The sequence below is a fragment of the Rhamphochromis sp. 'chilingali' genome (genome assembly GCF_963969265.1).
Source record: "Rhamphochromis sp. 'chilingali' genome assembly, chromosome: 4".
NCBI classification, from domain to species: domain Eukaryota; kingdom Metazoa; phylum Chordata; class Actinopteri; order Cichliformes; family Cichlidae; genus Rhamphochromis; species Rhamphochromis sp. 'chilingali'.
This window is the reverse complement of record NC_137948.1, coordinates 43,591,496-43,657,480: the sequence shown is the minus strand read 5'-3', so window position 1 is coordinate 43,657,480 and position 65,985 is coordinate 43,591,496. Positions and strand designations below refer to the sequence as shown.

Sequence of the window (65,985 nt, the reverse complement as noted above, 5' to 3'; positions counted from 1 at the left end):
AATTGTGCCATTTATATTGACTTGCTCAATTTCCTTCCTGCTAGATGATCTGTTAATTAAATCGTTTAAATGCTTCCAAAGGGAGACATTATGACCTTTAGCTTTTTCTATAATGTGAGTGTAATACAAAGCCTTAGCTTTATGCAGTTCCATAACTACTTTATTTCTTAAGCCTTTATAGATCATATAATCCGCACTACCTTTAGTAGTTAAGGCTGTTTTTAAAGCCAAATCTCGTTTTTTCACAAGTTTATGTATTTCACTATTTAACCGTGGTAGATTTTGCTTCCTTTGCTTAGATTTGATACTTTTGGTATATTTAGATATTACTTCAGTCTAAGAGCTAGTCATGGAATTGCAACACAACTCCAAATCATCTGTTTTTATAAGATGATCCCAGTTGCAATTCGCAAGTGCTACGAGTACTGATTAATTACATTTAATAGGAGTTATTTTAGGTTTGGATAGCGTAGCTGATTTTAATAGCAAGTATTATGATTAAAAACAAATTGTGAATTCTGATACTGAACTTCTGCAGTAAATATTGAAAATTGATAAATGAGTTAATGAAATAAATGACACCAATGAGTAATTCCTTTTTCTTTCCAAGTAGTTAAATTGCAGCTGCTGTTATTGGTTATAAAGTTATTCGAGATTGGTGACTGAAAGGATGGAGTAACTATGGAGTGTGTCATTTGAAGTGCCTTCCACCAAGCTGCCAGGGTTGAAGCTTTGGAAACATTTATGTGATAAACAGTAGATCTGATAAATATATATCTTTAACAACTTCTTGTTCTGTATCTACGCAGGCGGTGTCAGATTGGGAGAACTTAAGCCAGCTAAATAATCAATCAATCAATCAATCAATCAATCAATCAATCAATCTTTATTTATAAAGCACTTTTCATACAAAAAAAAAAGTAGCACAAAGTGCTTTACATGGTTAAAAGCAGCCCACCCCATCCCACCCTCCAACTCACTCCCCACACTCTCATTAACAATAATATAGTTCTGAGTTCGGAGCTTCTAATTCCCTTTGGGATTTAGATTTTTGCATTGCTCATATAAGCTTTATATGAGACGTTTTATTTTTCCAACAGAATTTTGATGAAGTGGAGTTGAGAGACTGAAACCAAGTATTATTTGGAGAAATGGGAATGATGGAAAATAGACAATTCATTTTTAGTAGAACTGACATTTTGATTATTGCTATTCACTCATAGAGTGAAACAGGGAGCTTAGACCATTGATTTAGATTGTCTCAGACCTTTTTTAATAAGAGGAGCAAAATGAGGCTTTTTGACAGCTTGGGAGAAATATTGATTCCAAGATATTTAACGTTGCAGGAGTGCTGATTCCAGAGGTCCCACAGCCTGCTCGTCTATACAGAGTGGCAAGGCTAAGTTTGAACAATTCATGTAGTAGTTGGAAACCTTTGAAAAAGCATCAATGGCTGTAAAAGATTCTGGAATGAAAGAGTGTGGGTCTTGCATTAATAATAACACATCATCTACATAAAGAATGGTTTATGCCTCTGATACTTTGCTACTGCAGCTCCTAGTGGTTCACTGAATAATGGAAAGAGATACAGTCTAGTGTCACTGTGGAGAGTGAAGCTTGATGAAACCAACCCATTACTGTGGGTGTAATGTAGAGTGCCTCAATCCAGTTAATAAATGATTCAAAGAGAAATTTCCAGTTAAGTCTGTCAAATGCTTTTTCTGCATCTAATGGTAAGATTAAGGTGTTAGATTGATTGATAAGTGACACCTGAATTCAGTTAAAAAGCTTGTGAGTATAGCTGGATGAATGTCTAATTGTAATAAAGCCAGACTGGTCAGGGTGAATAAGAACAGCTATGACTTTAATTAGTCTAGATGATAGAACTTTGCTTATTATCAATATAGCTCACAACTTTTACTGTTGTTTTTTCTTTATTCTCTTAAGTGATCAAGCTATTTGCTTGATTTATTTTTGTTCTGGAACTCGTCATGTCTGAGTCGCCCAGTGAGGAAAGTTGTCTTTTGATTTATTAGATCATTAAATTTCATTTTAGATTTTCTTAATTCACAAAGTACCATTTTTAGATTGATTAGTGAGAATGAGTTTTCTAATTCTGGTTTTTAATTTCACTTCCTGTTCAATGTCAGTCGTTTTTTCATATGCACAATATGAAATGATCGGACCCCTTGCCGATTTCTCAAGGAAGAGCTGGAAAGATGTTTGGAGAATCAGTTATTTCCAGAATAGATTCCCAATCCGTTTCTAAAGCATCAATAAAAACTTGGTTGCTAAGCACAGACTTCTTGAAAATTCATCCGGTAATCGCGGTTGGTAGTTTTTCTTAAAATGACCAAAAACTGGGGAATGATTGCTGATCATCTTTGAGCGAATTCACCTTTCTGAAAGGGAGTGTGCTGCTAACGATGAAAAATCTGTTCTAGTGAATGACTGATGTGCTGAGAAATGTATGAATATTGTTGTTTATGTGGATGATGAAGCTCCCAACTATAACCAAGTCCAAAATCAGACATATGTTGTTTTAAAATGAATGTTGACTGCGATGTTCTGGTACTGCTAAGCTAGGTAGGTTATTAATTAACTCCAATTATTAAGAAGAATTTACGGGGGGGAAGGGGGGGGGCATCTTTATTGGGACCATATAAATTCGCTGTCGTCAGGGGAAGATTTCAATAAAGATGCTGATGATTACGAAACATCTTTCTGGGTCTGTGATTGTGCTATCACGAGCGGTGAATTTAATTCTGTTATTAATGAAGACATCAGCTGCTTTTATCCTGGCGTTATACTTAAACAGAGGACACTTCTATACTGTACCTTTTGCATCAGTTAAATGGTTTTTTTAATACACATATATCTGCTTGAGGTTTGCTAAGGTAGTTTATCACTTGAATGCTTTTTGCCTGGTTTCCCATACCACAAACGTTCCGGCTGACCAGCTTACGTGACAGCATTCCTTATAGGGAAGAGAATATGTAGCGTGGGTATGCTTGTCCAAGTGAGAGACAGTATGACATGACTGAAAGTTAGTTGGACAGATTTAACTCATTCACTGCCAGCCATTGGCAGTGAATGAGTTAAAAGTGGCTGAATGGAGGGTAGAGAAAACACATAATATGTAGTAAGAAATAAAAGTGAACATAAAGAAGGTAACAGAAATACATAACAACACATAAACACTGAGCATGATCAAAAAGAAAGACTTTTACAATGTAGCTGACAAATGGAGACTATGGTATAGAGTGTACATCAAACCAACCGAGGGGTCAAAGCACCCATTAATATAAAGTTCATCAAATGAAATGACAGCTTTCATTTTCTTATCAAGGTACAGGGAAAAAGCATTTGCACTGTTCCAGAATGTTCCAGAATTGCAGAATGGGAATTGATCATTTATCCAACATTGTTCCTTTTTTCTTTTCCTTGTTTTTTCACCAACTCCTGGTGTTTAAAATGTTAGACTTTTGCAATAGTTGGGCTCGGGATCTTTCAGTCTTTTTTGGGTTTGCAGTGGATTCAGTCAAATGTAACCTTGGAGGCTGTATTGGGTGAGATCTTCAGATCAAGTCATTTAAAATGCTCTCATGTGCATGAGAGCATGAGGGTGGGAATGGATGTTTGTATATGTGTGTGCCTGTATGTCTGTGTCTATATGTCAGGTTGGGTATCAGGCGCCACCTCTCTGTGGACATCTCAGGCCCTCCAAGGTTTGGAGGCCTATCTCCCCCCACCACCACTTCCCCTGCCAGTGGCGGACTCCCTCAGACGTCGGTGCATTGGTGGTTCTTTGTGTCTGGGGGTGGGCGTCCAGGTACACACCGACTCACTCCTTGGTGGCCGCTTATCGGGGCCTGGAGCCTGGGGCTCGCTCGGGCCACTTCGGAGGTGGGGTGCCCCCGGCCTCTCGGCCTGGGGCTCGGTCACTCAGGCACGGCTGGCTGCCGGCGGAGCTCACGGGCACGTCACTGCAACCCCCCCTGGCTTCTGCTCCGCGGCTGCTGAGTGAGCCCTCATCTGGGACTCTCCTCAGCTCTTTCCGGGACAGTGGCGCGGCTGCCCCTCTGTTGGTCTTCCTTGGTCTCTTGTGTTCTGGGGGCCTCTGGATGTCTGGAGTTTTGATCTCCTCCACACCTGCTTCATGCCCTGGAGGACGGGGCTGTGGCCCCCCCACACCCTCTAGCAGATCATTACATGAAGGAACCTTTAAAAAAAACAAGCGCGTCCATGCTCACAGGTGTACACACGGGTGATCACACCCACAAACTACACCCTTTTTGGCTCCTACCTCAAAGCACACTGTGTTCTGTTGATCTTATGTGCTGCACAATAATGTTTAATATTTAGTATTTACTGTCATATTCCCATATATCATTGTGATGTTGTTTATTCTATTACTCTTGTTCTCTTCTGCTTGTTTTCTTTTTTCTTTCTCAGCAGGTGAAATTAGAAAAAAATAAAAATAAAAAATAAAATAAAATGCTCTCATGTTCGATAGAAGAGTGATGGCAGGATTCCACGATATCAGAGAAGACGAGATTGTCTCTCGCTGAGCAAATTGGTAGGTCAAGAACCATTTGTTTAAATTGTGTCTTTGGATGCTGTGGTTATTTTGTCTGTGGGAGTTTTGACCAAAGCTTCTAACTGCTTGTTGTCTTCAGTTACAGTCAGTATTTGCTTATGACAAATGTTTTATTTCTTGGAATTCTTTGAGTAGCAACTTGAAAACAGGGATTCTTGCGTTTAGAGTTTTCAGGTTCTTGTCGATGGATAAAAGAATATCACTGACCTCTGAAGAAAAGTTTGATGGTTCTGTCTGAGTGGGTGAACTGGTAGATGAGTCTGATGAAGCAGGTGTTTGAAGAGAGAGTGGAGCTTGTTGTAACTCTGTGTCCTTTTTTCTTGCCCTGTGTGGGGAGTTGGTCATCACACCCAACAATATATTGTTCCAGTTTGTCCAGTTTGAAGAAGTAGCAGGAGAAAACAATGATCTTCTTTAACAGTTATGTTGTTAAATGAATTTATTCTGTTGTACTCAGTAACTGTTTATGTCTAGCAACACACCAGGTCTTGTGGGAACAGCAATCAGAAAGCTTTGTGTCATGTGTCAATGTGTGGCTGCACCCACATGCAGACACCCAGGCAGGACTGAACTCAGAACAGCTTTATTGCTGCAGCTCGAGGAGCAAAATAAAAGAAAGACTAAACAGGATTTAAGCTCTTACTGGTTAAAAAGCTGCTGAACAGGGAACACACGGGGAAAGTATGACGACGATTTGACAAAGACCAGAGGGAGATGCAGGCAGTAACCACACAGGAAGGAATCAGGGCAGAGAGGAAACACCTGGGGAACATGGCTGAACGGAATCTAACTGACAAGGGACGGGAAGCAAAACTGAACATAATGCACAAGGGACAAGAGACTATCAAACTAAGACAGGAAACATAACAAACTCAGAGACTCAGGCTCGAGACACCAACTGGAAACAGCAACAAAGTAACAGAACACAAACACATGACTGAAAGAGGACACAAAAGCTTAAACAACTAACTAGGAGACAGAGCACAAGGAAAGAGAGACATGGAGACATGACAGGAACCAAAGATGAAGGTAATTAGATATCACTAACTGAGAACACAGAAAAAACTAATAGACCACAGACTATGAACCTAATATGGAACTGTAAGCTATCAGACCAGAGGTAACATGGAGGGTGACATGAGAGGGGACTAAAACTGTTACAAACCAATGACTAAGAATATAAATAACAAAACTCAGAAGCAGAAATGAGAATGACATTAAACTATGAAGGCTAAATGTCAGACCTAGAGCCCAACTTATTTCAAGCTGAAAATATAAATCCAAAGTCACTAAAGTCAGAATACATAACCTAAAAAGCTCCTAACAGGTAGCTGTAGCTCATGCTTGGTGAATAAACTGAATTTTATACTCAAAATATTTCATGTGGTTTGGGTGAGAAACTGCTTTCAGGGAGGAGGACACATGGCACCTGTTCACGTTCACGTTTTTAAAGTATGATTCAGACAGTTAGGGAAATTAGAATTGTTGGTCCAGGCTGATGTGACCATCTCAGAACAGCAGATCTTACAGGAGGGTGTGATGTCTACTGCTGAGGACGGATGCACTGTAGAATGTGACACACTGAGGAAGTGGACATAATAAAAATGAAAATTTCAAAAGCACGCCACGTCATGGTCGGTGCCAAAAATGTTTCATTTCCCGTCCTTCATTGCATTTTTTTCATTGCTGTGATTATTTATCAGAAATGTTTTTCAAGGGCCTTGGCATATGTTAAGAAGTATCTGCCCAGCAGTGATCGAACTGTGATTGACCACATTTTTGGAAGGTCCTTAATAAATGAACTCATCATTTAAAAATGCACCTTGTATTTAATCTGGTTATGTTTGTCAAATATAAACATTTGTTCAAATGAACATGTATTTGTGACAAATATGCAACAAAATTAGGAGGGTGACAAAGACTTTGTCACAGCACTGTACCAATGCATGGTGTCATGGTGGCAGAAATGTGATTCCTTTGTTGTTTTTCAAATACTTGTGCACTTAAACTGAAAAACTTACAAAAACAATCAAAGCTGGAGGTGAAAATGTGCCAAACCCAAACTTATTGTGTTTTATCTCTTATAGCTGGTGTAAAAATCATTGTGAAAACTTCAGTGCTTCATCATAAAGTCCTTACAATACTTGTTTCATATAATAGCATCAGCACAGAAGGAATATCAAAAGTTGTACGGTTTTCAGGGGATGGAGTGTGTGTTTGTTTGTGCCCAGGTCACTGCAGGGTCATTTCTGTCTGATGCTCACTAATTACGCTCTTTGCATTCTCCTGTTTTCACCCAAGGCCAGACTCAGGCCATTAGAGTTTGTATTAGTTTTCATCAGGACCAGAAAAATCCTCTTTTTTATGGCCCGATACACACACTAACCAGCATACCAGATAAAGTCTTGTCAGTAGATGGCTAACTGACAGCTCTATCAGATCAAAATGTGAAGAGTAGGAACCGTGTCATATGGCATCATGTCTTTTACCTGCTAACGTGGCAGTTATCTGTGAGTGGACGTGCCAAATATCCTCCGGCATGATACCCCGACTAGTAAGCACTTAAACATAGCAGAAAGTGCTTGTGTGAATGGGTGAATGTGCATAAAGTGATTGGAGTGCTCCTGGAGAGTAGAAAAGCGCTATATAGGAATCAGTCCATTTACCATTCAAGTTGATAAATGGACCAAGTTTTCTTGAAAGCGTCTTTTTCCAAACAGCTTCCATGGTACTTCTTGTAATACTCCACCTGGGGCTTTATGTTACTTCTTGTTCATTAAAGGTCAGCGTGTGGTAGATGCAGTCTGCTTCCATTAGCAGAGCAAGGCTACGTTGAAAAATTCCAAAATATAAATCAAGCTGTCTTGTATGAGATCTGAATGATTTCTTGATGATTGGAACAACAATAAATGCCAGAATGATGAAGAATGATGCTCAGTTTCACATGAGTCTCCGCCTTTCAGGAAGTTCATCAGCCTCCGCAGTACTGCGATTGTTCAGCAGCAAAAGGTAAACGTTTTTCTGGCTTTAATGATTAACAAGCATTTCAGCCTGTTGTTTGTTAAAGCATTTCTAGCAGCAGCATTTTATTATGCAGAGCGCAAGAAGCTAAAAAACGGATTAAAGCCCCGCCTTAGCTTTAAATGAAATGTTGCATTTTAAAAAATGAATGTGCTCTGTTCTTCACAACTTCCTGCTACTGCCTGATCAAAAAAGCATAGTTTGTCACAGCAGGCTGAAAACACAGCAACAAATCAATCAGCTGTCCAGTGAAATATGACAGTCATGCAATTAAAACAACATAGCCTCCAAAGAGAGCTAAACTTGTTCTCTTTGGAGGCTAATTTTGACATAACTTTACTAAACACCGTCTTGGTAGTGGGATTAAACAATGTTCACTCCTGGCCATGAACATGCTCTTAGCTTTAATTGCTTCTCCATTTCTCATATTGATCCTTATTATAGAGCAGTTATTTATGCAGAAATTCGAAATAGTACTTGTTCAACTATCAGAGGATATTTTTCTTCCTATCTTTTCTTTTCTGTGTTTGTTCCTTTAATGTAAAAATGTGAGGATGCAATTATTGTTTTCACTACCCAATCAGCACCTAACTCAGACATAAGTTGTTTTTTATTATTTGCTCCAAGAACATTTTTCAAATGTCAAAACATGAGTACTCTTAACAGCATGGGGTCAAGGGTTATGATTACGTAGCCCTCACAGGATTTAACCTTCTGGCCTGATGAAGAGCACTCAAACTTGAAGCCAACTGCAGTGTAAATGTATTTTGTAAATAAAAAGGGCATTTACCCAAATGCAATGCTACTAAGCTCAGAGTGAGAAAAGGCAAAACACAAGTTTTCATAGTCATGTCACCTTTAAACCACTGACAAAGCTAGATTTGAAATGTAATAAAAACATTTATTATATGAGAGAACATTTCTTGTTTTTACCTTTGAATAAACCGGTTGACATATTATTAAATTAGCAACACTGAATTTCCAATTTTGCTTTTAGTGTTACTTTCATTAAAACCTTTGTGCAGTCTGACCAACTGAGAGTCAACAATCAACCCAGTTACCAGGTGGCAGTTTATTCAAATCGTGACACTGTTTTCATGACACATAAAGCATTACTTAGCTCCCGAGACATTTTGACACCACAACGTGGACACGTCGTCATCTGCCGTGACGACATTACATTTACAACAATAAACTGTAAGAGAAAGACGGAGAAACAGAAGAGATCTTCACATACACCTGGTCCTGTAACCACAGATACTCTGTAATATCAGACACAATGGCTGTTTGTATCCTTCCAGAGGTCACATTGCACATAAATATTTTTCCTTAAATAAAGCAAACACCTCAAGACCCTGTGTGTGAATCTGTGTATGTGTTTGTAATTTTGTGTAATTCTGTGTGTGGGAGTCGCACACGTCCTGGTATGATCTGGTAGAACATAACTCAGCGGTCTGCGCAGATGGACCACTCGTTCATTCCACCACACCGAGTCCAACAGATGACCTTTCACGGACATCAAACATGACCACTGACAAAGCAGTCTGTGGTTCGTTTCTGGACCTTAAGTTAGAATATAAAGTGGGATTTTGCTGATTGATGGTGTGTGTGTGTGTGTGTGTGTGTGTGTGTGTGTGTGTGTGTGTGTGTGTGTGTGTGTGTGTGTGTGTTAATCCTAAATTACAGCAAACTGTCATTGCCTTCGCGTCACACCTGAACAGAGCCTCACGCAGCGTCTCTGTAGCTACTGTTTGTGAGGGAAGCCTCGACAACCTTAGGAAGCCAGGCCGACTCCCGTTTCAGTTCGCCTGGACGCTCTCTCCTATTCGCAGTTCGACGGCCGAGCTTGAGAAAGGAAGGAGTGCTGTCAACCTGCGACAGGAGACATTGAGGCAGAGACGGACTACTGCTTCAGTTCCAGAGCCCAGACATGCTGAGGCCATCCCGTCCGCCCCTTACTTTTCTTATCGCCCGCTGACGAGGAGGACGACGAGGAGTTGGAGGACGAAGTCTTCGAGATCTCCACCTGTAAAAACATGAAATTTATCCTTATTATTTTATTTATTGATACATCTACTCTTTCTTTGAATGCGCAATACTTCAGACTACTACTACAATACCGAACGCACCTAAATTTTATTGATGTCTTGAATGTCTTAAATTGTAGGCAGCCTGTGTCACTGTGTAAAATAATGACAACGATGAGAAATACCCCAGCTACTGTGTACCACGCAGTATTAACGAATGGGTGGAATAGCCACTGTTAACATGAATAAAATAAAATAAAATAAAATAAAATAAAATAAAATAAAATAAAATAAAATAAAATAAAATAAAATAAAATAAATACATTTGAATAGGAATTCATATTTATTTTTTATTTTTGTTTTTTCCAACTAAGCTTGCGTTTTCAAAAGCCCCAAACGCTGCCCGTTATGACGTATTAGGCCTGATCAAAATAAGTTAGAATATATATATTCAGAGTACAACAGCAATATAGTAAACAGAAGAGCAGTTAGAAGAATAGACTTTGCTATGTTGGTAAAAATAAATAAATAAATAAATAACCACGTTCGCGCAAATGCAGGCACAACGTGGGGAACAACAGAGAGAAACTTTCGTTTCGAGGTTTCGTTCATCCCTTACCCAGTCTGTTTTTCTTTAACAACGACGACAATAATAATAATAATAATAATAATAATAATAATAATAATAATAATAATAATAATAATAATAATAATAGACCTCCTTAACAGGCCAAATGAGATAATCATTTTTAATGAATGAACGGCGTCTATGTAATTGGGATACTGTACATGTCAGGGGAAAGAATCCAGTGCGAATCATAAATTGACTCTATCTGTAGCAATGAGCGCTGACGACTCCTCAGTCCGGCTTAATGTTTTCCTTCTTACATCAAACTCCATAAAAACGCGACACTACGCTTTGAGCGAAGACAGCCTGCTCTAATTCTGCAGCGGTAAACCACTCTGCAGCTTTAGTGCACACATAATCCACCAACCTCGATCCATCCTACACAAGAGGGGAAAAGAAACAAAGTAACTAGTTCTGAACTCGAGTGATTACCTGAAGCCGTGGCGTTCAGACCTTTTTGAACGGCTTTAAAACGCCACGCAGAGAATATAAAGTACAAGTCAAAGAGGACAGGCCACCTGCAACCCCCCCGAGCTGAAATAGAGGAAGTGATTTTATTCTTCAGGCAAAGTGACAAATTTTAATATGCAACTATGACTATGAATTTTTTATATTAGATAAGTAAAAAAAAAAAGAGAATTCGTATTTTCAACCAGCAAAACTTACGCTAACAAAACATCAGAATTTGTCTCCAACTCTGAGTTTAGGGGAAAATGTTTACGAAATATTTTGTTTATGCTCTGTGTGTGTGTGTGTGTGTGTGTGTGTGTGTGTGTGTGTGTGTGTGTGTGTGTGTGTGTGTGTGTGTGTGTGTGTGTGTGTCATACAATGACCTAATACGTGAAAGCAAAGGCCTGAAAAAAGTTAATCCAGCATCCAGGAATTTTATTGTTAACAGACTGTATCCTTGAAACTAGCGAAACACAAACTGAACTGGAAAAAAACCTTCTGTGAATTGCGTTATATCCAGATGTTAATTCCCTATTTTACGCACTGCGATGTAAACTTACAAAACAACAACAACAAAACTGAGTTTATTTCCTCGAGACCGGCCACGCACCCCTCCCCCTTATTTGCAAGCTTAGAGGTCTGTCCTCTTAAGGACGCTGTAAGTTGTCCTCTGGGTTTCCCACTTTATTATTAATGGAAGACCAGGCTGAGGAACAGAAGCGCCATTATGTTAGTTCACTGATGTAACATAGTGATGCTTCTTCTTATTAATTATTTTGCGGATTTTTTAAAACTAATCAATGGATTCTGTTGACACGTAGGATATAATTTTATTCAGCTGTAGTGTCTCTGTTGGGCTGTGAAAATGTGCATTCAGCCCAAGCCAGGAGTCTCATGAGAGAGCTGACATGAGTTATGAAGTGGACTACATTCTCTGTTTGAAATATGAGGGAAAAAAGAAAGCTCTCTGGCTTCAATTATGCACCACACTTCCTATAGACAATAGACAGGAAATGATTATTCTCCTCCAGTCTCTGCTGTGGTATTGTTTGTCTGCTGAACAAACAATACCACACATGGCCATCATCCACACTCATCTTCTCTGCAGGACAAAGCTCAGTGGTCCCTCTAAGAAAGGCAACTTGTTGTGCTGATAATATTTATTCTGACATAAATAAGCATCATAAAGAAAATGCAGAAGCATGAACCGCTGACATAAGCTATGACCATATAAATATAAATATGGCCTCCGTTTGATATTACTATGTTTTGGCCAGATAAATGCTAGTGTGTGCGGGGATCAGCTGAATGCAAAAGGCAGGTAAGAATCCGCTGAAATGGAATTTCAACTGTTGGATTAGCCAAACAAATAAATAGCAAACAACTACACAGCCCTCTAAAGCTGGAGCCATGGCTTCCACATTACACATCTGGCAGTGCAGCCAGAGCTAAAAGTACCAAAAGTGACCAAAAGTACATAGCGTTACTGGCTGTAAGGATGATAGTGTTCCAGGCATAATAGTGGTCGGTCTGTATGGCAGCACCTGGCCCTCCTGGCTCCAAACCGTCAGAGAATGGCAGCCAGCTTTCTGTAGACTTATTTCATGTATTTGTAATCTTTTTGTATGTTTATGATGATATATGTTTTTGCTTGAGTGATCAGTGCAAAAGAAGTCATGTGACTATTACAAAAATAGGGAAACACTCTTCAATTTTACTATTTGCTCTCAGTTTATTGGCTATTTCAGCAGCCCATCTCCAAATAAATGTTGCTCTCTGATTACCCCCCATTTGTGTACTGTGTAATTCTAGCACACCATAAGCCCGTGCTGCTGTTTCCCCTTTCCCCTACCACAGTAGATTTTGGCTTGGTCTCTGCCTGTTCCCCACCCCACTCACTCATCACAGCACTGTAGAGACTGTTTTGGATGTCTAAAGGTCTACACACTTATACAGTAGTATAAGTATCACGTCTGCGTGGATAAGGGATGCGTCTTAATGCTGGAATTTAAATTCAGTGCAAATTAATATACACCGAGCTGATAACAGCTCTATCTATTCAGTCCATTAGTTTTCATTCAATATGCAGAAGATTCGCGGCTTGTTGGTGAATCTCGGTCAAATTGCAGCAGACAATTGGTTAAAACTTTATTTACGGTGCCACTACTGTTGTTGTTAACTGAATTTATCACTATTATTGTAGAGAACATTAAACCTAATAGCCGTAAAATATAGTAACTGTGTGCTGATGCCGCTTTATGAATAGGCTGCTGTGGAAAAAACATATGGGCACTCGTGCAAAAGCAAAAAGTACAATTTTAAATGTGTCGATTTTACTTCACATCATGTAAAACAACCCGCAGTTAGATACGAAAAGATGCCCCGTATTCTATAAATTCCAGACTATTCGGAAGTTCATTTTACACAATTTTTTATTTTGTGGAAAGTAAACGGCGTGACTCAGTGTTTTAAAAGAACTATGAACCTTCAGTAAATCCCACGATGCACAAAATGAATGTTTATTGTCTCCTGTCAGACGCTGCCTACCAACAACGTGTTGAAATGTCTCCTTCAATGATTCGTCTTTGTCAAATAAATCGATATGAAATAATTCAGTGTTAGGAGTGAATCAAATTTGTGAACTTAGGTAATTTGTTGAGTCGAGTAAAAATAAACTCATTTAATTCGTCTTAAATATAAGGTCACCATTGGAAATGATTTATCCATTTGGTTTGGAAAAAAGAGTGTCTTGCTTTGCCAGATATACAGTACAGAATTCTAAATCTGTAATTGCCTGTAATTATAATCCGATTTTAAACTGTTGTTACTTTTCTTCGAAAGTAACTCTAAATCCATCCTGCCCACTCCAGCGTTAGAACCTTCCTTTAATAACTCCTTTACTAATGAACCAGCTAACCAGAGACAATACTATATGTGTACTGTTTGCGTTAAGCGATTATTATAATGAATACCTTTTAACCTCATTTTCACAACAAATAGTGGCCGTAGAGCACATCTTACCGCCTCTCTTTTCCGCCGTTCTTCCCGAGCCTCCGTCTTTTTTAGCTCGGCCTTGAAAGCCTGGGTGTCTCCGTGTTGTTCGTCCTTGTCTAGGATGTCCATTAAGTAAGAGATGTAGCTGGTGGCCAAGCGCAGCGTCTTGATCTTGGACAGCTTGGTGTCGGCCGGGACGTTAGGGATACATTCCCTCAGCTCCGCGAAAGCTGAGTTAATGCTCTGGGTCCGCCGCCTTTCCTTGCGATTGGCCGTTGGTCTTCGCTTCACGGTCCGAGGATGAGTGTGGTGATGATGGTGCATACCGACCGTGGTTCCGTTCATCGAGATGGTGCCGGGTCCTGGAACTAACCCTCCAGGGCCATAGTAGTGGTGATGGTGTGGGTCCAGTCCGACGGTTGACCCACTGCCGCTGTTGCCATGGTACTCCGGGCTGTAGCCGGGCGCAAGGCTATACTCTGTAGGTGACATATCCGCGTGACTTATCAACCAGCTTGTGAAGTACGGTGGAGCACCGGTGTCTTCGTGACACCGACCGGCCGCCGCCGCATGCAGCGAATAGTGGTGGCTGTCGTGATGGTGCATGACCGGGTGGTGAGGGAAGCCCGAGACAAGACTCATAGTGACACACAAAAATACGCACTCGGGCACGCGTGAGCGCCCCCCACCCCAACGCGCGCGCACACACACACACACACACACACACACACACACACACACACACACACACACACACACACACACACACACACACACACACACAGCGCGCGCGAACAAGTCCTTGTCAGATGCTGCAGCAGCAATCGCACCTTCGTTAGTCAGCAGCGCTCAGAGTAGATGTCTGCATCCTCAGTTCATTCCCCGCGGTCGAAGCCAATCGCTTCCGACCATACGGGTCGGTATTCCGTGCGACAGTACACCGGACCCGTCCTAGCGACCTGTCGCGAGGCCTCTCAGTTGTGTTGAAACGACTCCTCCTAAGACATTTTCCTCATTTATCTTCTCTTTAAAAAGTCACAGCAGAACTTTTTAGGTCTCTTCTTTTACTGGCCACTCAGTGCGTATTCCTCTTCTTCACCCCCCACCCCACCCTGCACGCCATTTAATCTTTCTCGAGACAGTTGTCAGCTGTCAGGCTCAGGGCAGTTTGGCAATGCAAGACTGGTCTGTTCAGGCACAGGGTCACAAGTGGCTAGTTGATACTGAACTATTCTAAAGCCAGCTTGTCGGTGAGAGAGAGGGAGAGTGGGGTTCATTCACCACGTCATCTTCACTACCGGGGAGGAGAAACGGATTTCACTGCCTCAGTCAACCAATGGCGAGCCTCCGCCCCTTGCTCTGGCCCCGTCTGCAGGCTCTGTTTACTTCACTTTTATGTCAGTGGGTCTGCTAAGTAGATATGCTGGCATACACAGATGCGCGCGCGCGGTTTACGTTCACGCGTGCAGAAACCACTCCAAAGTCAAGAATACAGCGATGCTGATCCAGTTCTTGTTTCTGTTATCAAGAGTAAGGCTGCAATATGCAGACGAGATAGCCCAAACTCTATGGACCATATATGCATTTTAATTCACTATTTAGACTGTTAATGCATTTAAAACGTATTTAAGGAAACATGTCAGCAGTGACAGCACGCTGAAAGTCTCTGCTGCTGACATCAGATTAAGAGGCCTCTACTATTCTTTAATATGCTTTGGGGGTGTACGAGACTAGCTTCATAGGTCCTGTTTATAAAAATAATAATAATAATTTTGAACATGATTGGTGTTCATGTTCATACTAGTTTTAATTCAATTACGCAGCTATTATAGTGAATCTAGACGAGTTAAAGTATCTTTCATCTCCTTTGAATTCAAATTTATTCCAACACTCAGCAACACTAAGCGTTCGGGAGTACCTGCTTACAGCCTATATTTCTGACAGAGCTCATTTGAGTTGTGTATTCGTAGTTTTATAATACGACGCAGCGCATGCTTCGGCTAACGAAGCAGCGGTCCGCATCTCCACATATGCATATAAATCTCAACATTATAGTTTTGTGTGGGTTTTATTCAGGTCTAGATTTATTAAAGCAGGAAACATTGCACCCACATTTTGGTTGCAAGTGTTTAAAAAGTTCAGTCCTCACTGCTTACTGAAAATGTATTTATTTATATATTTATTTCTTTATTACGCAAATAACCGTTTTTTTTTATCGTATATGAATAAAACGTTAAAGCGATATAGTTAAATTTAAACACACTGAAATGCATTTAAGCTCATATTTTTTCAGATCTATAATTAAAGAAATTCATTTCGTTTACCGAACCACTGAAGGTCTCAATATTATTATTATTAATTAAGTAAGTAATTAATTAATTAACAGTAATCTCTGAATGTATCTCATTGTAAATAAACAGCCGGTAAAATATCAGGGCGAGGTGACTGACTGGACCCAAAGACGCGGCCTTTCCCAAAGAATACAAATGGAAAGATCAATAAATAACAAACTTTTTTGGTTGTGAGTTGGGCTCTACGAGGTCCACATCTTTATTAATTCTCTTTATTTGCCAGCGAAGTTCAGAGTCATCAATGAATCTGAACTTCGCTGCCGTTCATCAATCATTTAAAGAAAACGCTATATACAACATCTGAATATGTACACGCAATTTACCGCTATTTTTTAAATAGTTATTTATTTATTTACTTTATCTGAAGAGAGACAGTGGGGGTGGGGGCTTTGTGTGTGCGTTCAGTACTCCAGGCTGTGGAAACGCGTGAAATAAACACCTGAAATAAAATGAACTGGTTAACTGGGTGGGGCTACTGTCAAATGATTAATTTAAAATACTTGGAAAATCTTGCTGGCAATATAAATTTGGAAGCAACTTGAGATAATTGTAAGATTGTAACTGTAAGATCTCTAACAACATTTTCAAGACCTGCAGCATCTCACTCAAGGACTGTGATGCAGACACATACACATCATTGAAATCCACTGACTTCATGCGTGTGTGCCTGAATGCTTAAACGTTAACCTCCACTAGACCACTACTTACTTAGTTGAAGTAAGGTCGTTGTTAATGATTTCTGGCGCTGTAAAATGAAATGTTTTGGGGTCCCAGCAACACAGTAAGAAAATAGCAGCGGCACTGCGCAGCAACATGTTGCAGTGAAGGTCTTTTCCTTCTTTGTGACCATAAAGTAAACAGACACAAGAAGGAAACGAACTGTGTGTGTCTAATATGCATATAACACACTAGCACACTCTTTTTTTGACAGTCGCGATTCGATACTGTTGCTCAGGTTCATTTCACGAGTGTGAACAACGGCTGTGAAATTAGGAGTTGCCCATGCTTGCTTCTTGGCAACCTCATAAAATGGAAAACGCTGAGTTGTGACAATAACTTTCCTTATTTAACCCAAACTATGACCTTTCATAAATGTAACCAAGCAGTTGAACCAATGAGCCTGAGAAAACTAAATTCCATTTGAGAAAAACATAAAAACGATGAGGTTTTAAAAAAAGAATTTCTAAAAACACAGCTATTGCTCCATTGATTTGACTTTCATGGAGGTAATTCCATCTATATGACACTTTAAGGGCAAGTTTGTAGTTTATTTCAAGGTTCAGTAAGTTTTGCTTATCAGTTTAGCGTTTTATAGTTTTTATTAGTTTCTTTGTAAAGCCAGTCATTTACAGTCTAGCATAACTTTTCATTTCCCCAACTCTCTACAACAGCGTTGGAGAGAAAGCCATACAGGATAAAAATGATGTGTTCTGGTGGCAGAGACGAGGTTTTAGAGGCTAAACAGGAATCAGTGTTGGCGATGGGGCTATAAGACTGGACAACTTGGGAAACACTGTAATATGTTTGCTGTAGTCTTTCCTGTCAGCAGCGTAGCAACAGGTGTGCCATTTGGTATGTGAAATGGAGTGTTACAATGTTTCCAGTCTTACTGTGCAAATGAGTTGAAAGTGCAAATGTTGTATGAAGGATTTGGTCGTTTGATTCTGATTATATGAAACTATTATTAATGGTAACAAAAGTGTAATTTTATGAAAAGATACTTCAAACTAATGTCTGCTTCAGAGTAAAAGATCTTTGCCAACGGTTGTATCTCTGCTAGACTGTGCAGAAGACAGAGTTAAGGAGAAAATGGGGGTTGCAGAATGTGCAGAGGAATTCTCTGTGAGGAAGGCATATGATTTATATTTGTTTAAGTGCTGAATGGAGCTGATTCTATGTGTGTGCGTGAGTGTGTGCGTGTGCATCGTCCTGCTCTGTGTAATCCATCTATGTGAATGGGAGCTGTTGCAGTAATTTAGATCAGTTTGTCTCCTGATAATGATACATAATTAGACTGTAGGTCAGTCGGTCAGACTCCTGATCTCTCCCTCTCTATACATCCTTCTCTCTCTCTCTCTTTCACACACAGACACATGCAACCATGCACACATGCACACATCTATCCCCCTATATGCCCTCTTCTCTGATCTTAGTCATTCCTCCTTTGTATAAATAAATCTGACAGAGTAGCAGGGTTATGTGTCTGTGTGTGAAAGAAAGAGAGCGAGGTGGAGGCAGGGAGGGGGAAGGGGCAGAGAGGAAGACGGAGAAAGAGTAAAGCTATGTGTGTGTGTCAGGCTGATGATGTGCAGGTACATTCCAGAGCAGCGGAAGTTCCTTTTCAGAGTAAAGTGTTGTTGTTACCTGGGCTCACACCTACATGCAGTTCTGTAGGTAACCGTGTGCTGAGCTTTGCACAGATGAATATAATGTTGCGGTACAACAACATGAATTCTCATTTAAAATTAATAGGACAAAAATGCAAATTTCATAACAAGACAGACTCACACAGCTGCTAATGAAAATAAAGACATCTTTATTTAATCAAGATATATTTAGATGCATATTTTAGACGTGATTTTCTAAAATCTTAGCTGTGTAACAATACATTTTCAAATTATTGTTAATATGATTAAAACTGGCTTAAAGCTTTAACTTGACAGACTGACCAAAAATATTGTATATTGTATTATTTTTTTATTTTTTAGCCACAGTTAACTTTTCAGCATCTCTTGGACAATCAAGCAAAGGCCTTTTTTGGAGACAAGGAGACTATTTCTTAATTCTTCAGTGGTCTGATGATTTAAAGTATTTACATTTGAAACCCAAAACATCCAAATTCACTCTCAGTGCCAGTGAAACAGACCATCCTTAAGGTGCAACAAATAAACAAGTCCACGCGAGAACATTCAACCAAACAAGGATTATGCTTTTTAAGAGGTTGACACACTGTTGAAGTGGACCATAAAGAGAAGACTTCACGCAGAAAGTCCTCCCCATGTTGTCAGCGCCATAGAGAACAAAGAGATGGTTAATCTAAAGGATTACAGGTTTTGTAAAACTGCACAGGTTGAAACTGTGAAAAGGACGTGATATGAAAACAGAGCAGGGGCATTCTCAGTCATGTGAGAAAACAGCAAAAAACATCATGATACACTTTTTACGTACACTCACATGGTCAATAAATAAATAAATAAATAACAGGGTCTTGTTTGATAGGTAGGCAGAGATGCAAATCACCACATCAATAGATTGATAATAATCACTAACATATGTGTAACCTTTGTCTCCCTGTATCTTTAAAAATAAAAAGGTAGTTAGTCTTTGAGGCACCTGCTTCATATCCTACTTTGTTTTTAAAGAACTGCTTGTACACTTCTCCTGTGGATCAGCTGTGGTGATAAATATCATCCTCGATGTCCCAGCTCTGGGACTAGCATCGACTGCCTCATCTTAGACTTCAAATCCAAAAGACACCGAGCCATTGAACTTGTGATGAGCATACTTTAGATCCAAGCATCATCTTTTTGTAGATTTGTTGCTGAAACATAATCAGAAAGTAATTTGAAAACAATAGAAAAAGTTACAAAGGAAGTGTAAAAGAATTGGTCTGGTGTGGGACTTACGTGGCAGGGACTCATAACTAGGACTTTGCTATATAATTTCACAACCTACCACCAGACTGTGTTGAAGCCATGTATTGCTTTTATACAAACTATTAAGCAATAAATACAAATTATTACCTTTAATTTTTTCAGAAAGTATTTAAAACCACATTTAAAAATGTGTTGTAGCCACTTTATCAAATATTCATTTTTTTACTGTCATGCTTACTGTCACTACTAGTTCTTTTACACTAGCTGGCTCAAAAATTAGACTTACAAATATTAGCATTAATATTAACATTAGCACAAATAAAATTGTATATATTATATTACATATAGATACTTTGGCAGAACACCCACCTGCTTGGTAAACTGAAGCATTTTTTCAGCTTGCATAGTAATATTGTGAATGAAAGTATTTTAACCCTTAGTAATATCTTCAGTCAGCTCTTTAAACAAACCAAACTGCTGGTGAATACACATTTACCACCCTACTACGCTACCTGCCTACTGGTAAGCTACTGATATACTAAAACAACTATTTTAAACATCAACTTTATGGTAGACATCCAAATATAAAAGTAAGTAAGTAAAGAATAAATTAATATATGCGCAATATTTATTTACCTGTTACAAAGTTGCATAAATGTTAGTAGAAACTTGGAAAGATCTATCTAATGTTCTATAAACCGATGAATTAACCTTATTAAGTACTAAAGTCTACTTATCATTTCAAACCAGTTATTACAAAGTGTTACTAAATATTATCTTATGCTGTTTTAGAATAAATTATTTTAAATACCAGCTACTTGCTATTGAAGACTGCATGCACTAATGCTGCATGTTAGTCACAAGCTTCAAGTAATCCCATGTGCTTCATTTATTACTCTTGCTATAGAGGAATACTGTTCCAACAGTTAGAAAGTCTGAAATCACCACCGCTAGAAAACAGCTACAATTAAGAGAAAAATGCAAATAGTGCCATGATTAATGCATCACATCAGCTGTCTGTGTGCAGGTAATTACGTGGTCATTAAGAAGTAGTCCAAACTACGCTTTCAGTTTTAATAAGTTGGTCTGTTCCCACATTTTACTGAGCGCGCGCGCACACACACACACACACACACACACACACACACACACACACACACACACACACACACACACACACACACACACACACTGTATGTTTTATCATATTTTCCTAAACTCAAATAATCAGTCACGTAGTTTGTACACGTGTGTGTGTGTGTGTGTGTGTGTGCGCGTGCGTGCGTGCGTGTGTGTGTGTGTGTGTGTGTGTGTGTGTGTGTGTGTGTGTGTGTGTGTGTGTGTGTGTGTGTGTGTGAGGTTTTATATTGTTGACAAACAGGGGCCTCAGTGTGTGGGTAATCCTATCTTTCAGTTCTGGCTCAGCGCTAATCCAAATACACATTTAAGTGTTTTTATTTAAAATTACGAAGGAGCTCTGTAAGCCAGATTTTTCTTGATTTGATACAATATCCTTATTAAACATAGGCTAATCCAATCATGCAAGTACATGTAAACATTTACTGTTATAGCTGTCAGAGTACTGCATTCATGCAGGTGGAAACCATAACATGAGATAAACCAGGTGCAATGGATGGATTGATTAACAGAACTAACTATAAGATATAAGAACAAGATTTATTGGAAAATTTCATTGGATTAGGCACCAAAGACGTCTTTAACACTGATTTTGTGTTTTTATGAGTTATTAAAGTCTGTCCACTGTCCTTTGTCCCCAGGTTCTCATATATTATTCGTAGGGCTTTTTTAATTAATTAACCAAGTTTACAAATCAGTTCATAGACTTCAGTGATACATTCTGCACTTTATTTTTTTTGTGAAAACCAGTTCACTCTTTTCTCTGATCTGTTTGTTTTACAGGGTGAAGTGGTCACCGGTCTTTAAATTAGGACAGGGAGATTACATAGTCTATAGTTGATGGTGTGTTCTCAAACGCCCTCTGTGGTCATCTGTCTTAATGGCAAAGCTCTAACATAGTTTCCACTCTAATGTGAAGGAGATGTAAGAAGAGACAGCCAGCAAGGTTCTATTCCTGTCAAAAGGGAATTCTTGGATGTGTCTTTCTGATATTGTAGGGTGTAATATTGTAGGCAATGAAAGACCTATTTAATATTGTAGAAAAACTCAAATAAAACCTTTTCCAACACCTTCCCCCTGGTAGGCGCTACAGGGCACACCAAAACAAGCAGAGATCTGTACAGCTTCTCTCCAAAGCCCACTTAGGACAGTCACATAGAGTTTGTACTTAAAACATCTGCTGCTGAATCAAGGCAAGCTGTGTATACAGTCTTATACAAACAAACATAGATAGATAGATAGATAGATAGATAGATAGATAGATAGATAGATAGATAGATAGATAGATAGATAGATAGATAGATAGATAGATAGATAGATAGATAGATAGATAGATAGATAGATCGATCGATCGATCGGAGGTTTCAGCGGATGAACTCTCCTTTCCAGCACCCTGGTATAGACTTTCCCAGGGAGGCTGAGGAGTGTGATCCCCCTGTAGTTGAAACACATCCTCCGGTCAACCCTTCTAAAAGATGGGGACCACCACCCTGGTCTGGCAGTCCAGAGGTACCACCCCTGATCTCCATGCAACATTGTAGAGGCGTGTCAACCCTACAACATTCAGAGCCTTCAGGAGCCACCCCAGGTGCTCTGCCAGCAAGGAGTTGTTTACGTGACCTCGCACCCAGAGATAGGTGAGTCGTCCCCCTCCTCCCCAGACTCTCCTTCCTCCACGGAAGATGAGCTAGTGGCATTAAGAAGGTCCTCGAAGTATTCCTTCCACCGCACAACAATGTTCTCAGTCGAAGTCAGCAGCGCTCCACCCGCTCTATACACAGTGCAGGTAGAGCACTGCTTTCCCCTCCTAAGTCGCCTGATGGTTTGCAAGAATCTCTTCGAGGCAGTCCAAAAGTCTTTTTCCGTGGACTCTCTGAACTTCTCCCACTCTGGAGTTTTTCTGCTTGGCCTGTCGGTAACTATCAGCTGCCTCCGAAGTCCCATAGGCTAACCAAGCCTGATAGGACTCCTTCTTCATCCTAGTGACTCCCTTCAACTCAGCTGTCCACCATGTGGGTCGGGGGTTACCACCAGGCTCCTTCCCCAGCAGAAGGGTGACATTCAATCACCCAATTGCTTACCTTTGTAGCCGGAGGTCGATCCGCTGCCGCCCTGACCGCCACCAGGCACACGTTGCACCCAACCCTTATGGTGCCTCCAGCAGGTGGTGGGCCTGCAGGAGGTTGGGCCCATGTCACTTTTTCGGGCTGTGCCCACCCAGACCACATGGACTAAGGCCCAGCCACCAGACGTTCACCCTCAGGCACCCTCCACGGGCCTGGCTCCAGGGCGGGGCCCCAGTAACCCTATCCCGGGCAGCGTAAACTCTTCCCTTGATTGTACATTCATAGGGGTCTTTTGAATCGCTCTTTGTCTGGTCCCTCAACCAGGACCAATTTGCAATGGGAGACCTTCAGGCAACATAGTTCCTTGGATCCCTGAGACACAAAAAGTCCTCCACCACGATAAGGTAGCGATTCACGAAGGGGACTAACAACTCATCCATTCCTTATTTATTCTGGCATGTTTGCAACATAAATATGGTTTATATGTTATTTGGTTCTGTGTCATCTTGTCAGAATTGTCTCTTGTCTACTCTGCTGTGTACGCTGAGAGCAAAGAAATAACCAGAGCCCAATAAAGATGATTCTGATTCTGATTAATTGACTGTTGCAAGAACCTACAAAGCAACCAGAGTGCTAGATCTTAAAATCTCCAGTGTCAACTTATCCTTAGGTCTTATAATGAGTTCCAACAGAGGACAAGTACGATAAGTGCAGTAGGAAAATGTTCTAAGGAAATATATGCTAAATAAAACTGGTCTTCCCCCTAGACCAGAGAATTATGACCCTTTAGTGGGTTAGCCCATGAAGGGTTTCCATGTCACCCACTGAGAAGTTTCATTTTTCACTCAGAATCCACAGAGAGACCCCTGTACTTTGAGTTTAAATGCATATAGAATGTATGGGATTTTCATGTGCACTGATAGTTGATGTAAAAGACAAACAAGTCTACAATATTAATATTAAATGGGATGTATAATTCTCATGGGGGGATATCAGAGATATCTGAAAGTAACATGAATCCTTCATCCAAGCAAAGTTGGGCATCGTATCATAATTTAAACACTAATCTGCAGTGGTTTATATACTCTATGTACTACATACTGACTACTAATTCAGTTAGTGAAGGGAAATGCAGTGAATAATATTCTTGATTGGTCGTACAGCACCGCTAATCATTTCTATGCTTTGGAAATTGTCTGTAATCCACCACAGAATTAAATAAACTCTGTTTTGCATTTTCTTTGTAACTGTACTGGTGTCTGACCTACAAGCCTATCTAAAACTCTTCAACATGTTTATGTTTCACAGCAGATTTTCCAAAGCCAGAGCCAGGAGTACTCTGCAAACACTTGTGAAGAGAGTGAGGCTGCATTCAGACAGACAACACTGCGCATAAAGACCCAGCAGTCTTTCTCATCTGAAAGCAGTGAATGGCCTGTATCAAATGAGGGTGCCAACTCAGAGAGGTGTAGCAAGAATAATAATTGTGTACACGGTAATAACTGAAAGTGTATGTGTCAAAAAAAACAACCCAAGGCAACAGAAAAAACAGAATCAGATTGTACACATGCTCGTTTCCAGCTCCCACATAAATTTGTACACAGTAACAGGCCTAATATTCCACTCTCTATTTGCCAGCATCTGATCACAAATTGTTGGTGCAAAACACCTCATAAAGAAGAAAAAAAGTAAATGTTTAAACACTTGTTCACTCCAACCACTTTATATTTACGTTGCACCATGCAGTTGCATTATGCTCCAAAGGTGAAGATGGCAGATAAAGTAAATACAGAAAGCAAAGTGAGTTGCTGGTGCTACTAAACTATATAAAAACTAACATTTTATTTATTAATATCTTACAGTTTTTTACAGACGCTAGGACACATGTCTCAATAAAACAGAAATAAAACAATTGGGACATGGAATGTCACCTCTCTGGTGGGGAAGGAGCCTGAGTTAGTGCGTGAGGTTGAGAGGTACTGGCTAGATATAGTCGGACTCACCTCTATGCATGGCTTGGGCTCTGGAACCAGTCTCCTGGAGAGGGGCTGGACTCTGTCTCAGTCTGGAGTTGCCCCTGGTGAGAGGCAGCTTGCTGCCGGTACGTTGGGGATCTTCCTGGTGGATGAAAGGGTTTGTTCCCTGCGCCTTAGGGTCGGGGAACGGGTCCTGACTGTCATCTGCGCTTATGCTGAAAATGTTGAAATGTACTCACTCACTTTTTATTATTATTTGTAAATATGTGTACAAATGGTTGGTTTTTTGTACTGTTTTTATCAATAAATCTCAGCAACAAAGGACATACACCCATGTGTGTTGATTTCTCCCTAAGACGGCAAACTGAAACACTCCAAGTTGGTGACTTTTGGAGATTTATTTCCCTGGATGATTGAGAATGCATCAAGATGAAACACAAAAGGAAGTTCACAGCTTTTAGCAGCTCCCCCACCCCCTCAATCACACCCCCCCACTCCCCTCCCTCCAGAATTCCCAGGTAACAACCTAATTTACATATGAATGACTAGCCAATTTAGCTTCCACTTGGCTGAAGCTAAAGCTTAGCTAAAAGCCTACCAGCCATTTGGCTGCTCTCCGGGTTTTATAGGTAGAAAGGTAGAAGCCTGGGGATGTGAGTAGGTAGGCTGTAGGCCGTAGTAGGCCGTAGGTCGATGATCGATTTTGTAATCGTATCAGCAGACCTGCGACCATATGTTCTGGACACCCGGGTAAAGACAGGGGCTGAGCTGTCAACTGATCAACACCTGGTGGTGAGTTGGATCAGGTGGCGGGGGAGGACGCTGGACAGACCTGGTGCACCTAAACGCGTAGTGAGGGTGTGCTGGGAACGTCTAGCAGAGGCCCCAGTCCGCGAGATCTTCAACGCACACCTCCGGCAGAGCTTCGACAGCATTCCGAGGGAGACTGGGGACATTGAGTCCGAATGGATCATGTTCAGTGTCTCCATTGCCGAAGCTGCTGCATTGAGCTGCAGCTGCAAGGTGGTTGGTGCCTGCTGTGGTGGTAATCCCCGAACCAAATGGTGGACACCAGAGGTGAAGGGAGCCACCAGGCTGAAGAAGGAGTCCTATCAGGCTTGGTTAGCCTGTGGGACTCCAGAGGCAGCCGACAGGTACTGACAGGCCAAGTGGAATGCGGCTCGGGCAGTGGCTGAAGCAAAAACTTGGGTGTGGGAGGAGTTCGGAGAGGCCATGGAAAAAGACTTTCGGACTGGCAAACCATCAGGCGTCTCAGGAGGGGAAAGCGGTGCTCTACCTGCACTGTGTATAGTGCTGGCGGAGCGCTGCTGACTTCGACTGAGAAAATTGACGGGCGGGTGGAAGGTATATTTCGAGGACCTCCTTAATCACACTGACACGTCTTCCGAGGAGGAAGCAGAGTCTGGGGATGAGATCACTGAGGCAGTTAAACAACTTCTTGGTGGTAGACCCCCTGGTGTGGATGAGGTCCGCCCCGAGTTCCTGAAGGCTCTGGATGTTGTTCATCAGACTGCAAGAAGTAATGGAGAAGAGAAATATGTTGTTTTGGCACTGCACAGCTTTGAGCCATACACTTGGACCAGTTCTTTTAGAGACTGGTAGAAAATTTGCCCAAAAACATGCCAGACTCAAATAGACTCAAGAATATTGTAACTTATATTGGCAGCAGTGAGATGCCCAATTGTACTGCATATAATTTGCACCTGGCCTGATTCTCACTGAGTTAAAGTATCTATTCTGAAAATTATCTCCATAGTGGCAAATGATGAGTCATGATGCCTTCCCTTTCTACAGGGAAGCAGGCTAGAACCAGAAGATAAGGACTGAGCTAGTGTGCAGAGAACAGTGCAGATGGAGGAAGACCAGCAATGGAAATAGCTGAGCAGACCCAGTGTACGTGCAATAAAACTGAATATGAACCAAGCACCTCCAGGGTCATGTTGGGTATCCCAGTAACATAAGTCCTGCTACAGTGGCATCCACCCTCCTGACACACATGTCAGACCCATAGGACCTGCAGCCAGGCTGTGGCACAGATGTGACAGAGCTAGCCACCACTCATCCCAAGTAGGTGGTGGTGCACCAGCAACAGCGTAAGATGCTGGTACAAACGGAGTGACAGTGCAGTTGTTGGAGACTCTAGCTCTGTCTGAGTCATTTCATCAAGCGCTGCCGCTACCAGTGATCACGTTGCACAAGATGCAGAGTGGGATGATCCTGAATCCTTTCTGGATATGTTCGAGGCCACGGAGTTAAGTAAGTAAGCAAAATGTTATTTATATAGCACCTTTCAAGATAGAAATCACAAAGTGCATCATAGAAAAATACCAGAGCATTTAAAACAAATAAAAACAAAAAAAGTTAACAAACACAATTCCAAAAACATGAGTTTTTAATAGTTTTTTTTAAAAGAGACTATTGAGTCCACAGACCTCAAGCTCAGATAAAGACAGTCCCAGAGTCTGGGGGCCACAGAGACAAAAGCTCTCTCTCCCTTAGTTCTTGGTGCAGGCATGCCAGTGGCCACGGAAGAGTGTTCACAGTGGATAACGCCCCTGCTTTCCAGAGAGGCCATGCGTCGTGAGACAAGCTCAAGGATGTCTGTTGGGCTCCTTAGAACGTCCATCAGAGACACACCATACTAAGCATTTTCTCTCTGCCTCATCTCATCAGGTCCTGGCAACTCAGGGACTGCATCCAGGTCACAGGGAGTCATGCAGATGTCAGGGCAGGAGTGCTGGAGATGCAGGCATAAATATCCCATAGTGTCCGTAGAAATTAAATACAAGGGCAAAAAGTATAGAGTTAAGGCTTTGATTAGCTCTCTTTACTTCTCGATACCGATTGGTCCAGTGGGTTAAAAACTTGGTGGGACAATGTGTAAGGGTTTACTGACGACAGATAGGCAAATGTGATTCTTGTGCTGCATGCAGTCCGCCAATTGCTCCAGAGAGGAGTTATAATAATGGCTGGTCACATGAGATACAGCAAAATTGTAGTGAATTTTATTGTTCCTGCAACTGGGGGGATGTGTGCTGGTGGTGCACATGTTGCCTGGAATGTCAGCTGGCAACACATTACCTTTAATGGAGGTCCAGTTTGAGCATGGACTCGATCATGCCATTTCACCAGAGTGTGTTGGGATATCACTTTGTATTATTTATGCAACACAGTATCCCAAAACAGAGTCTCTGCAAAGATTGTAGTCAGGGGCTGTTTCAGGTCATCTCCTAAATCAGCATCCTGAAAGAGGTACTGACTGTCAGGGCACATTGTTCATGTCTCGCTTGATAAAACAACCGTGCAAATTACTAGGCTTTAAATAAGTCTGACTAAACGTCTACCTCCTCAGACCGATCTTTTCTCCCTTTGTACCATTATTGTTTGGCAGGACGCACGGTCGATCATTGTATTATTTAAGGAAAGCTGGGAAGAATATCCAAGATTCAGTTCGTCTTGGACCTGAAGCAACACTACACATGCTGGGGAGACTACTATGGGAGGATTTGCTCCAGGAATGCCAGCAGCACCTATACAACAGAAGGGCTAGACTGAGACAATTGATACCAGGAGACAGTCTTTCTTCCAGCTCCAAACTACTCACCAAGTAGTCTGTACTCACCCTTTGTGGTCACCCAGTGAGTCCGGGACATACACTATACTTTATAAAGCACTTGGAGTGCTCAGGTAGAGTAGAAAAGCTATATAACCAGTCCATTTACCATCCATTTATCATTTACTATGAACTTGTGCCATGGAGCAGAACTGGAGCCACACAAACATACTACCTAAACCTTATCAAAGCATGGAGAGAGGCAGACTCTGCTTCTTTGGTGAGCCTGGTAAAGGATAGACATCAGTTAGGGCTTGAGGTGCCAAATTCATCCATTTCATCCTCCCTCCTTTGTGATGACCGTCTCACACTGGTCCAGAGAGTGGATTTTGGTGCAATGCAGATGTGTTCTGCAAAGCGTGACTACCAGGCAAACAGTATGGTTCAAATTCACTTTTATTGCTGCCACAGTGTGTTCACCCAGCTAAGTGCCTCTGTCGATCATATCCCATAGTCTGCTTTATGATTCATGCCTGGCAACGCATTCTGCAAAAAATGCACTATTTTGTGTGTTAAGTTACTACATGGAGAACAAAGCATCTGGTACTAGGAGCAGCAGCACAAGTCACAAAGATGTGGAAAAACAAACTAGTTTCCTTCACATTCACATTTTTTAAAAATCTCAAATTCCAAAACAACATCTTATTTGAATTTATCACAAGCTATCTGTAACTCCTTGAGACCTTGTCCCTTACTTGGGAGCCATTTTTAACATTTTTCATTCCTTTGAGCTCTGTGATATTAGTTGGACCTGACAGTATAAAAACCATCAAAAACCATGACCAAAAAAGTATTGTCATTGAAGACAAAGTCTGTTTTTTCCAAAGTAAGTCTTGATATGGGAATAGTGGGTTTACAACCCAACATTCAAAAAAGTTGGTATGCTCTGTAAAATTCATACAACAGAACAGAAGAACAGAGAAAATATCAAAGGTTTAAACCAAGAAAATGTGCCCTTTTCAAGCAGCAGCACATCTCACAGAGTTGAATCCTTTTTGTCTGTGCGATTCTGGGAACTCAGGAGATCAGTTCTTGGCCTTCTGTTATCCCGTCTAGTGTGAGCGTTGATGTGTGTGTCTTGTCCCTTGTACACAGATACTTGTCCAAATTCTCTTCATCTTTTAGTGATATGTCCTTTAGAGGAAGTCTTTACAATTTTACTTTGATGGAAATTATTTTGATTATTTTTTATTTGGAAACACTTGTCTCCATGGAGATCAACAGAAACAAGCCTGAACAAAACCAGCTCACAGCGCTCACACTATACACTGAACATGTTCATCAATTTATTATTCAAATAATTATTTAGGATTATGTGCCTGACTCAGTACATGTTGATCTGACTTTCATTTTATATGATATTAAATATATATACATTCAGAATTGTTATACTTTAATGTAGGATAAATGTCAGGAATACAAGTGAACTATCAACAATACAAAGACATGTTAACTGATTATAAACTGAATGAGTCAACCAGTGAAAAGTACAATTTGGATTCCTTGTCTCCTTCCCTTTTTTCTTTCCCTCGCCCTCTTTTTTTCTTGTCCCTGTGTTTACATTTTGTTTGGACTACAGGAAGCCATTCTTAAAGCAGTGCTACAGATAGAGTAGCATGTGCGTATGGATGTGTGGATAAGTGCGTGAGTGATGCTGGAGTTTCTGGCACAGAGCCAACTGACCATAAATAAAGCTCTAAAAAAATGGAAATCTCATTTGTCTGCTGGTAGAGAGAGGGGGGGGGGGGGGGGGGGGGGGGGAGAGGGAGGGGGGGGGAGGTAGTAGTAGTAAATGGAGACTGTATATTTTCGGAATTTCTGCCAAGAGCATTTTTAAGCATTGTTTAAGATTCTTGGTATCACTGGTGTTAAGTCAACTCAGCATTAAGTTGATTTAAATCAGTATTAAGTCAACTATGTTCTGATGTACCCCAACAAAGGGGCAATGAGACTCTCCGGTTAGCTAAAATGATGAAGATCCATATGAAGCTCTACAAGTCTGCACACTGGTTGAGTAGTCAGTTGCAGGTTTGTCAGCCAGAAGTCTAGTTGGGAATGTTGTGCCCTGCATCAATTGCTACTCTTTAGTTGTTGTTTTGAATAATATCTTTTTTGCCTTTTCTTTTTGGTTTTACTTGCTGGTTGGTTTAAACACTTAAAAACTACTTGCTTAGGAAAAATGTATGGTTTGGGATCATTCATAACAGTGAGCCTTCACGTTAAAAAATTATTATGAAAGTCTCGTACATCACCGGAGGACATTTGTGTGTAAAACCAGCAGCTCCTGGTTTCATTTGGAATGATATTTCAGTTCATACACATACAGTAGCAATAAAAAGTCTTATTTTATTTAAATCTGTTAAAAGGAAACATGTCTGGGGTTTTTTGGCCAACAGCAGATGCATCAATTTAAGGACTAGATGCATCTCTCAGTGTCAGGATTTTGCAGGATTTTATCCAGCAAAAATGTTATCTGTATCTTAAGGACATGACTTTCATCTACTTTCCTCATAAAGTCTTTTAAGCATGTACTGCGTGCCATGCTGAGATTATCTTTGTATAAAAATATGATTTTATGATGTCAAACCGGAAAAAGTTATCAGTTTTTGCTGCTAGTGAAAAGTTCCTAAAGCTGCCATTTAAAGCTGGTTCTTTGCTGAAGGGCAAATAATAAAGATTTACTTCAGTTTTCAGTTGCCTTAAAGCACTTGATGCAAATGAGACTTTTATTATTACTATTTTATTTATTTATTTGCAGTAAAACTACTAAAATTACTCGTATCAGGTCATGCTTTTCTTGAGCTTACTGCCAGAAAACTAGGGTTCACCTTTTCCAGTTTAATATTTGTTTATTGTAAAAGCCACTTATATTGCCTACCTATGGACAAGAATAGAATAAAATAGATTTATTTCCTTTTGGTTAGACACAGTACAGACAATGTTTATAATTCTCGTTCCAGCAGCAGTCTTTTCAATAAACAGTCTGACACTCTGATAAATTGCTGCAGTCCAACACGGTTTGTTAACACTGTTCTTCTCTCCCTCTCTATCTTTGGCTAGCACTACTTCTCCATCTCATACATGCTTGTAGAGCAAAAAAAGCTGCAGCCTTAACAGTATTTCATTTTTTTTCTTAAGCATGCCTATTTTTAAACAAAATCTTCCATCCATCTGCTTATCCTTTTCAGGCTCGCGTAGGGGCGCTGGAGCCTACCCCAGCTGTCATAGGGCAGGAGGCGGGGTACACCCTGGAGCGGTCGCCAGTCTGTCGCAGGGCTAACACGCAGAGACAGACAACCATTCGCACTTATATTCACTCCCACTGGAGCCTGATGGTGGAATTGAACGCAGGACCTTCTTGCTGTGCGGCAACAGTGCTAACCACCCTGCCACCCTGCTACCCTAACAAAATCTTTATCAGGGTTAAATTAGTAAACGCTCTAGTTTACACCATGCTCCAGTGGCCTCTTTTGCACGTCTTTGCTCTTGCTTCTTTGGGTTTTCCCTTTACCAGGTTGTGACTCTGAAAGATCTGCACCTGATATTTTAACAAATGAAAAGTTTTTTCCATAGGCAGGGCAGCAATGACTCATTTTGCCCTCCTCAGTTTGGGACACTAACCTGTCCCATCCTGGACCTTCTAGTCTACTAGTACAAATGAACTGTACTGTCAGAGTGCAGCTGGGTCACAGCCAGCAATAACACTGATTTTGCTGCAAGGAGGGATTTGGCATTTTGCTTCAGTTCAGCAAGAACTGGAGTTAAGACAGCACTGAAGTGATCCAAAAGGATAGTGGGTCAAGCCTGGTTTCCTCCTGCTCTGATAACTATGCTGCATTATAGACAGGGCAATAGAGTTCTGACAGAATGTTAGTCTATGCTTTAAATCAGTGTTTAACATTTTCTTGTCTCATGAAGTACAAATAATTCTATATCTACTGAAAAGCATACTTCACAGTGATCGGTCGATCGGGCAATACTCAGTTAAAGTTAGTCCTCCATATTCAGCAACACTGATATCCCGTATTCAGTCAGACCAAACCTCTTTGCAGCTTTATTGGGTGAAACGTTCCAACTCAGCTGGCTCTACTGTAACTTTGCCAACATAAACAGGTGACATGTTGGCTCAGAGCAGGGTCTGGGTCAGAATCTCCCTGTTTCTATGTAAAGTTTACGTGTTCTCACTGCGCCTGCACAAGTCTGAGTGAAGTCACACTCTCCATTCTTGGCATTAGTGTTTGATTGATTTTTTTTTATCGTCTTGTGCATGCATTTTCCTCTCATATCAGTTTAAAAGCACTTGCACAGCTGAATGTATGAATATTAACCTTAATATTTGCATTAACTTGACTAGAACTTAATTTATACATGCTACTTGCAGCTGCTCCCTTGTCACCAGGGACCGCCACAGTGAGTAGCTCCACATGTTTGATTTGGTGGATGTCCTTCCTGACACAAGCCCAAATGGGAATTGTTTCCCTGGCTCGAAGACTTAGCAATTAACAGTCTTAACAATTTATATAAAGGGATAAAAAAATAATTTAAAAAAATTCAAAAGCCTCAATGGCATGTTTTAAAATACTGCAATTGCAAATTTCTGTTCAAACTTAAAGTCTACAGTCAACTACAAAAATCTAGAATCAATTACACCAAAAAAAGTTTAATTCAGTGTCACTCCGTTTAAAAAACGAGTGAAAAGCAATATTCATGCAAAGTACAGTATCTGTATAAGCACATGCCTGTCTCTGTGTCCTTTCTTCTTCTTTTTTGACTTTGTGTGCCTGCCATGGTGGTCCCATCCATTAACTCATGTTTCATGTTTGATGTCCAGCCATTAGTACAATCACATTATCCATTCTATCCTGCTGTATGGGCCTACTGTATGGGGCCTGTGTGTGTGTGTGTGTTGTACTGTCTAATCTTAAGGCCAACGTAATTAGCAGTGACCTCATGGTACAGGACAGCGCCAGCACTGCTAATGACCCCTAATGACCTCATAGCTCAAAGTCAGTGAGTATATTCCACATCCTTAAATGGTTTTCTGTCAGTATTACCAAGTTTATGGACGCTACGATAGCCAGTAAATAACAAAAAATAGCTAAAACATGAGTGTGTTTTGATCTCATTGTCATTTTTTTTACAATAAAGATATCACAACGTCTGATTCTGCAGACAGCTGGCTAGAGCAGAAAGAGGTGCATGTTTTTCTTGCTTTTTTGTACAGACATGGTCGTTTCCTAAAAACCTGAAAAAATGAGTCTGACAATTTGCATGAGCTCTGCTTTATAATGTACAACTGAATATCATGCTATTGTTTTGCAACTGTGTCATACAGCAGAATAAATGCTAGAGGTAATAAAGAAATTTACTCATCAGTGTCTTGCCACCCTAAGGTCAACTCTGTGTGACCCTATGATTCACTGACGTTTGACAACTCAAATAGCAACTATCTTTAGCTCACAAGCTTTTGTGACTGTGTGTGTGTGTGTGTGTGTTCTGTCTCCAACATGGCCCCAGGCATGTTGTTGCTTACCTCATTAAGCCGTTAAAGATTTGCCAGATCACCATCACACACAGACACACAAGCACACTGCAGCCTTTTGTGCTGTGTGGCAGCATTAGTGTCCATGTCTGTTAAGCTTTTGACAAAGAAAGACCTAAAATGTAGCTGAGAAGCCATTTCCACTGCTAAGTTACATGTCAGATGTATGTGTCTTTGTGTAGCCCACACAGAGAACTTAAAGCTAAAAGGGTAATTTCTCTTCGTTAGTGTTCGTTATGAACATGTAGCCTGCAGACAAATAAGACACACAAGAACTTGCTGTACAAGGCACTGTAGCATGGGATAATATGCCAAGCTAGTTCTATGTAGCCCAATAGAGGAACATTCACAGCATGTGATTCTGTTGCTTTCTGACAGCAGCGAGATCTTGAATGTATCCTTGCAGACTACTCCTTACCCTAGAAATTAAAAATGGGAAAGAACAATTGCTTGCAATGCCTGTTAATGCATCCATATCCTTGCTGCAAATAAGTTTGTGCAAATAGATATTACTGCAAGCAGTTAGCGCCACGTGGTCTTCCCAAGTTAATCATCTCTTAATCAAGAAATAGCAATATTTAGAAATATTTCACCCATACTGGCTTCTCTTCACTAGCTCCCTGTTAAATCCAGGATCTAATTAAAAATATTCTCATTGCATACGAGGTCTTGAATAATCAGGCTCCATCTTATTATAGAGACCTCATAGTACCATATCACCCCAATAGAGTACTTTGCTCTCACTGCAGGCTTACTTGTGGTTTCTAGATATTTAAAAGCAGAATGGGAGGCAGAGCCTTCAGCTTTCAGACCACTCTTCTGTGACAGATGCCCTACTGTTGCTTTTAAGATAAAGGGCTTAAAACTTTCCTTTTTAACAGAGCATATAGTTAGGACTGGGTTGGGTGACGCTTAGTTATGCTGCAATAGGCCTAGGCTCCTTCAGGCTTTCCATGGCACAGAGTTTCTCCTTCACTCACCCCCACTCACGCACTTACTCGTGTTTAAATACTCTCTGCATTTAATCATTAGTTATTATTTTTCTGTGGCTCTCTTCCACAGCATGTCTTTGTCCTGTCTTCCTCCCCTCACCCCAAACCAACTGAGGCAGATGGCCGCCCCTCCCTGAGCCTGGTTCTGCCGGAGGTTTCTTCCCGTTGAAAGGGAGTTTTTCCTTCCCACTGTCGCCAAAGTGCTGCTCATAGGGGGTCACCTGATTGTTGGGATTTTCAGTTTTCTCTGTATCATTGTAGGGCTTTACCTTACAGTATAACACGCCTTGTCAAACTAAGCTACACCTTTTCTTGTGGGTTCACAGACATCTTTTCATTACCAGCAGTTTTCTGCACATATTGTTTTTCATAAAAAAACATAAATCTGATTAAAAGTTTTGTTTTACATGCCATGTGATGTTATAACCATCCTGGACTTGTACAAAAAAGCTGTTCCGTCCTCTCTCTCTTACACACACACACACACACACACACACACACACACACACACACACACACACACACACACAGTGGCTTGCAAAAGTATTCGGCCCCCTTGAACTTTCCCACATTTTGTCACATTACAGCCACAAACAAATCAGTTTTATTGGAATTCCAGGTGAAAGACCAACACAAAGTGGTGCACACGTGAGAAGTGGAACGAAAATCATGACTCCAAACATTTGTTACAAATAAATAACTGCAAAGTGGGGTGTGCGTAATTATTCAGCCCCTTTGGTCTGAGTGCAGTCAGTTGCACATAGACGTTGCCTGATGAGTGCTAATGACTAAACAGAGTGCACCTGTGTGTAATCTAATGTCAGTACAAATACAGCTGCTCTGTGACGGCCTCAGAGGTTGTCTAAGAGAATATTGGGAGCAACAACACCATGAAGTCCAAAGAACTCACCAGACAGGTCAGGGATAAAGTTACTGAGAAATTTAAAGCAGGTTTAGGCTACAAAAAGATTTCCCAAGCCTTGAACATCCACGGAGCTCTGTTCAAGCCATCATTCAGAAATGGAAGGAGTATGGCACAACTGTAAACCTACCAAGACAAGGCCGTCCACCTAAACTCACAGGCTGAACAAGGAGAGCGCTGATCAGAAATGCAGCCAAGAGGCCCATGGTGACTCTGGATGAGCTGCAGAGATCTACAGCTCAGGTGGGGGAATCTGTCCATAGGACAACTATTAGTCGTGCACTGCACAAAGTTGGCCTTTATGGAAGAGTGGCAAGAAGAAAGCCATTGTTAACAGAAAACCATAAGAAGTCCCGTTTGCAGTTTGCCACAAGCCATGTGGGGGACACAGCAAACATGTGGAAGAAGCTGCTCTGGTCAGATGAGACCAAAATGCAAAACGCTATGTGTGGAAAACTAACCCTGCACATCACTCTGAACCATCCCCACTGTCAGATATGGTGGTGGCAGCATCATGCTCTGGGGGTGCTTCTCTTCAGCAGGACAGGGAAGCTGGTCAGAGTTGATGGGAAGATGGATGGAGCCAAATACAGGGCGATCTTGGAAGAAAACCTCTTGGAGTCTGCAAAAGACTTGAGACTGGGGCGGAGGTTCACCTTCCAGCAGGACCTCGACCCTAAACATAAAGCCAGGGCAACAATGGGATGGTTTAAAACAAAACATATCCATGTGTTAGAACGGCCCAGTCAAAGTCCAGATCTAAATCCAATCGAGAATCTGTGGCAAGATCTGAAACTGCTGTTCACAAACGCTGTCCATCTAATCTGACTGAGCTGGAGCTGTTTTGCAAAGAAGAATGAGCAAAGATTCAGTCTGTAGATGTGCAAAGCTGGTAGAGACAGACCCTAAAAGACTGGCAGCTGTAATTGCAGCAAAAGGTGGTTCTACAAAGTATCGACTCAGGGGGCTGAATAATTACGCACACCCCACTTTGCAGTTATTTATTTGTAAAACATGTTTGGAATCATGTCTGATTTTCGTTCCACTTCTCACGTGTGCACCACTTTGTGTTGGTCTTTCATGTGGAATTCCAATAAAATTGATTCATGTTTGTGGCTGTAATGTGACAAAATGTGGGAAAGTTCAAGGGGCCCAATACTTTTGCAAGCCATTGTACATGGAAAAGTAGTAGTGTGATCATTGTAATTGCACTGCCAGATTGTCTATGCATCATCCTCTTCCTAGCCCTAACTCTAACTGGACAACAGTGTGTCGATTAATACACAGAAATATTCAGACTTGTCTAGCTAGTGTCAGCTAGTAGTATTAAATGGATTAAGTAGGAGTTACCTTGTTGATGTGTGACCCAAATCACAGTGTAATCACATACAGTTTCTTTAAAATAGCATTGCATTTAAGACAACTGCAATGTGCTTCATTCGTATGGATGAAATTTACTAAATTTACCTTTTTTCTGTTTACCATACCATAAAAAGAGGTAAAGCACTTTAAAGTTCTTAAGGATGAACTGAAGGATGGACTGTGTAGCGCTCTATATCATATTTGTTATAATATTACAGTGGTCCCTCACTATAACGCAGTTCACCTTTCACGGCCTCGCTGTTTTGCAGATTTTTTTTCTCTTCTTTCTCTTTTTAAGTTTCCTTTCTCACTGTCCCTCTTCCCTTCTGTTTTTCTTTTCCTTCCTCTTTCTTTCTCCCTTTCCTATCCCTCAGTCATGTCTGTCCCGTCTGTAACAACTCAAAATAAAATAAAATAAATAATAACAACAAAGGTAGATCAAATGGACCAATATGGCAAGGCTGTGATGGCAAAGTAAATCCATTGGGTCTCCATGTTAGTCTTCAGACAACAATTCTGACGGCTAAAGAACCAAATGGCACAGGCAAACAAATAAATAAAAAAAAGAATAGACCTTGATGATTCTTCAGTGGAAAATTTTTCATTTACCAGCAAACCCTGGTAGAATGGCAGTCATGAAACACAGGCTAGTTTTTAACAGGTTTGGAAAGCTTTTAAATTCATGAAATTTGACATGATGAGAGCTTTCATGTTTTATTGCTCTGGTCATTGAACACTGCAAAATGGCTCCAAAACACTGCCTACAATTTTTTTTTTTTTAAAAGTCCACACACTACATTTCTATGAGTCTGGTAATTTCTCAAGATATACAACAAAGCCTTTCGAAGCCACAACGCAAATCCGAGAGACAGTTAAAGAGTCTAGGGGGCACTTTTCTGGTGCACAGTGAATTATTTCAGTTTTATCTTGATTTAATTCAAGAAAACTGTCTGCCGTTCAATGTTTAACAGTGTCTAGGCACTTTAATTAACTATGGAGTTCAGACATTTCATTTGGGTGAAACAAGGTCACAACTGAACATCATCTGCATAGCAGTGATAAGAGATGTCCTTTAAGGGGGATAGAATGAGCACAAGGGGGAGCAAATATAACAAGAACAACACAGGCCCCATAAGAGAACCTTGGGGTACACCAAAACAGAATCGATAAGTGGTGTTTTACATGGTGAAGACTGTACAATTGGGACTCGTTTACAAGGACAGATAGAAAGGCAATGTTCTTAAAAGGATCTGTTGGGACACCAACATCATTATAAGGGGATAAAAATGAAATAAAAGCCTTAGAAAACATGCCGGCAGTGGAGAATTTTAAGAAGCAAGAGCAGACCTCATGGCAGGCTGAAAACCTCGTCACAGTTGCTGTTACGACCCGGCTCAAAAGCCGCAACATAAAAAAAGGAGATGAATAACAGAGTGTGGGTGAGAAGAGGTTTCATCCTAAAATGGAAAACCAGGTTGGCTAAAATGGCTGGTGCCACCAAGGCAAAGACTAGTGCACTGCCGGAAAGCTTGCCTCAGGTATGCTTTTATCCACACCTGACTAGGTGTGGCCAATTAGCACCAGCTGAAAACACTGAGACTATTAGAAGCTGCAGAGGGACGTAACACCTCCTCCCTTAAAAGGGTTCCTCTAGGACCCTTAAATTTATTAAAAGCCCCTCTGAAGCCTTCAGTTCCTTGACCCACAAACCTGGAATAAAAGTTAAAGCTAACAGAAGCACAGTGTTCACGTTATAGTTGGCATCTCTAAGCATGGATGGGCATGAGGATTTGAAGTTGCCACACTGAACAGACAAAAAGTAACATGTGACCAACACAAAGGAGCACAACAGTCAAACCCAAAATGATTACCTGATCTGCTACAACACAAAACCAAAAGTAGCAACAAATAATCACAACTAAGTGATCTGTTGTCTCCACCACACAAACAGTCACATACAAGTGGCCCTATACCACAACAAGTTACTTTAATCCAAAAAGTTCAGTAAATCAAGCACACTAGTGACCAACCACAAACTGGAGAGCTATGGCCACACAATGATCACATCAAGGGTGGCTCAGCACCCCACAGTGTTATTGCCATCACCTGGCCAACAACACTCACAAGTGATCCAACAAAATAGCCATATTCCCCACAACACTAAAGGTCACAGCATAAAACACTCACCTCACAAAGATCTCATTAGCATCCATCCACACTGACATACGCACACACAGGGTGTGCACACAATGCCAATTTAAAAACAGCCTACCTGCCTCAGCTACAGACCATAATCAAGAATGGTCTCAAACCTCCTACCAAGTTTGGTGCCACTGATTTACTATGTGCAACTCCCAGCCTAAAACACTAAAAACAACAAAACCCTTACTTTTCCTACCCTAGTCTTCAGTGGTGTACCAGGCTCGAGGCAACTTTAAACGCGAACTCGAGAGCAGGCAGCAGACCAGAGATACAGTCTCCTACCAAACTCTGAAGCGTACCCCCACCCAGGATAGCCACCAAACACAATAAACTAAACCAATAAAGCAAAACAACAAACAAGTGCTTCAATGGAAGGGCAGCACAGCCACCCAGCTGAAACACACTAACTAAAGGGAGTTTGCTCAATTACAGTGACCACCATCACCCACCCACTTAAAAGCAAAACAAACTGACATTCAGTCTCCACTAAAATGTCCAAATATCCCGGACGAGCCCCCACTTATGTTACGACCCGGCTCAAAAGCCGCAACATAAAAAAAGGAGACGAACAACAGAGTGTGGGTGAGAAGAGGTTTCATCCTAAAATGGAAAACCAGGTTGGCTAAAATGGCTGGTGCCACCAAGGCAAAGACTAGTGCACTGCTGGAAAGCTTGCCTCAGGTATGCTTTTATCCACACCTGACTAGGTGTGGCCAATTAGCACCAGCTGAAAACACTGAGACGATTAGAAGCTGCAGAGGGACGTAACAGTTGCAGATAAATTAAAAAATAACACAGCTGTGGTCAATAATAAAAATGTCCTTAGAACAAATAGAATCAACATTCAGAGCCAAAGTAAGAACAATGTGCAAAGGGTGCCCTTTGGTGTAAGTTGGGCCAGACACATGCTGGATAAAACTAAATGTGGTACTCATAAAACTCCAAGCAAAGAGGTCAGAGTCAGTATCAATATGGATGTAAAATTCTCAGTTACAGCCAGTCTTGGGAATTTCAGGGTGGACTCAACTGACTTCTTCAATAATTACTTCCTCCAAACCATCATATCTATCTAATAGACTGCAGTTTGTTCATGTAAATGAACACTGAGGTTAATTATGGAGTTCCACAGGGTTCAGTGCTAGGACCAATTCTGTTTACATTATACATGCTTCCCTTAGGAAGCATCATTAGAAGACGGAGCATACATTTACACTGCTATGTTGATGGCTGTTGGGGAATTCCCATGATGCACTGAGTATTTCTTCTTCAGTCAGTTTTTTACTCACTATGTGTTTATACAGCTCCATGAATTTAACTTTGTCCTTTCTTCTTCCGCTCACCCCCAACCGGTCGCAGCAGATGGCCGCCTCTCCCTGAGCCTTGTCTGCTGGAAGGTTTCTTCCTGCTAAAAGGGAATTTTTCCTTGCCACTGTCTCCAAAGCGCTTGCTCATATGAGGTCATATGATTGTTGTAGTTTTCTCTGTTTTCTTTGTATTATTGCATTGTCTTTTTACCTTTAAAAAAGCATCTTGAGGCAACTGTTGTTGTCATTTGGCTCTATATTAATAAAGTTGAATTGGCAACATTAATATTTATTGCCTCAGTATCAATATATTATTACCATGCAAGCTATTGCGATATTATGTTGTATTCATTTTTTCTCCCTACCCCTTCTGTGTATCTGTCTGTGGCTGTAAATTCTACACAATTAAATCTGGCAGATGGACAGTCTTCAAATCATTCCTCCTCCCAAGATCAATTTACATATAACAATAACTACTAATAGAGCAGGTGTTGTCTTACTGAGCTTACAGAAAACTGAGAGGTTTATAGTGCATGGCAGTTATTCATGCAGCAGGAACAGGAAGTGTATAGAAATGAAAACAATATCTCCCAGTACAGATATATACAGAGCTCTGTGCTTCTGTCAGCTGCTGACAGAATATTAGTTGACTTTTCTGGAATTCCAGAATCGCTAAATTCCTGCATTGCATCATGCTTTCATCTGTTACTCTGGCTGTTTTCTGACGCTTCATCTTGCATTTCCCATGTATCTTCTTTTGCTTTTGGTATATCTCCAAATGAAGGAAGACATTCATTTATATGACTGGCTCTCCTCCAGCTGTCTGCATTGTCCTCCCAACTGTCAGTGAGAAAAGATAACACAAGAAACAATGTAGGATTTGACACTGAGATGGATTCTTTCTTAAGCCTGCATAAAGGGGCATTACACCGTGTTCTTTTTCTGCTTGTTAGGGTTTCTTTTACTTTTGTTTTTAAATCAAGATATATCCACATTATTTAGTTTCCTGTTCAGCATTTGCTCCACAAAACAAATACTAAACACACTAACATTCCTTTATAGCTTTCCCACATCCTGATGCTGAACAAAAACAGTTAACTTTCTTATCCAAAACTGTTAATTTTCTTATCTAACATGAATCCTTATTTGAATCAGCAAAGGCAAAAAAAAGTCACTCTAAGAACCAGGTCTAAGAACCAGACACCAGGTCAATGTACGTGAGAAGTATAGAGTCAGAACACAAATAACTGTCAGATGAACAACAAACGGTTATCAACAAATACCACACACTGAAGAAAGGAACAGCTTACCCCCACAAACAGCTGTGCCAAACAGTTTATCCTTCCTGAGCCTGTCTCTGGACATCTCTTCCTGGGGAAAGAGAGTTTGTTCTTCTCACTTTCGTGGTGCTTACTCACAGGGTGATTGTTGGGGGTTTCCAACAATCTCTTGTACTGTATCATTTTGCAGTATGAAGCACTTTTGGGTGACTTTCTTTGGCAGTATATAAATAAAACTGAACTGTAACCTTAAAGGAGTGACCAAGCACAGTCCAGTTTCTCAAGAATAGCTTTTGTATGATGATAACTCTTTAAGAAGATTAGCAATACATCCCTTGACTCTGTTTGTGGCATATAAACAAAGCAGAGCCAAGCAGCAGACTCCCAGACTGAAAGAGGAAACCAAAAAGTAAAGATTGCAATTCTTTGAGGGACGACTTGAGAAAGGAATCAATTCAGCAGCCATTTATAAAATTAAGTATGATTTCTGTAAGTGATTTGCACCTTTATATTTACAGTTTATTATATTGGGAGATTCATTTATTCTTTATTGTTAGGGGCACTGCTGCTTTGACTGACAGGTTCATAGTGAAGAAAGATGGCTGTAGCAGCAAATAATGAAAAATGCTATGGCATTACCTCTCTGCAGCAAATAGAGTGGTCAGAATAATACAGCCAAATACAAGGAGATCCTGTCCCAGGCTTTCTGTACAAGCAGTTCAGATATTATTAAAATATATATCACTCTGGAATGAAATGATTGGCAAATGACTGCCGTTCCCATAATACACCCCTGGTGGGGCAGGTGATGTGTTGATAAAAGTTCGGCGCTGCGCGTTTGAGGTTGGCGCTATTAAAGTCCCCCGTCACAATAAGCGCAGCGTCCCGGTGTTGTGTCTGGTGCTGTGTGAGTGCCTCATGCAGCTCGCATAAGGCGGTGACCGTGTCCGCTTGTGGTGGAATATAAACGGCACTTACAATGACCGATGTAAATTCCCGAGGTAGATAAAAAGGACGACACATGATGGACAGTAGTTCCAGATTTGGTGTGCAGGAGCGTGTGAGAGGAACAACGTTCGCACTGTTGCACCAGTTGTTGTTCACCATTAAACACAGGCCGCCTCCCCTTGACTTCCCCGAGTCCCGTGTCCTGTCCATGCGGTGAACCGAGAAGAACTCGGCCGGCTGGATGGCGTGGTCCGGCACCGCTGGGTTCAGCCATGTCTCGGTGCAGCAGAGGAGATTGCAGTCCCGAATGTCTCTCTGGAACTTTATCCTGGCCCTGAGGTCGTCAAGCTTGTTCTCCAGTGACTGGACGTTGGCGAGCAGGATGCTAGGCAGAGGTGTGCGGTGTGCACGAGCTCTCAGCCTGTTCCTGACGCCGGCTCGCTTCCTTCTAGGCCGCCGCCGCTTCCCTTTGTTCTCCCTCGAGATCTCACTCGGCCAGCTCGGATCCGGAGTTAAAAACTTCGAATTGTGAGTACATTGTATACCAATAGAAACAAGAGTGTCACTGTCATACCTAATGTACCCAATGGTGATGATTTTGCCGATTTAGAAACGCTGAAAACTAACTTAAAAAACAAAGACAAAGAAAAAGTGGTCGGAGCAGTCGTGACGGCAGCCGACCTCACCGGCGCCATCTTATCGGTGGCCGCGTTACAGGACGCACTCGATGACGCAGACTGGGGCATGTTCAGAAACAGCTCCGACGATGACGTCAACGTGTTTACGGAAGCGGTTGTGGGATTCATCGGGAAACTAGCGGATGATACCGTGGAGACAAAGACTATCACAACGTTTCCCAACCAGAAGCCGCGGGTGGATAAAACCATCCGCGACGCTCTGAGATCCCGCACCGCTGCCTACAACACGGGACTCATGACGGGGGACATGGACCCGTACAAAGCCGCGTCATATAACGTGCGGAGGACGGTGAAAGAGGCGAAGCAGCGCTACGGGAGGAAACTAGAGTCACAACTCCAACAGAGTGACTCTAGGAGCCTGTGGCGGGGACTAAGGACAATAACGGACTATAAAGCACCAACAACCGGTATGACGAACGCGGCCGTGACTCTGGCAGACGAGCTGAACACTTTCTATGCTCGCTTCGAGGCTGCAGCTAAGGACTCCAACAATGCTAGTGCTAGCGGCGCTAACGGCTGCAGACAGGAAGATACTGCCAGCACCGGAAATGTGCTCGTCATCTCCGAGCATGAAGTAAGGAGAGCCTTCAAGAGAGTGAACACCAGGAAAGCAGCAGGACCAGACGGTATCCCAGGTCGTATCCTAAGAGACTGCGCATACCAGCTAGCTCCTGTGTTCACTGAGATATTCAACATCTCTTTATCTCAGTCGGTGATCCCCACATGCTTCAAAGAGTCCATCATTGTTCCTGTCCCGAAGAAACCCCACCCTGCTTCTCTCAATGACTATCGCCCTGTAGCCCTCACCTCAGTAGTGATGAAGTGCTTTGAACGCCTGGTCAGAGACTTCATCATTTCTTCACTACCAGACACACTGGACCCACTACAGTTCGCTTACCGTCCAAATCGTTCCACAGACGATGCCATCTCTCATCTCCTCCACACATCACTCACTCACTTGGACACTAGAAGGGGGAATTATGTTAAAATGCTCTTCATAGACTACAGCTCTGCATTTAACACCATAATTCCCTCCACACTCACCACCAAGCTGGAGCATCTGGGACTCAGCTCATCTATGTGTCAGTGGATCTCCAACTTCCTAACTGGCAGACCACAGGCAGTAAGGATGGGCGGACATGTCTCAGCCTCCACCACTCTCAGCACTGGAGCCCCCCAGGGGTGTGTTCTGAGCCCCCTGCTGTACTCTTTGTACACATATGACTGTGTGGCCACTACCAGCTCCACCACCATCATCAAGTTTGCTGACGACACCGTCGTGGTGGGCCTGATCTCTGATAACAACGAGACGGCCTACCTGAAGGAGATTAGGAATCTGGAGAACTGGTGCCAGAGGAACAACCTCCTTCTAAACGTCAGTAAGACAAAGGAGCTGATAGTGGACTTCAGCACTAAGCAGGAGAGGAACTACCAGACCCCCGTCATCAACGAGTGCCCAGTGGAGAGAGTGGACAGCTTCAAATACCTCGGAGTTCACATCACGCAGGACCTGTCATGGTCCTGTCACATCAACACCGTGGTGAAAAAGGCCCGTCAGCGTCTCTACCACCTCAGACTCTTGAGAGACTTCCAACTGCCCTCCAAGGTGCTCAGGAACTTTTACTCGTGCACCATAGAGAGCATCCTGGCGGGAAACATCTTAACCTGTTTCGGGAACAGCACCATGCAGGACAGACGAGCTCTACAGAGGGTTGTGCGATCAGCTGAGCGCACCATCCGCTCCGAGCTCCCTGACCTGCACTCAATCTACAGCAGGCGGTGCTGGACCAAGGCCAGGAAGATGGTGAAGGACCTCAGCCATCCCAACAACAGACTGTTCTCTCTGTTGAGGTCAGGAAAGCGATTCCGCTCCCTGAAGACCAACACAGAGAGACTGAGGAGGAGCTTCTTCCTGCAGGCGATACGGTCTCTCAATCACACCACCACACAGTACTGACCCACACATACGGTTCTTACACACACACTGGACTTTCTGGACATTGGTTTTGCACAACACTGGTCACTATATTCTTCATTTCCGGTTAATACTTGTACAGCTGCTGTTATTGTGTATATATTTATTTATATTTATATTTCTTCATACATTCTTATATAGTTCTATATTGTGTATTTTGTTGTACAGTTATTTTATTTTCAACTTTAATTTATATATTTTATCTTATTCTTCCCAGTTAAATTTACCCTTCATTCTAATTTGTGTTGTACAGTTATTTCATTTTTAACCTTAATTTATATTTTATTCCTTCCTAGTTAAATTTACCCTTTTTAATTTTTCATATTTATTTCCTATCTTATTCATAGCCTTTTCCTTTTTTGTTCTCTTTAGGTCACGAGCAGTTGTCCAAGCATTTCACTGCATATCGTACTGTGTATGACTGTGTACGTGACAAATAAAATTTGAATTTGAATTTGAATACAGGCAGGTGGTGCAGCCACTTTCATTTAATGGTTAAATATGGCTACAAACGACTTTAACAAAAAACTAAGACAATGTGCTCTTATCCTGTTGTGCTTCTTGAGCCTCTCAATGCTTTGGGCTTTGTTTTTGTTTTTATCCCATCTTTGGTATAAATCCATTTAGACTCCTATCAAATAAAAATGTTTATAAAAAATCAATTCTTTGGATATTTAGATATAGAATTGCATCATTCTTGTCTGGAAATACAGTGCAGTGTTTTTTAAGTTAAAGTAGATTTATAAACAAACAGCATGCTTCAAAAACCTCTTTCCAGCAACGATAATAAATGGCCTGGAACATGGACCATTTATCTTTTTATGAGGATCAGGTGACTGGTATGGCCCTACACAGAGCACTACCAGCATACATGCACATACACATACACACAGACACACCTAGTTGGCTCCAGAGAAGCTAATAAAGTTGTTTTTATGACAATCAGGTGACTGGGGCCCCTGATCTTAAGCAGAGGAGACACCAGGCCAATAGAGGGCCACCCAGCATTTATGCCTTGTCTGGATAATCAGCCTAGCAGCCAGGCGGAACAGATGCAATACACACAGGGACACAAAAGAGGAGCCCCTGCCAAGCTATACAACATAAAGGACATACAGGGAGTATTTGTCATCACAGATGATGGCGAAGACTTTTTCCCCCAAATTTCATTCAGTTACTTTTGTATGACATCAAGAAATGTAATTGCAGACACTATTTGATTCTAAAAACTTTCCAAAGCCCGTGTATTTGGTATAAACTGTTTTTTTAGGTTTTTGTTTTTCTTGTCTTTTAATATAGCACATTGATCAGGACATTCTGGGTGAAACTCAAAGCCATCTTTCCCTTTTTTCTGTCACAAATTCCTGAGTGGACTAACGAGTAACCAATGACCTTGAACTTCATTATTCCCCAGGGAAATAAAGATTTTTCAGACTAAAACTTTTCTTACAAATTTAACAAGTTTACACGTATTAGATGAAAACAAGCTGATTTAGATGACGACAGGTCATCTGTTGCTGTTTAACTGTTTGAAGAGTTATCAATACGTTCACACTATTACATAAATTGCATGCATTGTTCAGTCACAAACATGGACACTGCACACTCTTTAGCAAATCCTATTGTTGCTTTGTAACACGAAAAGAGGATTTAGCATCGGCACTGATGATTCATAAATCTGTAGCTAATCTAAGGAGCTTCAGTTATAAAATTGCTTTGTTTATACAAATATTGACACAGATCGTCCTCTCCAGCTTCATGCCCCTTTCGCGTTTTTCAGCCACTCCCACTTCCATCTCCCACCCTTGTTTCTATAACTATAAAAGCTCAGTGTGATTCTGCATTATTTTTATGGCCACATTCCAGCCCATATATCTGCCACACAACTGCACTGTGTGTGTGTGTGTGTGTGTGTGTGTGTGTGTGTGTGTGTGTGTGTGTGTGTGTGTGTGTGTGTGTGTGTGTGTGTGTGTGTGTGTGTGTTGCACAGGAAGGATCTACATATTTTGATCTGGACACAAGCCAGGGTCAAAGATCACAAACTTTCGGTCGGCCCGTCTTGACATTCTGACCCTAAATGCCCTCAGTGACTCTCTAAACAAACAAACACACACAAACACTCATTTACATGTGCAGAAACACAACCACAAAACCAGAAGGTCCAATAGGACACGTCCATCGCTTTTTTGTTGTTGCTGTTTGAGTTGAGTTGCTCATACCGGAAAAGGCTCCCTGAGACAGGAGCACAGTTACAGCATCCTCATGCTTTGCATTCAAAGTTATTGTAAAGAAAGGTTGAGTATACAGGAAAGTTGTTCTGCTTTCTAAGTTTTGCTGGAGATTTGACCTCTACTGGCTGTTGGCAGAAATAAGGTGAGCTGAAAGATAATGATGGGGACATTTAGAGATTGAGTTCAGATAGGTTTTATTTTTAAACCACCAGTTCAACAATCCCCTGTGACTAAAGCAACTTGCAATGGTAAGGAGACAAAGTGTAAACCCAGCAGTGGTGTATAAATGCACAAGCAAAGAAGACAATGAAAAAGTAATTTCTCTGTGCACCACAGAACATCCCCCAAAACCATGAGCCAACTCTTCGAGCCCCCAACAGATTCAGTAATTGGAAGCATATAATTTCTGAAGTAATTCAGCTTGACTTTCACAAAATACCTATTTAAAATTCAGCAAAGGGGATGTAGTCATGTCTCCATTAGCTGATTTTTCTTCTTTAGGTGATTTCATAAAAAATTGAAAGGGTAAAAATATATATATTTATTTATTCATTTATCAAGTTCAAAAACTAAAGAGAGTCTAGAAAAGAATAAAACATCTGAATTATGATAGGCCACACAAACATGAGCGTGGTTTCTTAGCAGTGAATGTGTCTTCTCTGAGCAGTTTTGTAGGAATGGGGTCTAAAAGACACGTTGATGGTTTGGAGGAAGTAATTATTGAAGTTAACTCAGAAAGATCAATTGGAGAAAAAGAGTCTAACTTAACATCAATGGTACTAAGAGTAGCTGTAGATAATATTACATCTGTGGGATGGTTTCGAGTATTTTATTATTATGAAGAAATGAAGGTATTACTAGTTAAGGTTAAAGTAATACTGGTGCTCAATAGAACACCAGCATACCACGACACAACACATGATGACACCCACACTCTATGGCTGCAGCTACCTAACAACAAGTGCAATATCCTTTTTAGCAGAACTGTGTGTATTTATACTTTTATATTTTGTTATTTTAATGTCATTATGTTTACTATTTTGCTCATTTTGGTTTATTTTTGCTATCTTATTATATTTACTATTTTATTGTACGGTTATTTAATTCATGAGTTTAAACAAGGATGTATATATGCTAGTCTGCTGAAACCTAAGGTCTGCCCTAATTTCACTGAGCAGTGTCCAAACAGCAACAATAAAGGAATCTTTATCTTCATATCGTTATCTATGCCATATGTCAGAACAAGAGTGACTGTGATTAAAGTGATACGTGGCTTCTTTTACATTTGAAAGAAGCCAGTTGAGTCTAATATTAGATTAATGCCTTGTTGAGGCTGTCAGTATCTACATGGAGCTTACAATCATCCACAATAATTATCTTATCTGAGCTGAGAAGTAAATCAGATAAAAAATAAATCTGACAGGAACTGTGAGTAAGGCGCAAGTGGACGATAAATAACAGCAAATAAAACTGTTTTATATATTGAAATCTCTCCACTCTAATAATTCAATTTAAAGTGTAGCTTCACAGTAGAGAATTTTAGTGTGTAAAACATAACAGAAAACAGGCCTTTGAAACGATTTAAACACCAGAAATTACAAACTTTGGCTTGTTATCAAACCTTCACATTAAAAACTTCCCATTTCTATAAGATCCTGAAGAATTCCACTGATGCAGTTCTGTTCTTGCATAACATCCTTGAACAGAAAACCAAGCAGTTGTTCACCATTGCAGGGCCAGCAGTCAAGTTGATTGCCTAGGCTAGAAGCTTGTTTTTGAGCGTCATAAGCCTTGGGCTTGGTTTGGGTCCAACAAAAACACTTTGAAAGAGCTCCAAAGTTTGGGCCAATACTAGAGATTAAGGGCACATATCACCCCAAGGAATAGGCTGCAAGCCTTGGCTAACATCAGTAAATACTGGGATTTCTTCGATGATTAAGACAGTTTTTTTTAAACGTTTTGTTTCATGATGTCATTCAATTCAGATAATCTCAGTTTCTGGGAAGACCACCGTGAAAACTCAACAAGATCCTGTCCATTAAATGAAGGTGGAATTTCCATCCACTTGGTCTTATTTGCATTTTCAGTGTGTGCACAAAAAAACCTGAATGGAAACTATAAAATAAAAACATCTTGAAAGGGCATTCACAATTAAGTCAGTTCACAAAAACCGGATTGATTTAAGCTTGTACGTAAGAGTGATCCAGCCTGTCCACTGTCTCCCACATGCTCAACGAGGCATCTCAGAGTTCCATCGCTCTTTTTAACTCTAGAGTTACTTTGTTCTTGGAGTGGACAACAATGACAAACTGAATGTTGGACTATAGTTTTATAAATATAAATATAAATTACTAGATACGGATTCAGAATAAAATGGCAAATCGCTTACCTGGAATGGTTCGAAAAGAGCAGGCCATCTATCCTTGAATTCTGGACAACCACTTCACATCTCCTCCAGTTGTAGAGAAAGTTGGAATGGGAAACACAGCAGGCCACGGGTTCTGCCTTTCACAAGGGGAAGGACTCAGTATCTCAGGAGTCCACAGAGAGATTCACAGACTCGCATAGCGAGCTCAGATAAGATGCTTCAAGTGTTTCTTCCTGGGGAACAGCTGTCAGTATTAAGCTTAGTGGTGCTTGCACTACTTTAAGCGTGTCTTTATCTTTTACTTCAGTTGTGAAAGTTGGGGTGAAGAAGTCATCAAAGTCTTCGTCTTTGTATTGGAGTTTTATATCTGTGGGGATGGAAATTTGTTTCTTTAACAGCTACAACCAACTCGTCCACAGTTGATGGTGTGCCACTGTTGAGGTTAAGTTTCCTGACTTCATGATCAATGAGGAATCTCACAGTTCGTTCCATGTCTTGGAAAACAGAACACACAGAGAGATGACGCTCAACACTGGAGGCAGATGTGGAGCAGGACATCTGTCTTCTTACAATAAAAGGCACTCATTCCCCTAAAAGTGCCATTTAAACAATCTCTGCAAAATCAGGAAGACCTGCAGTAGAACCATAAGTCACAATCATGCCTTTAGAGTTCCCTGACAGGTGACCATGTCAGAAAGCAGAACAAGAGTATGTTGTCAAAGTTGCCAGTATGCCTTACAATCTGTTTAAACTGACTGTGTTTGTTGTCCGGAGAGCAATCCCAGGTCCAAAAGCCTTTGTTAGTGCGGTGCTTTAAAAACTGGTGCTTTGGGATCAACTCTTCATTAGGAAATACATCCTGGAATCTGTGTCGGTGTTCAGACATTTTTGAGTCTCGATATCGGCAATGCTTTCTTCATTCTGGACTGGGGCAACAACAAGCGCAATAATAAATTTTAAAGACATTGGAACAGCTTTAATTTGTTAGCCCGCTTTGTGTTCCCTGAAAAGGCTTTTTTTGTATAATTCTGCTCTGGCAGTTCACCACTCAGGGCTGGACTGGGACAAAAAATCGGCCCGGGCATTTTGACTAGAGACCGGCCCCCCAGGTATTAAAGCCATAAAGCCTTTGAATGAAAACAGACGCTGTGGTGACAGTGATGTACAGTCTTGTTGGTATATGTAAGATTTCTATACGTTGTACATCAGATAAAAACTTTGGTTGTAAGATTCACATAATTATTTAATAAAAGTGAGACATTTTAAATGAGAATAAGAAAGAAAAGTATTTCTTTGTGCCCCCCTCTCCCTGTTAATGCCTACCTGCCCCCTGGCAACACTTTGCTAGACCCGCCCCTGCACAGTTACCAGCTGTCAGCTACTTAGAAAAGGATCCTGGTGTTATTTGTCTCTCAGAAACAGTTCATAACTTCAACTCATCCATGTCACCTAAAAGGTAAACCTGTTTCTCCATCACCTGTTCAGCTCTGATGGTTCAGTAAGGACATCTCCTGGTTTCATCCTCATGTTTCCCTCTCACCACATATCCAAACCATATCATGACCAGCAGCTTTACAGCTGTGGCTCCAGCAAACATCAGCTGATACTAGAAATTAATATTAAATACATTCTAACAACAGCTGATCAAGCTTAAACGTGCTGCTGTTGTTTAGCGCGACATCTGCTGGTTTCCTCTTTCGGCGCAAAGTGAGCGATAAACAAACAAGAGAGACGATCAGCTGATCATTGATCAGTTTCATGATTGAAGTAGAAACAGGAGAGGGAGGGGAGAGAATGAGAGAAGAAGAGGCAGCTGTGCAGCGTAAACACAGAATAACTCCAGCTTTGTGTCTTTTTCATTGTAGCTGAAGTCCGGGACAAACTGTTCCTTTTCACCTCAACACAAAACACGTAATATTTTCAGAGAAAATATTACGTGGCACGGTGGCACGGTGGTTAGCACTGTTGCCGCACAGCAAGAAGGTCCTGAGTTCAATTCCACCATCAGGTCTTTCTGTGTGGAGTTTGCATGTTCTCCCCGTGTTTGCGTGGGTTCTCTCCGGGTACTCCGGCTTCCTCCCACCGTCCAAAGACATGCAGCTTGTGGGGATAGGTTAATTGGATAATCCAAATTGCCACTAGGTGTGAATGTGAGTGTGAATGGTTGTCTGTCCCTGTGTGTTGGCCCTGACATACTGGCGACCTGTCCAGGGTGTACCCCGCCTCTCGCCCTATGACAGCTGGGATAGGCTCCAGCGCCCCCCGCGACCCAGAAAAGAATAAGCGGAAGCGAATGGATGGATGGATGGATCAGTAACATCATAGCACCACCCAGCTGTATAGAAACTCCGTCAAGCTAGCTAGTAGCAGTACGAGTTATTGTAACTGACTGTAAAAAGTCAGCACAACGAAAATAAACTCCACCTGAACTTGGTTTATATCTGACCCAGATACACTGCAGGTCATAACTTCTTACCTGATGTTCAGTTCACCTGACACTCGGCCGCCTCGGGTCTCTCCTCCTCCTGCCTCCCCTTTCTCTCATCCACCTGCTGGCCTCTTGTGGCAGCTCCGCCACAGCCACCACCAAACAACTGAGTTATTTTTACACATCTGCCAGCATCTGGCCAATCCACCACCTCTCATTGTTTATACTGTTATAAAAAATAAAAAAATAAAAAATAAAAAATCGGCCCATAAATGCCCGGGGGGCCGATGGCCAGCTATGTCACCACTTATCTTTGTACCATTTCAAGCTATTCATTGGACTTGAATGACTTAAATTGCAATAAATAACTGGAAAAATTGGCGTGTTCTCAAACTTTTGACCAGTAGTGTATATACTTCAAAATTCAAGCAGCTGCTGCTGTCGTCTATCACCTAATCAATAAAAAATAGAGTAAGTCCATGCATTTCACTGTGCACTAAGCTGGAAATCAGCCTTGACCCTACTTTAGTCATTCTTTTGCAGGCTGCTCTTAACTTCATTAAACAATGCTGTTTCTGCACTCATTTTTTTCTGACCTGTAGGATTTTATACATACATCTATCCTGTAACACGTCCGATGAATGGTTTGCATTTGGTGGTGAAACTTTTATATTTCCCTTGGTTTACTCTGTGAAGTATCTTTTTTTAATATACTGAAAACCTGTAGTCAGCAGAGAGATCTAGCTTTATTTCTTTCAACTGCACCATGGCAACGTGAAATGCTTTGCTTTTAGAAAAGTTAGCTACATTTTGAAGAAAAAAGTAAAACAAAAAGTTTATTTTAAATGCAAATTGTAGATTTCATCTGATGACAATCTGCTGGTGTATGCTACCTAACAGCTTCTTTACTATCTTTTAAATCGTATAATCAGGGATTAACTTTATTTCTGTTGCTAATATACATTTGCTCTGACTGTGTAGAAGAATATAGACATTAACTTTGAGGGTTATAATTTATGAAATGATGTCGGTTTGTTAGTTTGTTTGAAAGAGTTTGAAGAGTTTTGACAGAGAGTACCTCTCCACTCTGCTCCCATGAGCGTCGGTGGGATTGAAGTTAAACAATGATAAACTAATTTTAAATTCATTGACATTTTTTAAACTCAATGATTAGGCAAATATCAAAATATCTACATCATTTTACTCAAATTGAATTTTCCTGGTTATTTGGGTCCTGGGATTGTTACAATACAGAGGATCTGGCTGCAGACGGGGCACTGCTGATAGGCCTATTAAGTGATTCTTAAGGGAGAGAAACATATGGTTACTGATGACAACCATTTAAAGGTGTCAGACTGGAGCCACAGCAAATTATCATAGGCAGACACACATAGAGAGAGAGACACGCACATACTCTCTGTCTCTCACTCTCTGCTTCTCTCTCTCTTCCATTCTCTTTGTCTCTGTAGTCTAAACAAGCTTGTTATCTTGCTCATTACTAGATAATGAATGACAATAGGTCAAATGACCTGCCCTAACAAGCTGGTTGTTAAAGGCGACATGTTAATAACACAACCTACAGAAATGTTGTTTTTTTCTAAGCCCTTTAATTAATATATTATTTAAAAGGAAATAACTTCAGTTTGGGAGTTGAAAAGAACAGTCTGGGTGAATGTTGCATTAGTGTTTGAGTCATGCTTTCAAAGCACAAGACAAATGTCAAATCACACCTTTTTAGTGTTAAGGAAAAACATATAATGAATGAGGAGGTTATTTTTCTTTACTAATGCCTTTTCTATTTCAGCAAACCCATGAAAGTTTTGAAATCCACCCAAAGCTACACCCATTCATCTGGGCAGAAACATTTCTTCAGATCGACTGACCAACAGCTACAGTGTTCCTGAAATATATTTGTTATTTACATCATGGAAAAAAATCTGACTGAACAAATGATATGTGTGAGTGTTTGTTTGCTCACTGCAGGTTACACACACACACACACACACACACACACACACACACACACACAGACACACACATATGCCCTCGGTGCCACGTCTGGCGCCAGTGATTATGCTGTTAAGCCAAATCAGTTTCCTGTGTTTGGTTTGATGGATGCCATCATCTTCACGGATCTAAAACAGGTAAGTATGCCCCCCCCCTCCGCCTCAACACAACAACTACTCAGGCAGACATACATTTATGAGCACAACCTCCGAGAAGATAAATAATATATAAGAAAATGCAAATATATATAGCAGCATTCTCAAATACATTAAAAGGACATTTTAAAAAGTAGTTTTCATTGGTTGATCCTACTAATAATATTCTGATCTAAACAATGTTCACAACAACTCAACTGTGTTGCCTTTTATTACCCTGTAGGTCTCTGATCCACATCCAGGGTGTGTTAAAACACACTGTCCTCATTTCATTAAAGACTGCAGAGCTTTGCACAAAAAAAGCTGAATTGTGGAAATTACTAAATTGATCATACAGAACATACAATAACAATTACAGCAGTTCCTATAGGATGACAGTTATTACGTTAAAATTTATTATGTGTCCTTCAGCAAGACACTGAACCATATATTGCCATAATTCATCCATCCATGTGAGAATGGATGTGGCTTGTAGTTAAAGTGGAAAACACTGAATGCTTACATCATTTAACTAAACTTCATACTGGTAAAGTCATATTAGCGAGGAGTGGTTGGAGCAAAATTATTGTGACTCTATGCAATGAACTTGCAGTCTCACAAGTAGAGAACTGCAGCCACACCCAAGCCTATATCTGCACCCTCCTGGGGAGTATATATCATATCATATTTATTTGTGCATTTAAAGACCAAAGTACACCAAAGTGATTTCCAGTAAAACCATGACAAAAATCACAATATAAAATATAAATTACAGATGTAAAATAATTACATAATATAAATGCAGAGCCAGATAAAAACCACAGTAATTAGCCTTTAAAGCCAAACGTGTACGTTTTTAGACGTGATTTAAAAGATTGAATAGAATCTGATGCGCGAATGTCAAGAGGAAGATTATTCCATAATTTGGGTGCTGCAATGGCAAAGGCACAGTCAGCAGGAGCAGTAGCTCAATATCTCCAGGAGATGCTGTTTTTCCAGAGCACCCTCAGGAAGTGCAGTCTCTGCAGGGCGTTCTTTAGCAGCAGAGATGTTCAGATTTGACGAATCTGTCCTTAGCACCGGCTGAGGCCCATTTTCTCTTCAGGCTGGGTCCAGCCATGCTGTGGAGAGACCGGTTTCAGTACCTGACTGGTGTTTTCCTCTCCTTTAGCAGCAGTTGGACTTCCCGGACATCCAGGGCTTCTGACTGGGATACATACAGATGTCTTTGTCCACTGTGACAGTGTCCGTGCAGTATTTAATGTAGCAGTTCTTCAGGTCTGAATGTTCATGTTCTAATTTGTCCTATTTAAGCAGTCCAGGAACAGCTGAGAGGCACCATCTGGCCACGTCTTAACTGCCTTTATGGTTGTTGTAGCAGTTTTCGTGGGAGAATATGCAGGTATTATATTGGTTGGCCCAGGTGGGGCAGTGGTCTCGCTCTGTAGCCTATAGTTTGATGTTGATATAAACCTTGTCTAGCGTGTTTTCTTCCCTTGTCACTTATTTGACTTAGTTTAAGAAGTACTGCTACCAAATCTGCACGATTAAACTCCCCTGCTATTGTGTGAGCATCAGGGCACATGCTCAGCTGATACGTCTATTTGACTGCAGACACCAGTTTCAGCATTATTGCACTAAGTAAGCTCAGTGTCTGGATCAGTTGGTGGGTTTTGTGGTGTTTTTTTCTTATTTGACTTGTAGGTGCTTAGATTTCTGGTATTAAATCATGTAATGATGTAATCATGACTACATCATAAAACCAAACTCATCGGTGTGAAACTGGTTTCAGTGTTGTGGGTATTTGAACTATTTTGTGTTTGTTTTATAATAAACACAAAATAGGTATTTTTTGCATATTAAAGCTTTTAGCACAGTGAGGCATATCACAAGTTTTTTAAATGTATTTGGCACCAAACTCAGTATCACCATACATTTAAAAAACATACAAAAAGACCTCACATTGATACTTTGTTTGTTTTGTGTTGTTTAATGTGTAATTAAATATCACATTGTAACAATGTGTTGTAATTTGAGACATTAAAGTTTATTATATTTGCTGCCTTTTACAGTCATTATAGAAGGTTTTTTTTAATAACGGTTGTTTAACAGTAAAGAGAGTAACCTACAAAGAACATTTCATAAAATATAAATATGATGTTTATTGTTTCTAAGTTTGTTCTTAATTTACATACACAGCACACAAGGTGTCCTTCTAATTTAACTCACTATGTCAGTGCATCTGTGTTTGTCTCAGCGCACTGGACTGTTTGTGTTTGAGCACACAGGATAAGAAAGGATATCAGAACTAACTCTTTCCATAATGAGGTCACTCAAACACACAAGTGTGTGTTTGTGTGTGTTAGTGCATGGTGGAATAATCTAACACAAAGTTGGATAAGAGTCTGTTTCTCATGGTATAAGTAGGAGTAGTGCAGTGCAGGAGATATAAGTGTGTGTGTGTGTGTGTGTGTGTGTGTGTGTGTGTGTGTGTGTGTGTGTGTGTGTGTGTGTGTGTGTGTGTGTGTGTGTGTGTGTGTGTGTGTGCGCGCGTCTGTGACAGAGAGCCAGTGTTATCAGCAGAGCAGTAGGAAAGTTATGCTACGCTAACAGGAATGTTTCTCATCAGTCCTGACACAGTCCAGTCGTCTCTCTACTCCACCCCCACACACACATGCTCAAACACACAAAGACAATATACAATAAAAAAATAAAATCATTATAATTTTAGTGAAATTCATGCATAACCTACTTAAAACTTTACTTTATCTGTACGTTGTCCCATATCCTAATTTTACGCTGCTTTGATGGCATTACTCAGCTGTCATTGCTAAGCACACGAATACACTCTAATCTGCAGCTGAAAAACACAGCCAGTCAAATAAAGAGAGCAGGAAATCAAAAATGTAAAAAAAAATGTAAAAAATTGTGGCATTTTTCATTTACTTGTGTGTCAAAACTAGAGATGGACTGATCCGATATTACGTATCGGTATCGGTCCGATACTGACGTAAATTACTGGATCGGATATCGGAGAGAAATAAGAAATGTAATCCGATCCATTAAATATCAAAAAAGCACCTCACAAAACTTGCAACACGACGTAACTCGGCTCATAACCGTAGCACGTGGGAGCAGTGTGGTCACGTGATAGAGCGGCTGTGTGTGTTTGGAGCCTCGCTACCAAGCTCTGAGGAAGTTTTCCCAGAGAGAAGCAAGTGTGTAAGTTCATCTCTGAATGTTTGTAAAGCATTCCCACATTAAGCTTAACAACCGATATATGGAGCGACTGCCTCTCTCTCTCTCCTGCTGCTGCTTCAATCATGAAACTGATCAATGATCAGCTGATCGTCTCTCTTGTTTGTTTTTGGTCCACTTTGCACCAGAAAGAGGAAACCAGCAGCTGAACAACAGCAGCACGTTTAAGCTTGATCAGCTGTTGTTAGAATGTATTTAATATTACTTTCTACTCGAGGATCTTTTTCTACAGCTGACGGCTGGTAACTGTGCAGGGGCGGATCTAGCAAAGTTTAGCCAGGGGGGCCGATAGGGCATTAACAGGGAAAAGGGGGCACAAAGACATACTTTTCTTTCTTATTCTCATTTAAAATGTCGAGCTTTTAATAAATAATTATCTGACACCCAAAGTTTTAATCTGATGTAAAATGTATAGAAGTCCATCACTGTATATAGTAACTGTTAAGTCTAATATACCCCAGTAAGCTATAGTACTTTTTCCTTTGGGAAGGTACCATCTGTGCAGTCTGCAGTTCTGCTGAAGAAAGATGTTGAATCTATTTAATTATTCTTGAAAAATAATTTATTTCTGTGCATTCTGTGCATCAAATTAAAGTTGATTACGTCGATTAAGCATCATGAGGTGGAGGGTGGTTCCCTCTTTTTTTTGCTGGGAGTTTGCAACCCTATTAGTTAGGTTGCTTAATATTTCTGCTAAGTACTCTTTAAAATACCAGAATAGGGAGGATGGAGCAGGTTTAAGTTTATTAGATTGATCAGTTTTGCTGAACTATGAAATATTTTGGGTGCAGTGTATTTTTTGCATACAGGTATAACAGAATAGCTTTAGTGTTGTTATTTATTTAAACTTGAGTATGAACTTATACAAAATGCAGCAAGATATTAAACAGTTTTATTGATTAAAACACACTATATCGGAGTCATGTCGGTATCGGCAGATATCCAAATTTATGATATCGGTATCGGACATAGAAAAGTGGTATCGTGCCATCTCTAGTCAAAACTGTGCAGTGTTTTGCAGGTATGGAACATCAGTGTCACCATGGAGTGATGATGGTGGAGTAAGTGTTTTGGCAGAAATTTGCAAAAATAAGAAAAGCCTTCTCTGCTTCAAACCCTTTCGAATCTAATTCAATGTTGTCCTCACAGACAACCTCCTTAAATCATGTCTATCTATCTATTCAGTACTTTCACCCACCCCAACATATCACATGGCGTTTCTCTCTCTTTGCAGTTTTTCCTTTGCAAAGTAGAATTTTAAATTGTATTTATGGATGATCAATGAACTGTGTTCACAAGTGTTCTTGACCTGTGTGAAATCTGCATTGTATTTCAGTATTTATTCTCTAGCCGATATGTAGAAATCCCTCAGACAGTGTAGCATCTAGCATTAACATTAGCTTCAATTCACTTTTATTTAAATGGTGCCAAATCACAATAGCATCCACCTCAAGGTGACCCTACAGTAACAGGGTAGTCATTGCTAAATCACTATAGTTTGAGCCTTATGTGTCATGTCCCTGCAGATGTCACTAACACGTCCCAATATTACATTTAAGGTATATACATTTATATGTACATTTATTATTATTATTATTTCGCTCTCTGAGATCACCTAACCCACATGAAACAAACGTTAAACCATGAAACAGACTTGGAGACTAGGTCTGTTTTTAAAGTTAGAACTGCATCTGAGTGTCCCGGCTTAGGAAAGCTTTCCAGACTTTTCAAGCCATTTCTTACTAGACTTTAGCCCGATCTTTGATTTTATAGGTGTCTCATTCAATAAGATTTAATAAGTTGCACAAGTTAAAATACAGATATGAACATGCTAACAAATTTCCCACGTGTGGGACTAATAAAGGTTATCTTATCTTATGCTAAAAGTGTAAATAACATTTCCTTTGAAAAGTTAAGCAACAATTCTTTGGGATACAATGAATCGTGTGAATAAGATCTAAAGAAATTCAGGTTGTTCTGTTTAATTATTAAACTTGATTTACAACTGAAAGGTTACTGTTACTGAAAGCAGAGTTCTGATTTTTTCTTTTCTCTTTTCTTCAAAATCATATTTCCAAACCCAGCAAGAACTGTAATTGAAACTGCTTAGTAAAACCATCTCATGGAAGTTCAGTGTAGATTAGCTGTGGGAATGTGAAATGCATGCTTTTGATCCTGGAAGTAATCTATGAAAATACACATTAAGAAGTGAGATATTTGGAAATGAAGTCAGAGTTTTAATACTTATAAAAAAAAGTATATTTCTTCATAATAAACCCCTTCTGAACCTTGTCCTCCCCCCAAAGTGAAGTAGTATGTTGTCGGTTCAGTTTACCTGTCTGGCTGGAAGTTTACAGTCATTTGGCAATAAATTGATAAATTCCTAAGTCAGATCAACCCAACAGATTTAATTTTGTTTTAGCTGAAATTCCAGGAAAGTTCACTTAAGAAGTTTTTACTTAATTATTAGCTTTACTCTGAAATGTTATGTTATTTAGCCCAACTAAGGATTTACCAACTTTCAAGGAAATGCTTCTCTCAAACCAGTAAATGGTAAATGTACTGGTTCTTATATAGCGCTTTTCTACTCTTCTGACACTCAAAGCGCTTTATACAACTTGTGCGTTCAAACAAGCACATTTTTCCTAGGTGCTTTCTAACTGACATTCACACACATTCACACTCCGATGGATGCATCGGAGAGCAATTTGGGGTTAGTATCTTGCCCAAGGATATTTGGCACGCAGACTAGGGGAAGCCAGGAACCACCAACCTTCCGATCAGTAGATGACCAGCTACACCACCTGAGCTACAGCCAGCCCAACAAGAGAAGAGAAACACTAGAAGAGAAAAACTAGAAGAGAAACACTTCTAGTATGGAAGCTTATGAATGGCTTCAAACCATCCATAACTCAATATTTTGAGTTATTTTCTCAAAAGTTTAGGTTAGGCATCTCAAAGTTTTGAGAAAATAACTTGAAATTTCAAGTTAGCTCTGCTAATCCACAATGAAGTTCCCTTGAAGTTCCTCAGCAACAGATGCAATTCAGCTAGTAACACAAGGATTTTATCGTTTTTAAAACCACACTGAAATTACTCCGCAGTTTGCTCAGTCATAACCGGTAACTGCAGTACTGGTAGCACTGGTAGCTGATGCCTCATGCCTTCTGCTTCCAGGTAACAATGTACCTTTACAGAGCTTCCTAACTGGCAGAGCTAACTCAAAATATTAAGTTATTTTCTTGAAATTAATAATAATACATTTTATTTGAAAGCGCCTTTCAGAACACTCAAGGACACTGCACACAGCAGAATAACAAAAGCAACATAAAAGCCAGCAGTTTACACAATCATAAAAGCATAAGACATAAAACAAATTTAAAATAGCAGAGTGGAGAGGTTATGTGGGATAAGCTGTTTTGAACGAGTTTTGAGTTGGGACCTAAAGAGAGAGAAGGAGGTGATATTTCTTAAATCAGGAGGTCAGGAATTCCAGAGTGGAGCAGCTGAAAGCCCTGCTCCCCATGGTGGCAAAACAGGGGGAGGGGACGGAGAGAGAAAGAGAAGAAGAAGATCTGAGACACCGAGATGGGGCGGTGATCTGAACCAGATGAGGAGAGATGATGAATAGTCTTAAATGTGTACAAGAGTATTTTGAAATTGATACGATATTTGACCAGGAGTCAGTAAAGCTGCTGCAGGACAGGAGTGATGTGGTGGACAGAAGAGGTCCTGGTGATGATACGGGCAGCAGAGTTCTGGACGCGTTGAAGCTTGTGGACGGATTTCTGAGTAAGACCATAAAGAAGTGAATTACAGTAATCGATCCTGGAAGTAACAAGGCTGTGGACAAGAATGGCAGCGGCATGTGGGGTGAGAAAAGGACGGAGACAAATAATGTTGCGCAATTGAAAATATGCAGACCAAGTGACATTATTAATGTGTGAATCGAAAAGTACTGTCGAGGATGAGACCCAAGCTTTTCACAGAGGAAGAAACGAAGACCAGCGAGTTATTGATAGTAACAGAGAAACTGTTGGTTCTGGATAATGTAGATTTAGAGCCGACCAAGAGGAGCTTGGATTTGTTACTGTTGAGTTTAAGAAAATAAGAAGAGAACCATGAATTTAGTTCAGCTAAGCAGAGGGTGAGGGAGGATGGGGGAAGAGCAGCATCAGGTTTAGTGGACAGATACAGCTGGGTGTCATCGGCATAACAGTGAAACTGGATATTATATTTATGTCCAAGTGGAAGAAGGTAGATAATGAAAAGAAGGGGCCCAGGACAGATCCCTGGGGTACGCCAGTGGTCAGAGGAAAGGGCTGAGTGCGATCAGACAGGTACGATTTAAACCAGGCTAGTGGAGTATGGGAGAGACCGATGGAGGCCAACCTACTGAGCAGTATAGAGTGAGAAATAGTGTCGAAAGCAGCGCTCAGATCGAGGAGAATAAGAATGGAAAGTAAACCAGAGTCAGCTGCCATAAGAAGATCATTAGTTATTTTTATAAGCGCTCTTTCAGTGCTGCGGGACTGGAACTGTTCATACAGATTATTATTAGTTAAATGTGAGTGCAGTTGTGTGGCGACTATCTTCTCAAGAATATTTGAAAGGAATGGTAGATTGGAAATAGGATGAAAATTCTCAAAATTATTGGGATCTAGACCAGTTTTTTTTTTCAATATTGGGGTGATGGCGGCAAATTTTGAGGGAAGCAGGAACAGTTCCAGTGGTAAGTGAAGAACAGACGATAGCAGACATGAGGGGAAGCAAAGAAGGCAGACATGCCTTAACCAAAACTGTAAGAATGGGGTCCAGCTGACACGTAGAAAGTTTTGACTTACAGATGAGATCTGAAATATCAGTAACAGAGGGAAGCTGGAAAGCAGAGAAACAGCGTGATGGGAGAGGAAATACACAGGAAGAGCTACATGGAACATCGGAAACCAGGTCTTGGTGTATTTTGTGAATTTTCTCGATGAAAAAAACATTAGAGAATCAGAGGAGGACGAGTAAAGGTGCGCAGGTAGAAAATCTGGTGACCTAAAAGAAGAGTTGAACAGTGAAAACAGTGTCTTGGTTGAGTCATCATTTGAACAGATAATGGTGGAGTAGCAGGCAGATTACACTCCTTATAATACAGAATATGATTATTAAGCAAGACCAGTTTTCTGATAAAGGCGTTCAAGCCATCGGCCTTTTGCTTTCAGGAGCCTGAGTTCAGCTGTGAACCAGGTGCTGACTGAGAGAATGATGCAGATTTGGTTTTGAGAGGGGCAACAGAGTTTAGACTACTGTTGAGACTAGCATTATAATAAGAAACTAAGTCCTCTTGGGTGAGCAGGTTATGAAAATGCAAATGACCACAGAAAGCAAAGGAAAGAGTATCAGGATTGATTTTCTTATTAATGTTCCGAAAATAAATGGTACGAAGGTTCTTGGTTATAGAAAAGGTCATTTTGACAAGAAAGAAGCAAGTGATCAGAAGTGAGCAGTTCATCAGCTTTGCAATTAAAAGGAGTAAGTTCAGAGCAACAAACTAGGTCCAAAGTATGGCCCTTAATACGTAGCAAAGTTGTTGTTTAAACCAAAACTATAGAGGCAGGATGATCACTGTCATCCATATGAATATTAAAGAACATTAATGAATATTTAATGAACTCAAAATTTTGAATGAGCAATTTTTGTTTTGCTCTTGGCAGAAACAAGTTTCCATATCTGAATATCGAAGCTTGTGTTGTTTTACTGTTAAACATACACTTATGGTACTTACAACATTTTTATAAACTGACATAAAAAAAAGGATTTTTTTTTCCTAGTTATAGTTTAAGTATAATTTCCAGTTAAATACTGCCTTCACTACCTGACGTCACTTTTGTTGTTCTGTTCCTTCCACTACTTGTTCCATATAAGCCAGCGATAAACCAAAAGTCTGTAGTCTTCTTAGTCCTATAAACCAAAGTCCTTAGTGTGAGCTTTAACCACTGTTCTAAAGATGCGTGCTCCTTGTACTTCTGGAACATCCAAACTGAGGCTACGTCCACACGTACCCGGGTATTTTTGAAAACGCAGATTTTTCTATGTGTTTGCACCTTTCGTCCACACGTAAACGGCGTTTTCAGTCACTGAAAACGGAGATTTCTAAAAACTCCGGCCAGGGTGGATATTTTCTAAAACTCAGTTTTTGCGTTTACGTGTGGACGAGAAAAACGCAGAAAACGCAGCGTCAAAGGTGCGCGCATTTTGTGACGTCACACTGTGCGCCACGTTATTGTTTCGGTGAAATGAATTTCTACAATACTGTTACTGTTAATTCTACTCTCTGCAGTGTTTAAATGCTTACATATACACACAGTTACTGTCCCTCCACACATACGACTCGGTTCTGCTTCTATGCCCCAGCTTTGTTTACTTTTTCCCACCGAGGCTTCTAGACTTCTGATTGGCCAACATTTCTACACGGTTAGGAATCTAGCGCCACCTGCTGCTTTGGCATGTTCATAGCAGCGTTTTCCTTCATTTCTGCCTTTATGTGTGGACGTAGCCTGAAACTGTTCCTCTCAAGTCCTCACACGGAAACATCTTTTGAGAACACTGTGTAAAAGTATTTCACTTAGTACTCTGAGGACTACTAAGGATTTATTTTTTGATAACTCACTGGTTGCATGTTCAAGACAAAAGTGTGTTTAACATGACAATAATGAGAAGTACTAGGGCTTCTTGAATATGTCCAAAGAAGTTAATAAAGAATGATCATGATTATTTAACACGTTATTTTCGTCAGAGAAAATGATTATGAAGACTTTCTAATGCCTCCATGCAACATAACTGCACATTAGCCACCCTGCAACGATGCCAAGCAAGCGCTTCCCCATCTCCCATGTGGTAACTCTCAGCCGCCCACTTACTCCAAACATGACACATTTTTGTCAGACTTCTATCACAGTGTGAGTTTGTTACAACTGGTCTTTCACAGTTTAATAACAGACCAGAAAACTACATGGGGTTCATTCCAGAAAGCCATTAGTGATGAAGAAATGGATCTTCTTTTCGAATGACTGGGAAGTCAATCAGCTGAGCATGCAAAATACATTAAGTCCACCCACATACACCAGCCAGCAAAGTGCTGAGCATACTGGTGCTTGTTTTAGTTCATCTGAAGCTTTTGAGAAGGCTTGGTTCCAAAAACTGGGTATTCCCAAAAATTGGCAAGAAAGACCATGCCAAACTCCAGGATCTCAGTAACGTGATGATGGAACTAGATGCTGCTAAGGCTGAGGGAGATCTGCCTGGTCTTGTTTATCTTGATACCCCCAGAGGTGTAAATGCAATAGCACAAAAGTTTACATATGGTATACAAGTTAAATGGCTTTCTCGTGGATCCTCTTGCAAACAGTTACATTGTGTACCATTTCCCCCGTTTTCCCTCTTTGTTGCCTTCATCTACCAGCAAGCACAAATTAGGAATGATCCAAGTTTCAACTCTGATTATCAAACCAACATGGTTAAAGTAGAAAAACCTCTTTGAAAATACAAACGGGGGAGGTTTCCGTCAACAAAACAGAGCTGTCAGCTGCTGCTCCACAGACACAAAAAGGATCCAGATAAGAGATGTTCTGATAAGAAACCCCACACATTAAAAAAGTGTCAAGACAGAAAGTTCCTCAGGGAGAATAGTAACTGTTTTAGGGGTTGCAAGTCCTCAGTGCACCCTGCAAGGGAGTGTCAAAGCAACATTAAGTGCACTGAGCGCAACAGTGACAAACACGAATCTGCTCTGCACCCAGGTCAGGCACCGTGGTTTATAAACCTGCTTTAGGAGCATGGAGGGAAGCCAGAACCCATACAAACCTT

General features: G+C 40.8%; 1 protein-coding gene and 1 long non-coding RNA gene across 2 annotated transcripts; both read right to left on the bottom strand.

The window, feature by feature from the left end:
- Window positions 1–8,674: 8,674 nt before the first annotated feature.
- Window positions 8,675–15,966, bottom strand: hand2 (heart and neural crest derivatives expressed 2). The gene is made up of 2 exons (XM_080881357.1): window positions 13,748–15,966; window positions 8,675–9,647 (listed from the first exon to the last, which is right to left on the bottom strand). Exons 1-2 carry the CDS (start codon window positions 14,360–14,362, stop codon window positions 9,525–9,527), a joined length of 738 nt encoding a protein of 245 aa, XP_080737483.1. The 5' UTR covers window positions 14,363–15,966; the 3' UTR covers window positions 8,675–9,524.
- A 2,685-nt stretch (window positions 15,967–18,651) lies between these two features.
- LOC308396207 lies at window positions 18,652–50,522 on the bottom strand. The gene is made up of 3 exons (XR_013971530.1): window positions 50,326–50,522; window positions 24,874–26,377; window positions 18,652–19,612 (listed from the first exon to the last, which is right to left on the bottom strand). It is a non-coding gene; the product is annotated as an uncharacterized lncRNA (long non-coding RNA).
- Between the last annotated feature and the right edge of the window lie 15,463 nt (window positions 50,523–65,985).

Excerpts from the sequence above, each read along its gene's own strand:
- hand2 (XM_080881357.1), bottom strand. The coding sequence starts at position 14,362 with ATGAGTCTTGTCTCGGGCTTCCCTCACCACCCGGTCATGCACCATCAC. Across the intron at positions 9,648-13,747 it reads AACGGCGGAAAAGAGAGGCG|GTGGAGATCTCGAAGACTTC; the intron begins GTAAGATGTGCT and ends ATGTTTTTACAG.